Source organism: Rhinoderma darwinii, chromosome 8 (assembly GCF_050947455.1).
Source record: "Rhinoderma darwinii isolate aRhiDar2 chromosome 8, aRhiDar2.hap1, whole genome shotgun sequence".
NCBI lineage: Eukaryota > Metazoa > Chordata > Amphibia > Anura > Rhinodermatidae > Rhinoderma > Rhinoderma darwinii.
The window spans coordinates 26,677,227-26,749,315 of record NC_134694.1 but is presented as its reverse complement, the minus strand read 5'-3'; the positions used below and the strand labels follow the sequence as shown (position 1 = coordinate 26,749,315).

At 42.7% G+C, this 72,089-nt stretch overlaps 3 protein-coding genes across 5 annotated transcripts in view; 2 read left to right on the top strand and 1 right to left on the bottom strand.

Moving 5' to 3' along the window:
- Positions 1-4,962, top strand: part of LHX6 (LIM homeobox 6) — a 133,707-nt gene extending 128,745 nt beyond the window's left edge. The window contains exons 7-9 of one of the 2 annotated variants that reach the window (XM_075834225.1): positions 1-107; positions 1,920-2,023; positions 2,382-4,962. The exon at positions 1-107 is cut by the window's left edge and continues 68 nt beyond it. In XM_075834225.1, coding sequence (XP_075690340.1) covers positions 1-107; positions 1,920-2,023; positions 2,382-2,402 — 232 coding nt within the window. In that variant the 3' untranslated portion in view covers positions 2,403-4,962. Of the gene's footprint in view, positions 108-1,919; positions 2,024-2,381 lie in introns of those variants that run through there. The other variant, XM_075834227.1, reaches the window with a different exon arrangement.
- A 13,803-nt stretch (positions 4,963-18,765) lies between these two features.
- Positions 18,766-55,447, bottom strand: MORN5 (MORN repeat containing 5). Of its 2 annotated transcripts, XR_012850323.1 has the most exons (6): positions 55,166-55,447; positions 49,620-49,767; positions 48,430-48,541; positions 44,886-45,017; positions 26,653-26,824; positions 19,663-19,837 (listed from the first exon to the last, which is right to left on the bottom strand). XR_012850323.1 is itself a non-coding variant. In XM_075835525.1 (5 exons), the coding sequence occupies exons 1-5, from the start codon at positions 55,210-55,212 to the stop codon at positions 19,755-19,757; spliced, it is 522 nt and encodes a 173-aa protein (XP_075691640.1). In that variant the 5' UTR covers positions 55,213-55,443; the 3' UTR covers positions 18,766-19,754. The 2 variants fall into 2 exon arrangements, 1 of the variants encoding a protein (XP_075691640.1); XM_075835525.1 differs by lacking the exon at positions 26,653-26,824 and having other exon boundaries at positions 18,766-19,837; positions 55,166-55,443.
- NDUFA8 (NADH:ubiquinone oxidoreductase subunit A8) lies at positions 55,323-64,147 on the top strand. The gene is made up of 4 exons (XM_075835526.1): positions 55,323-55,588; positions 57,044-57,207; positions 60,228-60,393; positions 63,915-64,147. Exons 1-4 carry the CDS (start codon positions 55,538-55,540, stop codon positions 64,050-64,052), a joined length of 519 nt encoding a protein of 172 aa, XP_075691641.1. The 5' UTR covers positions 55,323-55,537; the 3' UTR covers positions 64,053-64,147.
- The last annotated feature ends 7,942 nt before the right edge of the window (positions 64,148-72,089 follow it).

Here is a 72,089-nt window from a genome sequence, read left to right as displayed (position 1 = left end):
CCCTACACCAACCCGTCTCACCTCTTCACTTTCAGATGACATTCACTTCTCCCCCTTCAGCAGTCCAGAAAGAGCCAGAATGGTGACATTACATGGATATATAGAAAGTAAGTACCACTCCATACTTGTAATTTTATTGTGTTGTACATTAATGAAGAATAGATACATGAATACACTTCAGTACTTACCTATTAGACAGTGAACTTCCTCAGTTTTACCAAAATCTCATAATCAAAATTTTCCACCACCCATCTCAGGAAAAAAGTCAGTATTAGGTAGATGTACGACTGTACAAACAGTTTATGCTACCAAGGAACTGTATGTGAATACTACATTAGTTATTGTGCATCCAGTAGGCTGTAATCATCATAGGTTTGCCACACATATAGATGCCTTCAGAGCCAGCGTCAGCACCTGGCAAACCCGGGCAATTGCCGGGGCCCACTACTCTCAGGGGGCCCACTCGGCCGCCTGGTGCTGACGCTGCCATCATGGTTTTCCTCATGGCTGCCGTCCTGGCTTCCCTGGGGGGGCCAGAGACGGGCTGGGCCTGGAGGGAGGTGCCCCCCCGAGCCGGTCCTCTAGTAAACTTTTAAGGCCGTTCTCCGTATTTTTTTCCTTACCCTCCCCCCGCCGCGGCCGCACTATTCCTTTAAGATCCCTTATCTAGCAGACGTGCGGCGATAGAACACGCCCCTCCTCTCCCCTGATGCTGCCCGCACCACCAGAGCGGAGCAGGAGCACCAGAGAGAAGATACAGTGGAGAGGCAGCCGGGCTGAGACTGAGGTGAGCGCTGTCTTAAAACAACTGAGCGCCGCTCACTGCACTCAGCCTCCTGCCCCTTATTAACTTAAAAAAGTAATCGCCGGCCGACGCTAGGGATTGGGGGGTGGATTTTGGCTGTTTGCAGGGGGGGGATTTTGGCTGTTAGCGGGGGAGGTTTGGGGCTCTTAGCAAAGGGGGGGTTTTGAGTGTTAGCAAGGGGGGGATTTTGACTGTTTGCAGGGGGGATTTTGGCTGAAAGGGGGATTTTGGCTGTTTGCAAGGGGGGATTTTGGCTGCTTGCACGGGGGGTCTAAGCATCTCGCTGATGGAAAAGGGCTCTATGGGGGGGACTATATGCAAGGGGGTGTCATCTATGACTGCTCAGTGCTCAGAGCCCTCAGCAGTCAGACCCCCACACTTGCAGTATACTTCTTCCCCATAGAGCCCTCAGCAGTCAGTCAGATGCTCAGACCCAGGCCCGGCATTAGCACCCGCTGCCCTTTGGGGGGCTCACTCGGCTGCCGGGTGCTTTCTTATGCTGCCATAATGGCTCCTCCAGGAGCGGAATCCCCGGCCAGAGCGTTGCCGAGTGTCCGTTTAGACTTTCTCAGGTACACTGGTATACCATTTTTTTGCTGTATATAAAAGCTTTTCTATGCAGAGGGGTCATCTAAAAAAACATATACCATGCGGTATGTCAGAGCCTTCCGTCAGAGGTATACATTGGGCTATACTGCTGACTCATACATCTGTCAGAAGGCTCAGACGTGATGTGAACAGAGCCTAAGAAATACAGGCATCTGCTCCTCCATGTCTTCTTGGTAAATTGAGGTGGTTGTAAGATCACATTGGAAAAATAAGGCTATTGGGAGTGGAAGAAATAGATAAAAATCACATGCGACTATGTAGTGTACCAGGCAACCACAGGGAAATACAGCTCTGGGTATATGATCTAATAGCAGGGATGGTATGTAGACATGACTGCACAAGATACTGCTAGATACCTATTATTATAGCCTATGATATTGACATCAAGATACGTTGATATATTGCTGAAGGTAAAACAAAGAAGTACATCTGCGTATATACATACTATGCTTAATATTTCATGGCCTCTCATGGTGTATTATGGAATATATGTACTTTACTACAGGTCAGGTACAGTGTGGGCAGGTGCACTGCAGACTCCCCTACGCCGCTCCTCCTGTACATCTTAAAAGTGACATGGAAGCAACACTGTCTAACAGAGGAGACAAGGTATGCGCTGCTGCGTGTGACGACATATATTGGATTCAATTCATTTTTAGCTGTTATACTGAAGAAAGAAGTTATACTTTTAGATTCCCTTCAACTGTCCCCAAAAAAAAATGGTCTGTCTGATCTCCAGTCCCCAAATGTATCACAATGATGTTGTGACAACCAGAGGGGTTTAAAATCTCCCGCAAGTTAGAGAAATGCATGTTTAAATGTGATTATTCACCACACCAACTGTGTGCGCATAGTGTCGTTTTTTTTATTGTGTACTAGTTTTGATAAAACTCCCTCATAGTGTAGTAAAAGTAGATAGGCCTCAAAACTAATTTTTGTTCTATAATTCTACCATTTATTATGACAGGTAATCCTTTTCCAGTATTGAAGATCAACTTCTATCATTGGTGACGACATGCAACCTTTTAAGACAGGGTCATGAAGGATTCAGTTGAGATGGACCCCCAGCACAGAGGATGTTGTGTTCCTTTGGGGCTTTTTCTTCGAGGAAAGTGCCCGATACACATTAGAGACTTTCATTCTCCTTGAAACAAACATGGACTTTGCCTCCTGGGATAAGCAAATAAGGATCAGATAATCTTGCTAAAGGAGTTTGACATTGGTATTAAATTATAATACACTTAAAAATGAATGCTACCCATTCTCAGACAGAATTTGTCATCCATTGCATTTGTGTTGAAGACCAATTGCCACCAACATGAGGAGGCCTCAATAGCTTGTCAAGAATAGGATTCAGAAGAAGACCGTTCACCACAGCAGTGATACTAAACATGGTGGGATAGAAAACATGAAATTGTGGTTGGTCTCATGTGGAGAGACAGTCATGAAAAAACGACCAGGCCAGAGTGTTTTGGTTTTTCGTAGTTTGCCGGTACAGTGAAAGCCATCTCGATCTACTTCATAAGATATCATTTCTGTCCTCTCAAAGTTTCTATTCCTTTATCCATGGCACTCTTTTTTTTTCGTCTCTCTTTACCATCACCACCACCCTATTGTTTGGAAAACTGATCTGTTTTGGGGAAGATTCTCAATAAGTTTGAGTTTAGCTATTTTGACTCATCATTTTGCTCATCAGACTCTTTGGGTTAGGGTTAGTTCTCCCCACCCCAAGTCACCAGGGGTGAAGTTCTGTTAGCAGCAGTTCATGCCACATCATCCATGTAGTTTTGGGCAGTTCTAACACGTGAAAACTAGACAATTGGAACAGAGTGTTTTCAATAATCATAGAGTTGTCTTTCCGTCAGTAACTAATTTGCAAACCAATGTACATCTCAATGCTGTCTATTGTCAATAATGTCAATTGCTCTTCAGCTTATTTTTACCTGTTTGGTTCCACTTTAATATTATTTTTTTTCTACCAATCCTACTCCATTGCTGTCCCAATGTCCTAAGAGAAGGGCCACATGTATGTTCACAGACTCTTAAAGGGCTCATACCGGAGTCTACTGTTTTAACGAGAGCCACGAAACCATTTGTTTACCCGTTCAGTCTAATTCTAGGAAATATTTCTTTACAAATTAAGATGAGGATTTACAGATATTATATATTTTTTGTGTAAAATCATCTCAATTTAGCCCAAAAACTTATTTTACAAGCATTAATTATTATATAGTAAAGCATACTAGTGGCATTGAACTCATTTTGCTAAATAAGAGCGCTTGGGTCACAGCCTGTTTGGAAATACGTTGGTCAGTTTGGTTTGCACACTTGTAATTCTGGCCATCTCTGATAAAAGACTACTTAAAGTTCTGCCAAAGTGCACATCTGCACTTCACCCTATGGTAAAATTCTTAAAGCAAATCTGTCCCTTTAATATGCTGCCCTAGGTAAGGGCCGCATATTAAAGGGACAGGTCCATTCTCCTGAAAGCCAAAATGGCACAAAAAAATCTTGTGTAGTTTCAGTACTAGTAGCGAATCCATGAGGAGAGCGCTCCCCCTGCCTCTAACCCCTCTCTCTTGGCTGTGATTGACAGTCTGCTGAGTATGCAGAAAACACAACAGCCCTGCTGTCTTTTACTGTGATGAGTGCGGGGAGCGCTCTCCTCATGAATACATCGGAATCAAAACTAAGAGTCTAGTGTTTTATTTCGATCGCTCCTATTAGCCAAATTGCACAATATTTTTTCTGCTATTTTGGCTAATAGGGAAAGGGGCCTGTCCCTGTAATATGCTGCCCTAACCTAAGGAAGCATATTCAGCTGACAGATCTGCTTCATTCTTTTTTTAAACGACATACCTCCCCTTATTCCAGGTACCCTCCCGATTCCAGCACTAGAAAATTTTTCATAACTAGTCAGATACAACACAGCAGCAGCAGGCTAGCATTACCAGGGTGGGAAGGGCCACTGTTTTTGGGCTTTCTCATACTAATAATATCAGCCTGCGGCCACCCCAGTGCCCGGTAATCACTACAGTCGGGTACTGGATCGTACCTGGCTCTTCCCGGCACCACTGGTGACGATGGGTACCTGGGTAATAACGGGGGTTAGTGTCAGCCTCTACTTCGGCTAACACTATGCTCCGCCTTAGTAATGGATGCTGTCAATCAATAATTACTAAGGCGTAGTAATAAAGTTTAAAAAAAATACAAATACACAGTAAAAATATTTTATTGAAATAAAAAAAATTACACATCCCTTATTAACCATTTTATTGAAAATAAAAAAAGCCGTCATCGAAGTAGTCCTCGAATCCTACGTAGTCCAACGACCGAACCTGTAAAAAAACACAAACACAAAAACATATTAGTAACACATGTGGTTGGCTTAGATACAGGGCTTAGCAGACAGTAATCTTATACAGTATAAGATTACTGTCTGCTGGAACCTTGTATCTAAGCCACCATGTGGTAGACTTAAATACAGTACCCATCACACAGGATCACATAGGGGCATGTATCTAAGCTTACCATGTGGTCATGGTAAGATGTTTAGCTACAGGGCCCCAGCAGACAGTAATCTTATACAGGGCGTAGGCTTAGATACATGGCCCATCCAACAGGATCACACATGGGCCATGTATCTAAGCCTACGCCCTGTATAAGATTACTGTCTGCTGGAACCTTGTATCTAAGCCACCATGTGGTAGGCTTAAATACAGTACCCATCACACAGGATCACATATGGGCCATGTATCTAAGCTTACCATGTGGTCATGGTAAGATGTTTAGCTACAGGGTCCCAGCAGACAGTAATCTTATACAGGGTGTAGGCTTAGATACATGGCCCATCCGACAGGATCACACATGGGCCATGTATCTAAGCCTACCACATGGTAGGCTTAAAGGGGTTGTCCAGTCCCTAAAAATTGATGGCCTATCCTCAGGATAGGACATCAATAGCTGATGGGTCGGGGTCCGACTGGGGATCCTGACCCATCAGCTATTGATGGCCTATCCTGAGGATAGGCCATCAATTTTTAGGGACCGGACAACCCGGGCCCCAACAGACTAATTACCCTCCTAAGCAGCTCCGGCCATAGCGGAGGTCTCCTGACTCCATACAGCGGCGTGAGGTCATGCGCAGCGCACAGCGTCTTGACATCATGATGCGAAGAGTCATCAGAACCTCCGCTGCGCTCTGGAACAGGAGGGTAAGTAGCTGTCAGTTACTGTAGTAACAGGGGTCCGTGTAGTTTATTACATAGGCCCCAGTTACTATAATAACTTTTTATAGTTGTGGTGCGGGGGGCCGCGTGCCCCCTTGGCTTTGGGGCCCGGTCGCAATTGTGACTGCTGCGACCCCTATACCTACGCCACTGAGTGAATTACAGTTACTCCATACCCTGATATAGCCCTTAAAGTGTAGATCCGCCTTTGATCACCATGTGTATCGATAATTATAATCTACATGAAAAAAAAATCAACAACTTTGTACATACATTGCATTACTTATATTTTACAGGTCTTAAACCTTTAGAACACTGTTTTTTTATTTATTCGTTTTAATTTTTTGTATTATCGTGTTTTAAGCAACTTTGTATTTAGTTTTTATTTAAAAAAAACAACACTTTTTGAGATACAGCTATTATGTATCCTGTATACATAGATGCTGTATCTTGCACTTAAACCCGAATCGGTCAAGTCAGCGGTACTGACGGATTCCGGGGCCAGCGGGTCATGCATGCAGGCTCCACCTATTGTCGATCACATCTAAGTTAATACGCAGGACCCGCTGTCACCAAAGCCATCAGTTCCATAGACCTGATGGATTTGGGTTTTAGTGCATGGTACAGCTGTATCTCAAAAAGTAAACATTTTTTTTTATATAAAAGCCAATTACAAAGTTGTTTAAAACCCCATAAAAAAAAATAAAAAAAAAAATAAATGTTCAAAGGTTTACATAGCTTTTAAGTAACCGTATTTATTCACAATGTGTCCGGTTTCTGCAGGAATAAGTCAACGGTTTGTTGATAGACACACCCCCTAGTTGTATAATGCAATGTACTTGGTATAAAGACTGCAAATCCCAGAATGCAAATCACCAAAGGAATATATGTACAGACATTATACAGCCCAACAAGGAATGCTGGGAGATTTCAGCTTTCAAGTCTGTAAAACTCAACTTCAACTGAATGAAAGTGGTCTATAACACATATACTCATGATCAGTGCAAGATAAGCGTTAAAAGGTAAATCTATTTTTTAAGGCAGACCCTAAAAGTGGAGCTTCACTTTAAAGTTTGAGAGATCTAGAGGTGTAGAGAAAAAGGGTACTTGCTTACATTTTCTAATGTTCACTTAATGACATTGTTCCTATTTGCACTAGTTTTAATAAATATTCTTCAACAGACATGGGTTGTATATCATTAGAAAAATGGGTTTGATTTTTTGCTAGAAAGGGTGCCACTCTGGTCCATAGGCTGTGTCCGGTATTGCAGATCAACCCCATTTAAGTAAAAGTGAATGAGCTGCAATACCATACACAGCCTATGGGTAAGAGGGGCGCCATTTCAGGGAAAAAAGCAGACCATGTATTTTACTGAAATACAGCCCCTATAATATTGTTACCCTTGCAGATAGATATAAAGCACAATCATATTGCATTTGCTATTGACATGACCATATTGATAACAATCCATCTTAGCAAACGGCCTTTTATACACATGTGCTAAAACAATGGTCTCCAACCTGTGCATGCTAGGGGTTGTAGTTCTGCAACAGCCACAGGTTACATAGTTACATAGTTACATAGTTACATAGTACATAGTTACATAGTTAGTACGGCTGAAAAAAGACACATGTCCATCAAATTCAACCAAGGGACGGGAAAAGGGAAGGTAAAAATTTCTACACATAGGAGCTAATATTTTTTTGTTCCAGGAAATTATCTAAGCCTTTTTTAAAGCCATCTACTGTCCCTGCTGTGACCTGCTCCTGCGGTGACTATTCCATAGATTCACAGTTCGCACAGTAAGGCCTTATTTACACGAACGGGTTTCACGTCCGTGATACACGTGTGAAAATCGCACGCGTCACACGGACCTATGTAAGTCAATGGAGCCATTCAGACATTCCGTGTTTTTCACACAGCGTGTGTCTACTGCGTGAAACTCACAGCATGTCCTATACTTTAGCAGTTTTTGCGCATCACGCACCCATTGAAGTCAATGGGTGTGTGAAAATCACGCGCAGCACACGGACGCACTTCCGTGTGCTGCGCGTGATTTGCGCAACAGTTCAAGAAAAGAAGGGAAAAATAAAACCACCTCCTTCATTTAATTTTCTAAACCTCAAAACCGTGTGTCATAAAGATGCCATATGCGCGAAAATCACGCAGCCACGCACCAAACACTGATGACACACGGAACTGAGACGCGCAAAAAAACGCAGCATTTTTTGCGCGCGCAAAATGCACACGTTTGAGTAAATAAGGCTTAAAGAAGGCTTGTCGCCTCTGCAGGTTGAACCTTTGTTTTTCCAGACGGAGGGAGCGCCCCCTTGTTTTTTGAGGGGGTTTTACATGGAACAGGATTTCACCATATTTTTTGTATGTGCCATTAATATATTTATATAAGTTAATCATGTCCCCCCTTAGTTGTCTTTTTTCAAGGCTAAATAGGTTTAGTTCTTTTCATCTTTCCTCATAACTTAGATTATCCATGCCCCTAATTAGCTTCGTTGCTCTTCTTTGTATTTTTTCTAACTCCAGGGCATCCTTTCTATGAACTGGAGCCCAGAACTGGACTGCATATTCTAGATGAGGCCTCACTAATGCTTTGTAAAGTGGTAATATTACATCCCTGTCCCGCGAGTCCATGCCTCTTTTAATACACGACAATATCTTGCTGGCCTTTGAAGCAGCTGATTGACACTGCATGCTGTTATTTAGTTTATGATCTACAAGTACACCCAGATCCTTCTCAACAAGTGACTCCCCCAGTGTAGCTCCCCCTAGGACATATGATGCATGCAGGTTGTTGGTACCCAGGTGCATAACTTTACATTTATCCACATTAAACTTAATTTGCCAAGTGAATGCCCAAACACTCAGTTTGTTTAAATCCGCTTGCAATTCACAAACATCTTCCATAGACTGAACAATACTACAAAGCTTGGTGTCATCTGCAAAAATAGAAATAGTGCTATTAATCCCATCCTCTATTTCATTAACAAATAAGTTGAATAATAGTGGTCCCAACACTGAACCCTGGGGTACACCACTTATAACCGGGGACCATTCAGAGTAGGAATCATTGACCACAACTCTCTGGATACGGTCCCTGAGCCAATTCTCAATCCAATTACAAACTATATTTTCTAAACCTATAGTCCTTAATTTACCCATTAGAGGTTGGAGGTCACGTCACCTAGAAGAAGACAATTGAATTGTCTTTTTGTGTTACTTAACACCACAATGATGTATAGTCTTAATAGGGTACTTCTTACTTAATTGTTTCATATATCATAATTGGTTTTTTTGGGGAAAAATATAGAACTTCACAATGTAAAATAAGAAATGTCCCTGTCTTAAGAAAATGAAGAACAATTACAAATATAATTCATTATGTTCTAATAAGAACACATAAAAATGCTTTTTAAAGACTAAAAAGAACAAAAACAACATTTTTTACATCGAAAGCAAAAAAAAGTTGTAGTATAATTGTCGTAAATCTCATGTTTACAATTTTTGGAAACATTAAGATTCTTTTACTTTTAGGAGATTATTTGTGGCATTTGAAAAGCAAGTGACAGAGGTGTTTGTAGGACACAGATACCTACACTTTTTCTTTAATTTTTAGCGGCTTCAATGGATGTTACACCTGGGCCACCATGGTTCTACTAAGCTGAACATAGGGTTATTAAATGATCTAAGGTTTGCCCAGTAGAACTGCCTGGGCTCCGGGTGATGCAGCCTCAATATGATGTCATGTTACCATCTAAAATTGGCCTGATATATAAATTATTATTATTATTATTATACCCCTTTGCACCATGAACCTCTTGAATTAGAAACATGGTGAAGGTCTGTGTAAGTCTATACAAGTACTTTTAGCTTGAGATATAGCTAAAAGCGAAGTACAGCAACGGACATTAGTCTTGGCTTGTGCAATGGAGGACTAGCGAGCATTGACTTCACATTGGTTCTATAGCCAAGATTAAATGGAGAATTATCCCTTTGCGGGACTGTGTGTTGGAGACTAAAAAGGTGTTCTCCTACTGCCCGAAAGTTACCCTCTTGCTACAGGACATAGCACATCGGACTCTATGTATCCCAGCTCACCAGTAGTTCAAATCTACATACTGAATTATTTTACCACTCACCACGAAATCTTCTGCTCCACCTGTACTCCTGTGGCTAAAGCTATAAAATGAAGATATGGAAGATGTCTGTTATGCTGGTCTTAGTCTACTTCATCCATGGCGGCACACAAGAAGCTACACTTATCAGTAAAAAGAAGAAGAACTGCTCACACTTTCGGTCCATATAAATAATCTTTCTGGAAGGTCCATATATTGAAAGATGGGAAGCACTGGTGGAAATACGTGGACCAGCTACTGTAATTTTAACCTCTGGATGAATAGACATATGTATTCAAGAAGATTTTTGATAAAACTCCTAGTAGATTAAATGGAAAGGCAAGAATAGACAAATCAGAAGAATGAAACCACGAACCATGACTACTCTGACGCTGTAACTGGGAAGCACAGGCAGGGTCGGACTGGCCCACCAGAGGATCCTCCGGTGGGCTGAGGCTCTGACACGATAAGAAATGTCCAGCGGAAGACAATCCCGTTTGGGGGGGGGGGACTTTGGAACCAATCACTTGCTGCTAGGGTATATTTCTTCTGGGATGATTCACAAATTACCTATTGGACCTTATTGATGATCTGTCCTGTGTGTACAATGATAACAACAAGGACTATGATCAAATAAAAAGTGAACATATACATTTTCTATGTAGCTGGTGGGTGGGCCCTCCGAATCATCTCCTCTGGTGGGACCAAGGAACCCCAGTCCCACACTGGGCACAGGCCATATTCAAATTAATCTGGACTATTGGACGATAGCTAACCAAGAATAGCCTCAACTTCATAGACCTAAGAGAATACTAGATACCGGCTGCAATTCTGTAAAGGAAGAGGCCTCAAGCCAAAGAGGCATCTTACAACCACAACCAAATATCTGTTCCTTCCCTGTGGGTTGGATTGGGGTTTGGGTGGATCTGGGGACTGGAATTGGAGTTATATTTACATGGCTGATCAGAGGAATTATAAAATGTATATATCACAGGAGATTTAGTCTACACAACCTGAAAGTCCACTTGAAGTTCCATTCTGAAGCTGTGACTATACAGTGATCTTATGGGATTTGGCATAAGTAGAGCTTTCTACTAAGTCTATTTAACACTGGGTGTTGCAAATTAAATAATTTTCTCTGTGAGCTAACCCTCGCTGCTATAAACAGCTATATTCATCTCTGTGTAATACATACACCTCTGTCACTTGGTTGAGCGTGCCGGAAATATTTGCCAATTACTTAGCAAATATGAAAAAATTACATGTAACCACCATTCAACCTTTCCTAAAGGATATATATTACTAAAGCCACTTTTAGACTGATCACTTCATATAAACACAGTCAATGCTAAGAGGCCTCTTTACAAATATTCTTCACAATGGACTCCCTCTGTTAAGGGACGTCTTATGGAGTTATGCACTGTACAAAGATGTCTTTGAATAGGCTGTGAAATTTCGACTGGGTTTTTGACATTTAGCGCATATTCTTCATGACATACAGGCTCTACAAATAAACTGGTGATCAGCTGAAAAATAGCGACGAGTAATTAGCTAAAAACGGCATAATTATGTCATACTGGTGCAGAAAAAGTGGAATAATTATGTAAATGATAAATTGATTGTAATGAGAATCCAACACTTTACAACCTCATCTACGAGCACTCTTTCACTGCCAAGATTTTCAGGTGTGTAAACATAGTCATTGAATATGAGATGCACAACACAGCGAGGATCTGCTTACTGGGAGTTAGGCAATCACTATGATCCATTGTGGTTTGGCAAAACTGACCTCTATTATTACTGAATCGATATTCTAGAGAGGTGTAAGGCCTCATGCATATGGCAGAGCGGTGTGCATGGAGCCTGCGGCACACGGAAGCCCTCCATACAGCATTGTATTACTGGGTACTTCTAGGGGAGAATACTGTACCTCTAGAATACGGCATATGATGGAACAAGGCCCAATTTATTTATGCAGAATCCAGCCTTAAAAATTCTGCATGTCTCCATATAAAATCCGAAGTATACGGAGATACAGCAGGGCCCCACACATCTCTATGGTTGCCCTATTATGGTTCCGAACAACTCGAAGTTTGTACAAAAATGTAATACAGTAGTGTTCACGAGCCATAGGTCATACAGCCAGTACCACTGATATGTAGCTGTATGGGTTTAGGGTTATAAACTACCACCATCACATAGACCTCTAATCTTTTATTCTAGCTGCAAAAATGAACCATTCAGTGAAGGGTGAACACAAAAATGGTTGAGGATATTATGGAAATGTTCAGTTTACCCAATAAAATATTACATGAGGGATATTGACCATGACACATCAAGCTAAAGGTGGTTTTATACGAATAGATTTTCTCCCTGGCAAGTAGCGCTGATTGACTATAATAGCTTGTCGATCGGCGCTTGTTTGCTCCAATTACATACAGTAGTCCCCCATATAGTTTGCATCTTGTCGGCAAACAACCATTTTTATAGCAACATAAAAGATGCAATCAGCCAATGAACGAACGTCCGTCGAATGATCACTTTACAGCGCCCAATGATCAGGATCGAGTGGTCGTTCACCCAATCATCGGCCTGTGTAAAGGGGCCTTTAAGATGATACTGTCATAGGATATTAAAAAATTTAGAAGGATAATGGATTTTATGGCTGCAACACAACATAAAATGGAAAATTTCCCTTAAAATGTAGCCCTAAAATATGATTACTTTCCCAACAGTTGTTTGGTATAGGCTTAGGTCCACACACCACCTTAAAGAGGTTGTAGGTTTTCTGTGAATAAAATTCAATGATTGTATAAAGTTCTGCAACTTTGTAATGTACTTCGTGTTTCACCATTTTTTTTAAATCTCTGCTGGCTGTCAGTGAATATACATATTCTTGTTTACATCCACAGTGCAGGATCCCATCTTGATCATGGGCGTGCTCATAGCTTGTTTGGCGTATCATACCTCTTTTCTAACACATTGTGTACCAGGGTGAGTTGGGCATGTTCAGGACAGGCTTTCAGTCTCTGGATGTGAACAGGAATATTCCCATTCACTGGCAACAAAAAGAGGCCTTGAAATTGAGAGAAACACAAAGCATAGTATGAAAATGAATGATCTTTATTTACATAAAACCAGAGAATTCTCTAACCAAACAACTTTTTTGACCGAAATACCATAGGCAATCTAAATTGTATGTTATATCTGCTGAGGATTTGAGATTGTAACCAATATTTATACATCAATTCCAACAACATATAAAAAAAAATACAAGTTTATCAATCCAAAAATAAGGAAATATTCTTCCAATCACTTTGTGCCATATATTTTACTTTATTGAATATATATCATTTCCAATTTAATGTGAGTGGTCGGCAGCTGATCAACGGCGCTAAAATATATGGTGTAATTCTAAACAATCTGCGCTAACAGACTCACGCACGGCCCCTATTGCATATGAGTTCTTCATCAGGCCTATTTTGTGTGCAGTAAAATTTCAATGAAATACAATAGTATTTCATTTATTCAATTGAGCCAGATCTGTGCAACCAAATCTCTCCATATGTGATCTGTTGACAGATAATATAATATAATTACATCTGTAAAGAAAATAATTTTTTTTCATACTGTTGTTTATTAACTGAAGAATTCATAAAGGCAAATTATTTTACAGGAGGAATGTGGGATTATTTTTTAGAAATACCAGCCAGCAGGAATATATATATATATTTTTTATTATTTATCTATATTAGTATATGGGCGCAGCCTTCGTTCTAAGGTTAAAGGGGTTCTCTGCTTTGGATAATTCCTTTTCAATTATAAATTTTTTATTTAAAGATTTAGGGCACAAAACGGTTGCAGACAATTTTGTGGCACAGGTGATAATAGATATTGATCAAATCAGAAGAATGGCAACCAAAGTTGTACAGTATGATGTACTATTACCCATCATTATTATTGAAAACACATGTTGGCACAACATGTAAGAAATCATCATTTCAACATCATCTAGATAAGAGATTTCATGTTATCCAGGGACAGGCATTTTAAGGGTATGTTCACACGGCAGCCTCCGTTACGGCTGAAATTACGGAGCTGTTTTCAGGAGAAAACAGCTTCGGAATTTCAGACGTAATGGCATGTGCAGGCGTTTTTCGCAGCGTCCATTACGGACGTAATGGGAGCTGTTTTTCTATGGAGCCAATGGAAATCGGCTCCAATTACATCTCAAGAAGTGACAGGCACTTCTTTGACGCAGGTGTCTTTTTTACGAGCCGTCTTTTGACAGCGGCGCGTAAAAAAAATGCTTTGGAGCAGTATTTTCGGACGTAATTCGAGTCTAAAACGCCAGAATTACGTCCGTAAATAGGGTGTGTGAACCCAGCCTAAGGGTAGGAACACACTGGGTGTACACATTGGGAATTTTCCGCAACGTATTGAATTGCGGAAAATCCGAAACGTGGTAAAGTAGCAGCAGAAAACATGAGATTTAAACAAATCTCATTCACACCCTGCAGAAAAAATCCGCCAGGAAACCGTTCATAAATTGACCTGTGGTGCGGTTTTTTAATCCGCAACATGTCAATTTATGTTGCTCTTTTGTTGTGGGTTTTCCCTATTGAATTTAATGGGGAGGTAAAACCCGCAACAAAGAGCCATGTGTTGCGACATTTGCGGAAGATTCTGCCGTAAAAATCGCAAATGAAAAAAATAAAATAGCTTCTTTTAATTTTAAATTAATAAAAAAGCTTATACTTACCCCCGGCTGTAGTCATGGCGACGTGATACTCTGTTCTGAGCATAGTCCGACTTCTGGGATGACGTTTCAGCCCATGTGATCGCTGCAGCCAATCGTAGGCAGCAGCGGTCACATGGACTACAGCATCTTTCCAGGATGACAGGCTGCGCTCAGAAGAGAGGGATGCGTCACCATGACAACACTCGGGTAAGTATAAACTTTGTTTTTATTCCTGCAGTATTTCTGCCGTGGGTATGCTGCCCGAAAAACTGCACCAAAATTTCCAAGACGGATGCGCTGTGTACTTTTATGCAGTGTACCCGTCCTGTGTATCCCTACCCTAAAAGTAATTCCCTCACAACTGAATACAGTTATATGAGTGTTTCCATAGACGAAACAGTTATAATTATAACTAAGAAAGCACGATTAAAGTGTACGACATTTATAGGACACCCAGTGTGTACATATTATTTCATCATTTATTAAAAGGTTTCTTCCAAATCAATTAATAGAATTACTAGATGTTATGGGCACCTTCAGCAAGTACCAGCCAAGTATTTCCCATAATGGCTGCTATAGCTCATCAGTGGGCAAAACACAAACTGTGGCACGCGTTCTACGCTGTTCCCTAGACTGGTATTAATAAAAAAAACAGTCGATAAAATAATCATTCATTCTTATTCATGGCTAATTTTGTCCATTGCCACAATTTCTTCTACATCACAAGTTCGTCTTGTAGTTCTCCTTTAATTGCGTAATATGATATTTATTCCATAAGATACTTAGTTTTGCATTGTCAAACACTTGTTTTCTCTGCAGTGTATTACTTGTCTTCTGGTTTATGATTGGTGGAAAAAATACAATGGGATTAAAGTAACAATTGCAGGTAGAACGGATACATTGTGTTACGCTTCATGCACATGTCCGTGTGTGCCGTCCGAGTCCCGTCAGTGATCCGAGGAAAGATAGAACATGTTCTATCATTCCTCGGGTCAGACTCGGACCATTTTTCACGGACCCGATTCACCCGCTAAAATGAATGGGTCCGTGAAGACTATCGGGTGCCATTCGGATGCCGTCAAAAACGTCCCGAGCGGCACAACGGTCATGTGCATGTTAGGCCTAATCCAGGTCCTGATGGGGGCAGTGCATGACACAGGGATTATTTCTTGGGTGTTATTTGAATCTCTATGTCATGCACCACTCCCTTAGGCCCTGCACTAGGCATAACACAGTGTATCAGTGTTTTCTGGAGTGTTTCTTCAGATTTGTACCCATGAGGTTCTTCCTTTTTACCGATTTTGCCCTTTTTCCCCTTTTCTATGATCCATTCTTGTTGTTTTTTTTCGTGATGAAAACAAACAAAAAAAAAGCAAGGACTGAGCCACAATATGCCCTACAGGAATGATAGAAGGCCACATGTTATAGCTAGGATTTTGATATCCTCCATGCAAAGCTGAATTCATAGGTAATAAAGAATCCACCTCTTCTCATTTCGGTTACCCAATATGCATACAGTTCTATTTCTTTTTTTTTTTTTTATATATCAACACTATGTACTGCAAGAATGGGTAAAAGATCATTTCTAACAACTAATTCTTCACCCATACAAGTCAATTATAAATTACAACAAAACCAATTCAGGGTTGGACCAAGATCATAGCGATGAAGGTCAATTCTATTCACGTGAAGTCATCACCAAAGCATTCTCCAATGAACTGTTCGGTTATTGTCTGTTGAGGTCGAGCATCTATTGGTTTACATCTTAGACAACATAAAATACTCCAAATGTACTATTTATTTATAGAGAAAATTGTGTAAGCACTTTTTTTTTTTTTTTAAATGTCTGTTTTGTTATATATACTTTAAATGTTGTGCGTTGTAAGATGTCTTATTTGTGTATTAAATAAAGTTATCTTGGATGGAAGTTCCGGCACTTAACTGATTGACAGGTTGTTATTGGAGATATATGGAAAACATGTCCTTTTTTGGTGATCACTAGAAGGATACATATAACAGGTAGCGATACTTTTTTAGTATGGGATCTATTTTTTGAGTTAGGGTAACTACCGGAGGATCGGGGACAGGTATATATGGCACACACAGAGGACACTGTCACTGTGCCTTTCCTTCCCTTTACCTTGCTGTCAGGTAGTGTTGAGATCCGCACAAGCTAATAGAACGGGCTAAGATTTACGAGTCCCTGAATGATTTCATAGATTAAAATTTTGCTATGGTGGCGTAACATCAAGACAAGTCCCCTTCCGGAGGTCTACCGGTAGATTACGATCTACTGTTTGGCCAACACTGGTACATACAGTATCAACACACAAAGAATACTATGGGGGAGATTTATTTAGACTGTGGTATTATACGCCAGTCTTAATAAACAATTAGTTGGAGTAAGATGAAACACATTTATTAAAAGCGAACACTTCCTAATACATGTGTGGCATCATTCCGTTGGCAATGCGCCATCCAGTCCCTTATTCCCATGGGACATAAAATAAAAAAGAAGTATACTCACCTCACCGCTCCTCTTCACTTAACCCCACCAGGGCCCCTAAGGCTTCCTCAGCATGCCACGTCTCATATAATGTCATATATGTGACGCACTCAACATCCTGTGCTGCATCACATACATTGTGAAACTGCCCAGTGTCAGTACGTCGTATGAGCCGCATCATGCTGAAGGGAACCAGAGGGGGGAAGAGGAGCAGTAAGGTGAGTATACTTTTTTTTTTTTTTAATTGTCCCATGGACCTTTACCTTGCTACATCCCATAGAGTGGGCCCTTTTTCGACTTTTCTACATAAAACTGGCATAGAAATGTTGATAAATTTCACCCCCTATTTGGATCTAGCCTCCTTTCAGCTATAGTATTTTGTATAAAGAATTATGTTGTTACACAATTCTGATGACCTCATTTCGATAATATGAAGATTATGACGTGTGACTTTACAGAGCTCAAGAGCCCATATTCTCACATATCAGTAGGTGAGATTAGTGGGTGTAAAGGAGCTTGGACCCGAATGATGTCCTGAACAAGCAGCTCCTGGTTCTTGTTCTCTGGGGAGATACATAGCCACTTCAATTGCTATTGATTTCAGTAGAAGGAAGCCACACAACAGCAGCCATCTCTCCACTAAGAGAAGTGAGGCCTTCTTGCTCATTGGATACTCCGGACCCCCCAAAAATGGCATTTCTTATTGTCCGAAGACTAAAGGTACACAATTTTTTTTATTGTGGAAAGTACACTCGGTAAAAGCGCCTCATACCGGGCGCTTTGTCACCAAACTATATGCTTAGTTCGGGGGCCACCGTTATGTCACGTGACCGCAATGTGACTGTCTGATTCCTACAGCGTCTGTTGTGTGGACCAGAAGTCTCTTTCACTATGCATTCCTATGAGACTCACATTAAGCATCTTATAGGAATGCATAGTAAAAGCGACTTCCGGTCCACACAGCAGAGGTTGTAGGAATCGGCCGGTCACATTGCATTCACCTGACATAACGGCAACCAGGATCGGAAGAGATAGTTCAGCAGCAAAGCGCCCGGTAAGAGGATGGCCTGTGCTACCTTTTACCGGGTGTACTATCCAAACAGGGTTCATGATAAAAAAAATCACTGGAGTGTTCCTTTAAGGGAATACTGACAAATTGCTCCCCAGAACATTATGTATGTCTCCCCAGCTCACTGGGATGGTATCTCAATGGAGGCAAAACTATTAGTCATTCATCGGGAAGTTCCACAAGCAGCTACGGCCTCACGAGTAGTCATCTCACAGTGTTTCAATGAGTGACAAGTCATCATGTCCTGTCTATGCTCCATGGATTTCCCTGATATTATGAGATTACACTGTAAGCTGCCGACTCTTTCTGTCTGATTTGGAGTTCCGAAGAACAGACTCATGAGTCTTAAACTACATCCAAGGCCAGACAACACTAAATGCTAAAAACGATGCTGCAATCTGAAAAGCCTTATTTCCAAATGACCAAATTATTAAAATCAGCCATGGCTAATTGAGAAAGCTCAAGGTCAGACTACACAAGGTCACATGAGGTTCTTCCTTTCTGAGGATGTGTACTGCAACAAAATTATAGAACGGTTTTAAATTACACCAGGTCAGAACCTCTTACACTCTCAGTTTTACAATGCAAATCCCCCTGGGCTACTCTTGAATGTTAACATTGTTTTTACATTTTAGAGAATATAAGCAAGCATGATACCAAATGTACACAAGTCAATAAAGGCAGAAGATTTTTATTTGTAGCATTGAATAAAAGATCATAGACACTGGCCAGATAGCTAAAATTCCCACTTGCCATATCAATCAAATAAAGGAGTTCTCTGGAACAATATACAGTACATAAAGTTTAAGTTTAAAGTGAGCAACGTAATACCGTTATCTAAAAAAAACTTTACTTATAAGGACGCTGTTTAAATAGGTTGTCCCCTCCTCAAAAGCTGATCACCACAGGTCCGGCTGCTAAAACCACAAACTTAGTGGAGGGCAGGATGGGCCAAACAATGGAAGGAGCAACCATGTAATATATGGTCATTATATAAGTCCTTCAGGGCAGAAGCCACCCTTTTCACTGCTTCTCAGCTTTGGCTAATAGAAGAGGGTCCCTAAAGTGGGACCCCCGCCTCTATGAGGACCAACGCTTTTAAAGGGTTTCTGAACTAATGTAAATGTACGTTACAAAGTGTCTGCACATGAAGTGTAATATACATTGTTAAAAATTTTGCTGCGGACTGCAGGTGCAGGATAAAAAGGCATAACAGGGAGCTTGTACAGCAGCTGCAGGATTGTCCTAGCGACTGGTGGCCTGAATACCATGGAGTTCTACTAAAGCAGGCTCGTCCTCACAGTCCATGTGCTGACACACTCTAAGGCCTGTTCCACATGACCATAATACCCTAGGATGACCTAAGCTCGGTTCATTGGAAGTGCGGGGGTCCAGGGGTTAGGGCCATAATATGCAAGATAAAATGCAGCTGTACTACGGCCACGTAAAACGGGGATTACATACATTTAGAGTGGCTTCTATTTCACTTCTGTTCTCCTACTAACCAGTTACTGTAACACTAATAACATGGAATGAAATGTTCAGTTTATTCATAAATCTATTGTGAAGGGGTAAGACGCAGAGAACATTTTTTAATTCATTATCAGGGATGATATTTCCTGCTTGTATGAGCTCTGTGAACGGGTGAGATGTCCTGTAAACCATCACATCTCCTTAGGCCTGTATCCTGTAATCTCATCCCATCCCTTTCGACACGTCTGAATGATCCATTCATGTTCATCATCATCTGGAGAGACAGAAAAGCAACAAATGATAGGTTTTAAATACATTTGCGCAGGAGGTAACACTGTGATGGGGCACTGCACTGACATCATTATGGGGATTCTGTACCGGCACGGCTATGATTGGCATCATGACTGCCACTTATATTGGCACTGTTATAAGGGCACAGCGACTAGGACCATTATTGTGACTTTGCACTCTAATCCACACGTACTGGATTTGCTGGGGGAAACAGCTAGAAATAAAAAAAAAATAGACTCACCTCTCCTGGCACACCCATGGCAACGCTTTCATTCTTCGCCGGCGCTCTGTGTACACCTGGCCTCAAGCGATGATGTATCACGTGTTGATATGACACATTATCAATGGTGGCTGGGTGTACAGGGAGCGGTGGGAGATCAGGATAGTGTTGCCACGGGAGCGCCAGGAGAGGTAAGTATATATTTTTTTAATTTTAACATTATTTTAACTTATTTTAAACTATCTAGACCTGCAGGTTATGCTGCGCCTCGAATTACGCCTGAAAATACGGCTCCAATACGTCGGCAAACATCTGCCCATTGCTTGCAATGGGTCTTACAATGTTCTGTGCAGACGAGCTGCCATTTCAAAATACGGCGCGTAAAATGACGGTTCGTCAAAAGAAGTGCAGGACACTTCTTGGGATGTTTTTTGAAGCCGTTTTCTCATAGACTCTATTGAAAACAGCTCCAAAAACGGCCGTAAAAACGCAGCGAAAAACTCAGTGAAAAAGGCGAGTTGCTCAAAAAACGTCTGAAAATCAGGAGCTGTTTTCCCTTGAAAATAGCTCTGTTATTTGAGACGTTTATGACTTTGCGTGTGAACATACCCTTAGGGTATGTGCAAACGACCTCTTTTCAGACGTAATGGAGGCGTTTTACGCCTCGAATTACGCCTGAAAAGACGGCTCCAATATGTCGGCAAACATCTGCCCATTGCTTGCAATGGGTCTTACGATGTTCTGTGCAGACGAGGTGTCATTTTACGCGTCGCTGTCAAAAGACGATGCGTAAAATTACGCCCGCAGCAAAGAAGTGCAGGACACTTCTTGGGACGTAATTGGAGCCATTTTTCATTGACTCCAATGAAGAACAGCTCCAATTATGTCCGTAAAAGACGCCGTGAAAAACGCGTGCACTTGTAAAAACGTCTGAAATTCAGGAGCTGTTTTCTCCTGAAACTTATTTGGCGTTGTCGTGTTCACATACCTTTAGGGTATGTTCACACAACCTATTTTCGGCCGTTTTTCGGGCTGTAAACGCCCGAAAAATCGGAAGCAGCATTCAATGGGAAAACGGCGTTCTGTTCTGACGGAGCGTTTTTCGCGGCGTTTTTTAATGCGTAAAATAACGGCTGCGAAAAAGAAGTGCAGTACACTTCTTGGGACGTTTTTGGAGCCATTTCATAGACTGTAGTGCAAAAAGCTCCAAAAACTGCTGTAAAAAACGCAGCGAAAAAAACAGCGGAAATCGCGAGTGGCTTAAAAAACGTCTGAAAATCAGGAGCTATTTTCCCTTGAAAACAGCTCCGTATTTTGAGACGTTTTTGCTCACTGCGTGTGAACATACCCTTATGGGAACACTATGCTTGGCACAGTCATGGACAAAGAACAGCGGCATGGGTTGTAATGGGGTACAGTGGCTGTCCCTGGTATGGGATCACTGTGACTGTTATGGGAAAACTTTGGCAGGCACTGTGCGTTGCTCTGTTATGGGAACACTGTGGCTGGCACTGGTATTGTGTAAGGGCTTTTTAGAGCTTTGTGCCATTGTTATGCCTAGAATCATTGTGTGACTTTGACTTGAAGTCATTGTTGCGGGAAGTTCTGCAAATTCTGCATTCCTACAAGTTGCCCACCTCTGCCATTGCTGTTTTCCCTGCAGTATAGTTTGCATAATACAAAGTGTGTGCAACTCACGCAGTCTGTTTTTTTTTTTAACATCCTTTCTAGGTGAAAGACTAATAAATTGGCATGTGTCACCCCATCCTATGTGCCAACTGCTGTCGGAAGTTTCTACGGAAAAAAATTTCTAGCAACAAATGATAAAATGTAGCAAAGAGTGATACATTTTCTATCAGTAAAATAAAGTAAATAGTAAACGAAAAACATAAAATAAAACAATATAGAAAGTGTGATAGAGCCGAACATGCACATAGTCTTAAAAGAGCCGATTGCTTCATAATTACTGTAGTTCTGAGGCTATTTGAGTCTGTGCAGCTGCAACCTCTTCAGCAGTAACCCATGAAACAAGGCAAACTGGGCTTATTATACTGAACAAGCCTTAAAGCCCCTCCCTGATTGTCAGTAATTGGCGGCAATGGACTTAACAGCCACTTGACTATCCTTTTCACACTACCTGGCTGTGCGGCCGACAATTTAAATCACAAATGTATGTGCTTCTTACCACAGCTGCCACCAGCCCTCCGCTCTCCTGCTTCCGAGACCTCAAGCACCAGGACTATGCGTCACTGTTTAAGATGCAATTATACCTAGGTATTGATTATCGTCAGCAAACGCAGGACTAATAATTGCTACTTTACCCATAGCAGCTATTCTGAATATGTTAATACTGTGACAGAGACGGTTTTACAATATTTCAAGATCTTAATTCCTATCAATGGTTGATGTCAGGCAGTGCGGTGTGGTCGTCCAGCTGCGGTTTTGGTAAAAAGGGAACAAATACTTTTAAAAATCCAATTATGGCAATGTGCCTCTATATGTACAACAACATACATGTGTTATGGAAGCAATAAAATATAGCCATTGGTTGTAAATATGATCAACTGCCAGAATGATCCCTGGACAAATCATATACTGGCATAGTTATTGCTCATACACATGGTAGTGATGTGTGAATGAACCCAATATGGCGGCACACAGAGTCCATACTAAGGACTTCTAGGCACACCGTGTCCCTTCATGTAAAATCAGAGGCACACAGAGGTACAGTATGGGCCCATAGTAGGCTATCGTATCACTCCGAGCCACATGGACCCGTATCACGGCAATGTGCATGAGCCGAGAGTCACATCCCACTGGGAGTACGTACGTAGAGAAGTATAACATCAGGATGCAAAGCTCCAGCCACGAAGACAACACAAATGTCCATTCTCAAGTATCAGCGTTTAACTGACATCAATAGCTGGAACCTACATTTTGATCAGTCCGGTCCCCCATTATCATGTGTTATGTGTGATCAAGAGGGGAATAGCTATAGGGGGTGCAGAAGTAGCAGCCGCACCTGAGCCTTGGTGCATCAGGTGGCCCAAAGTCCCCTCTGCGACGTGAGAAGACACCAGTATTATAAAAGTCACTTGGTTAGTGAGGGGCCCTATAACACATTTTGCATTGGGGCCCAAGAAGCTTGACGTTGAAGCTTGGTGATCTAGTATTAGAACATGACAGGTCTGACAAAATCATTTATTATGTGTAAATATGGGATGTCCCTTATTAGAAGTGATGAATGCTATGGACAGAACTGTGCCAAAAATTGGAGGAGATCCAGTCGGAACAAAGCAAAAAAGTCTTTCCCAAAAGAAAGTGTTCCCTACTTCCCTCTGATACAATTGTATTCCGATTTAGGCACAAAACATGCGGGTTTGAGACTTCACACAGCAAATATTAACTGTTCTTCATTTTTTATGTTGTTTACAAAAAAGATGTCTAGATTATTTGTTGTCTTGCCATGTATATTTAATAAACTCCATTTATTGTATAAATGAATATGTATTTCTGGTAATATATAATACTACAAGTTACCAGCATTAGGGCTTATTTAGACGAACGTGTAATACGTCCGTGCAACGCGCGTGATTTTCACGCGTGTCGCACGGACCTATGCTAGTCTATGGGGCAGTGCAGACTTCAGTAATTTTTGCGCAGCGTGAGTCCGCTGCGTAAAACTCACGACAGGTCCTATATTTCTGCGTTTTTCGCGCATCACGCACCCATTAAAGTCAATGGGTGCGTGAAAATCACGCGCAGCACACGGAAGCACTTCCGTGCGAACAGCGTTATTTGCGCAACAGCAGTAAAAAGTATGAATGAAAACAGAAAAGCACCGTTTGCTTTTCTGTTTACAAACATACAAACGGAGTGTCATAATGATGGCGGCTGCGCGAAACTCACGCAGCCACGCATCATACGGGGATGACACACGGAGCTGTTAAGTGACTTTTGCGCACGCAAAACGCCACGTTTTTTGCGTGCGCAAAAACGCACGCGCTCGTGTAGATCCGCCCTTAGATTGCATGGATTTATTTTTTTTACCACCTAAGGCCCGATGCCCACGATGCGTATTAGGGTATGTGCACACGTAGTGTTTTCAGCCGTTTTTCGGGCCGTAAACGACCCGAAAAACGGCTGAAAAATTTGGAAGCAGAACACCTACAAACATCTGCCCATTGAGTTCAATGGGAAATACGGCGTCCTGTTCGGACGTGGCATTTTTTTAAGCTTCGTTTTCCACAAACGGCACGAAAAAGAAGTGAATGTCACTTCTTGGGACGTTTTTTGGAGCCGTTTTTCATTGACTCTAAAAAACGGCCGTAAAAAACACAGCGAAAAACGCGAGTCTGATTAAAAAACGTCTGAAAATCAGGAGCGGTTTTCCCTTCAAAACAGCTCCGTATTTTCAGAAGTTTTTGGTTAAGCGTGTGAACATACCATTACGTGCGGTTTTGTGGCAAAACCGCAGCATACTATAGTACCAGCATAGTCAATGACATTCCAGGAAATCTCAGGTACACGCTGCAGTATTTTTCCGCATGTAAATTGACCTGTGGTGCGGATTTTAAAATCTGCAGAATGAAAACGCGTCGCAAAACGAATCAAAACTTAAAAATCGCAACGAAAAAAGCACAAATAGGTGCGGTTTTTACCTGAGAATTTCCTGCGTTTTGATGTGTATTTTCCGCAGCAAAATACGCAATGTGTGCATGTAGCCTAAGGCTATGTTCACAAGCTTAACAAAAAACGGCTGTAAAATACGAAGCTGTTTTCAAGTGAAAACTGCCTCTGATTTTCAGCCGTTTATAAAGCATCAAGCGTTTTTTGATGCGTTTTTTATGGCCGCTTTTTGGAGCTGTTTTTCTATTGACCCAATGAAAAACGGCTCCCACAAACGGCTCAAGAAGTGACATTTACGGCTCGAAAAACGGCTGAAAATAAGCCGTGTGAACATACCCAAAGGGTTTGTTCTTGCTTTCCTCTGGTTCAATACCACATGATAACATTTTGCCAGCTGAAAGCATTTTTTCCTTTGGGCTACATGCACACGTTGTGGAATTTGGTGCAGAAAATCCGCACCGCAGATAAACAAGGGTAATTCCGCAGGTAAAATCTGCACATAAAAGTGTGTCTTTTAATGTGTTTTTAGGTGTGGCATTTACATGTGTGTGCAGTTGGTCTTCGCTTCCAATGGACTGTCAGGCTCAACATCAACACTTCTGCCCAGATGGTTTGGTCCCTGCTCTCCCACATATCATCTACCCTCGAAGTCGGATTTATGGTGGAGAAGAGGCTGCTCCAAGACCACATATTTTGAAGGTAATATCTTATTAAGGATGACTGTATAGCGTCGTTCCCATCCACAAGACGAGAGGGAGTCACATGGCATTAATATTAGTACTGAGTATTGTGTTTATCCTGTATAAACTCCATACATAATGCAGGAGGATAGCCCTGATCGCATTGACATCATTTGGCTCTGTCCATAAAAATCTATAAAAATTGATCTACATCTAGGGACCTAGGGTTTGGACACAGGTAGTAGGAAAGAAGAATATTGTTTGTTTTCATACTGAATTGTCTTCGATGTGATCTTTGACACCAACCACCATTTACTGTTCTGTAAAAACAATCTACATGTGATCTCTGCTGTGATAGACATCCTAAAGCGACACTCCCAGACCCCTGCACAACTCCTGCTAAACCTGTCTAGTTAAGACACCGCTACAGAGGACTTCCTCAATGTTTCCTACCATCTGCTTTAGATGCTTTAGTGGGCTGGCCTGTAGCCTTGGAGTTTTCCTGCGCCTTCCTGCCCACCCTACACAAGTCATTCTGGATGGGTTCCCTGTCATTCCAAGCTCTTTCCTCATTTTCCTTTGCCTACGGACTTTTTTTCTTTTACTCTTCCGTTACTTTATGGCCTTGTGCCTTCAAGCACCTCCCCAGGGACCTTCTGTTTCATTGCTACTCTACTTATCCCAATCTTATTAATGTACTTAGCCTTTAGTATTGTAGTATTGTATGCAAACTTGTCATGTAACGCGTTTTCATCTGAGGACAATTTGCTTGATTCCAATAAGGCTCTGGAAACAAAAGGTCCTTTTACACCGGCCCATTTTGGCAGGCACAACGAGCGCCGATCAGCGAGACAGCTCGTTGATCGGCGCTCGTTTGCTCCTTTCACAAGGAGCTATGCATGGGGACGAGCACTCGTTACTACGATCGCTCGTCCCCATACATTTCAATCATGGCGGCAGCACAGGGATGTGTGCTGCCAACAATATTTTTGGGATATAAAACGATACAGGGCAATTATTCTGTGAACGCTCGTTTGCCCGATAATTGGCCTGTGTAAAAGGGCCCTAAGACCAGACATAGCAAACTATCTTTGTCTTTACCAGAATAAGGAACCATGAGACATGGAGATAAGAGTGTACGAACTACGGAGAGCTGGGTGGGATATGAGAAGACATAAAGTATGTGACTGGTTGTAGAAGTGGAGCAGGTTCTGGTTTTACAGAGCTTCTTGTCATGTGTGCAGAGTAGGACTTTGACTATGTACTTACAATATTTCAAGAGTATGTTGAATATCTTCCGGCAACTTCATGGGATGTTCCCTTTCTAATTGATACTCATCTGTAGCCCCAAGAACATGCTCCATGTGTTGTGTTTTATGTTTTATGAGTGTCATATCTTCTGCCGCATATCACAGTACAATCTCCAGAATACCATCACTGTCTAAAGAGGAGTAAAAGAAAGGCTCAAATAAAGCATGAAATGTGTCTAAGAGTCATAGTTCTGACTGAAGAACTCTCCAATTACATGCAGTGTGCTCACAAGGGAAGTACTCCATAGAAGTGGAGTTTCCCAACACTGCAGAATGATAGTAAAAGAACTTCACAATTTTGGACAACCACTGGTCAAAAATTGCCTAGGTTGAAAATGAAACATCATCCATCTATTTTCTATATAAGTTGTATATTATACCTGTATGTATACATGAAAATATCTGTGATGAACCCCCACAAATAATTACTGTAAAACTCCTTTAATCCAGTATCCAATAATCCACAAACTCAAATAACTGACACTTGTTTCCAAAACAGAATCGCAAGACGACAGCGTCAGAAGTCGGAGCACAGACAACCACTTGAAAGGTGGGGGCAGAGCATCTTATATTGGAAGGTAGTAAGTAATGTCTAATAGTGGAAGGTGGGGGCACAGTATTTTATAGTGGAAGGTGGTAAGCACTGCGTCTAATAGTGGAAGATGGGTGCACAGTATTTTATAGTGGAAGGTGGTAAGCACCGCGTCTAATAGTGGAAGATGGGTGCACAGTATTTTATAGTGGAAGGTGGTAAGCACTGCGTCTAATAGTGGAAGATGGGTGCACAGCATTTTATAGTGGAAGGTGGTAAGCACTGCGTCTAATAGTGGAAGATGGGTGCACAGTATTTTATAGTGGAAGGTGGTAAGCACCGCGTCTAATAGTGGAAGATGGGTGCACAGTATTTTATAGTGGAAGGTGGTAAGCACCACGTCTAATAGTGGAAGATGGGTGCACAGTATTTTATAGTGGAAGGTGGTAAGCACCGCGTCTAATAGTGGATGGTGGGGGCACAGCATTTTGTAATGGAAGGTGGTAAACACTGCGTCTATTAGTGGAAGATGGGGGCACAGCATTTTATAGTGGAAGGTGGTAAGCACCGCGTCTAATAGTGGAAGGTGGGGGCACAGCATTTTATAGTGGAAGGCGGTAAGCACTGCGTCTAATAGTGGAAGGTAGGGGCACAGCATTTTATAGTGGAAGGTGGTAAGCACCGCGTCTAATAGTGGATGGTGGGGGCACAGCATTTTGTAATGGAAGGTGGTAAGCACTGTGTCTAATAGTGGAAGATGGGGGCACAGCATTTTATAGTGGAAGGCGGTAAGCACTGCGTCTAATAGTGGAAGGTGGGGGCACAGCATTTTATAGTTGAAGGTGGTAAACACTGTCTAATAGTGGGCGGTGGGGGCACAGTATTTCGTAATGGAAGGTGGTAAGCACTGCGTCTAATAGTGGAAGGTGGGGGCACAGCATTTTATAGTGGAAGGTGATAAGCACTGCGTCTAATAGTGGATGGTGGGGGCACAGCATTTTGTAATGGAAGGCGGTAAGCACTGCGTCTTATAGTGGAAGGTGGGGGCACAGCATTTTATAGTTGAAGGTGGTAAACACTGTCTAATAGTGGGCGGTGGGGGCACAGTATTTCGTAATGGAAGGTGGTAAGCACTGCGTCTAATAGTGGAAGATGGGGCACAGCATTTTATAGTGGAAGGTGATAAGCACTGCGTCTAATAGTGGAAGGTAGGGGCACAGTATTTCGTAATGGAAGGTGGTAAGCACTGCGTCTAATAGTGGAAGGTGGGGGCACAGCATTTTATAGTGGAAGGTGGTAAGCACCGCGTCTAATAGTGGAAGATGGGTGCACAGTATTTTATAGTGGAAGGTGGTAAGCACTGCGTCTAATAGTGGAAGGTGGGGGCACAGCATTTTATAGTGGAAGGTGGTAAGCACTGTCTAATAGTGGAAGGTGGGGGCACAGCATTTTATAGTGGAAGGTGGTAAGCACTGCGTCTAATAGTGGAAGGTGGGGGCACAGCATTTTATAGTGGAAGGTGGTAAGCACTGTCTAATAGTGGAAGGTGGGGGCACAGCATTTTATAGTGGAAGGTGGTAAGCACTGCGTCTAATAGTGGAAGGTAGTAAGTACTGTCTAATAGTGGAAGGTGGGGGCACAGCATTTTATAGTGGAAGGTGGTAAGTACTGTCTAATAGTGGAAGATGGGGGCACAGCATTTTATAGTGGAAGGTAGTAAGTACTGTCTAATAGTGGAAGGTGGGGGCACAGCATTTTATAGTGGAAGGTAGTAAGTACTGTCTAATAGTGGAAGATGGGGGCACAGCATTTTATAGTGGAAGGTGATAAGCACTGCGTCTAATAGAGGAAGGTGGGGGCACAGCATTTTATAGTGGAAGGTGGTAAGCACCGCGTCTAATAGTGGATGGTGGGGGCACAGCATTTTGTAATGGAAGGTGGTAAGCACTGCGTCTATTAGTGGAAGATGGGGGCACAGCATTTTATAGTGGAAGGTGGTAAGCACCGCGTCTAATAGTGGATGGTGGGGGCACAGCATTTTGTAATGGAAGGTGGTAAGCACTGTGTCTAATAGTGGAAGATGAGGGCACAGCATTTTATAGTGGAAGGCGGTAAGCACTGCGTCTAATAGTGGAAGGTGGGGGCACAGCATTTTATAGTTGAAGGTGGTAAACACTGTCTAATAGTGGGCGGTGGGGGCACAGTATTTCGTAATGGAAGGTGGTAAGCACTGCGTCTAATAGTGGAAGATGGGGGCACAGCATTTTATAGTGGAAGGTGATAAGCACTGCGTCTAATAGTGGAAGGAGGGGGCACAGTATTTCGTAATGGAAGGTGGTAAGCACTGCGTCTAATAGTGGAAGGTGGGGGCACAGCATTTTATAGTGGAAGGTGATAAGCACTGCGTCTAATAGTGGATGGTGGGGGCACAGCATTTTGTAATGGAAGGCGGTAAGCACTGCGTCTTATAGTGGAAGGTGGGGGCACAGCATTTTATAGTTGAAGGTGGTAAACACTGTCTAATAGTGGGCGGTGGGGGCACAGTATTTCGTAATGGAAGGTGGTAAGCACTGCGTCTAATAGTGGAAGATGGGGGCACAGCATTTTATAGTGGAAGGTGATAAGCACTGCGTCTAATAGTGGAAGGTAGGGGCACAGTATTTCGTAATGGAAGGTGGTAAGCACTGCGTCTAATAGTGGAAGGTGGGGGCACAGCATTTTATAGTGGAAGGTGGTAAGCACTGTCTAATAGTGGAAGGTGGGGGCACAGCATTTTATAGTGGAAGGTGATAAGCACCGCGTCTAATAGTGGAAGGTGGGGGCACAGCATTTTGTAATGGAAGGTGGTAAGCACTGCGTCTAATAGTGGACGGTGGGGGCACAGCATTTTATAGTGGAAGGTGGTAAGCACTGCGTCTAATAGTGGACGGTGGGGGCACAGCATTTTATAGTTGAAGGTGGTAAACACTGCGTCTAATAGTGGATGGTGGGGGCACAGCATTTTATAGTGGAAGGTGGTAAGCACTGCGTCTAATAGTGGATGGTGGGGGCACAGCATTTTATAGCGGAAGGTGGTAAGTACTGCATCTAATAGTGGATGGTGAAGGACACTGCACGTAATAGTGGAAAGTGGGGGTTACTTTATATCTATCCTATATGTTAAGGGTTTGTTCACACATAGTGCAATTGCTGCGTATTTTCTGTCCGTAATTGCGGACAGAAAATACGCAGAATATAGTAGAAGCAAAGTGGGTGAGATTGAACAAATCTTATCCACACGCTGCATAAACTTCCGAGCAGAAATTCACGTGCGGTGCGTATTTTTCGTATCGCAGCGTGTCAATTCCTGCTGAGGAAAGTGGACAGAATCGCTGCTTTTTTCAGAGATGTCACCATCTCCCAACATTGAGAAAAACGCAGCAAAAGACGCGCCTTTTTCTGCAGTAAAAAACACAGGAAATGATGCGTTTTTGCCACTGCGGAAAATCTTCTCGTTTCATTGGCATTCTGCAGCAATTCCGTTACGTGTGGACAAGCCCTTACAAATACATATAAAAATGTCCCCAAGACAATAGTTATTTTTTTATTCAATTTTTTTGTATATTTTGCACATACAAGGGTATCAGTAACATTTTATGAATGTCACTGCATAGTAACAATGCAGAATATAACATTGTTTCTGATTATAAATTGTTAAACCATTTTCTGCATCAAGGAACACTTGCACCCCAGTATATAATGATGCTGGCATATGATTTTGTCACAGACAGGATATCTTCTAAACAAAAGTTATAACAAGTTCAAAGCCTATGCGAGAACATGGGACGGGTGGGTGTTCCCACCATATTGTTAATCATTACAGGTTCCTGTGTTTTTGGAAGGCATACTGCTTATCTCAGTTGATATAATATTTTCTGCATACCAAACTTTTGGGATGTTTGCCAACTAAAACGATTTAGACAAAGTTATAGGACGGGGTGTCAGACGGGGCAGAAGGACGACTTGTACAGCATGCAATCTCCACATTGAAAGTAGTCACATTATTTAAAGGGCCATTGAACCTAAAACACAAATTGGTTTAATATGTGAAGAATTCCGTTCACAAACATGGACATTGTTGTTCTCCATTTGCCACTTTAAGGGGAACCCTGGCTCCTAAGCAGTATAAGTCCAATTCCTAAGCAGTCCAGGGGCAGGGAACACTTTTTCTGATCCCCTGATTGACAATTCAGAGGATTGCTAGGAGCAGCATGGAGATCAGTGCAGGAACAGGAAGTTACGTGTGATTGGCCTCTTTCTGCTCATATGTAACTTCCTGCCTCTCCGAGGAGTAGTGAGCTCTGGCACTCTATTGGGGGCACTGTAGCTGATATGCTGATGAAGGAATTGTGGGACACTCTGGCTTACACAATTGTATTGTGGAACTTCTAAATCTTCTATTAGTTCCTCCACTGATGCCGGGTAGGAACACTTAGAGTATGTGCACACGATAACTGGATTAACGTCTGAAATTACGGAGCTGTTTTCAGGAGAAAACAGCTCCGTATTTTCAGACGTAATTGCATGTACTCGCGTTTTGCGAGGCATCAATTATGGCCGTAATTTGGAGCTGTTCTTCATTGGAATCAATGAAAAATGGCTCAAATTACGTCTCAAGAAGTGTCCTGCACTTCTTTTGACAAGCCGTCTTTTTTACGCGTTGTCATTTGACAGTGACGCGTAAATGACAGGTCGTCTGCACAGTACGTCGGCAAACCCATTCAAAGTAATGGGCAGATGTTTGCCGACGTATTGGAGCCGTATTTTCAGACGTAAATCGAGGCTTAAAACGCCTCGTTTACGTCTGAAAATAGGTCGTGTGAACCCAGCCTTATAGTTTTGTTATTACAACCACATCTAAAAAACATTTGCTTTTCTAAGATGGAATATTATAAATTATATTTAAAGGGGAAATAGGCATTTATCGTGGTATTAAGACTTCAGTGTAAAGGCAGTGGTGCTCGAAAGTACTTGATTTTACAAATGCTCAGACGTTTGGAGCATTGGATATTAATCATGTTGTCTATTCATGGGCAGTACCAAAAGTCAGGATGTAGGCGATTAACTCCTTAACAGCGAAGGACGGATATATCCGTCCTCAGCAGTTGCTAGTTCGCGCAGGATGGCGGATGTATCCGTCCTGTGATGGCGCAGGTACTGTCACTGTACCCACTCGATCAGCGGCAGGAGCACGGCTGTTATACACAGCCTGGCTCCTGCTGCAACTGCCGGAAACGAAGCGCGATCCGATTCCGGCAGTTTAACTCATTAAATGCCGCTGTCAATAGTGACAGCGGCATCTAATGTGTTTGACAGAGGGAGGGAGCTCCCTCTGTCACCCCATCAGCGCCCCCGCAAAGAAATTTTGCGCCGTCGGGTTTCCATGGCAGCCGGGGGCCTAACAAAGACCCCCCAGGTCTGTCTTCAGCAAATGCCTGTTAGGCGATGCCGGAGGCATGACCTATTAGATTGCCTGTCAGTTTTACACTGACAGGCAATAATGCTTTGGTATACTAAGTATACCAAAGCATTATATATGCGATCAGCAGATTGCATAGTGAAGTCCCCTGGTGGGACTTAAAAAAAAAATGTCAATCAGTTAAATAAAGTTTGTGAAAAAAAAAATAAAAATTACAGTCAAAGTCAAATAAAACTACTTTTTTTGCCCAAAAATTGTCAAAACAAATCACACATACACATATATGGTATCCCCGCGATCGTAACAACTTGTCCAATAAAATGAACACATTAATTAAACCGCCGGATGAACGGCGTCCAAAGAAAACGCAAAAAGCCTCCCATAAAAAATAAAATAAAAGTTAATCTATAAGTCCTATGTACCCCAAAATAGTACTACTGAAAACTACACATTGTCCCGCAAAAATTAAGCCAACATACGGCCACATCGATGGAAAATTAAAAAAATGACGTCTCTTGGAATGCGGCGATGCAAAAACAAGTAATTTTTTTCTAAAAGGGTTTTTATTGTGCTAACGTAGGAAAACATAAAACCTTTACATATTTTGTATCCCCGTAATTGTGCCGACCCATAGAATAAAGTTAACATGTTATTTACGCTGCATAGTAAACGGCGTAAATTTATAACGTGAAAATTAATGCTGGAATAGCTGCTTATTTTGAATTCTCTCCTAAAATAAAGTTAATAAAAGTTAATCAATATGTTATAAGCATCTAAAAATTGTACAATTACAAAATACAACTCGTCCCGCAAAAAACAAGCCCTTATACGGCTATGTCGACGGAATAAAAAAAAAGTTACGACTCTTGGAATGCGACTGTGAAAAAACAAAAAATAATCCTTGGTCATTAACGTGCAAAATGGCCCGGTCATTAAGGGGTTAATAAATGTAATTAATAACATAATTTTGCAGGTTTTTTTCAGTATAGGACCATCCACTGCAATACACCCAACCCCGAAACACTATAACCTTATCATTCACAACTGCATAATTCCTCGGCTTCTTTTTCTTTAGCCCTTTGATGACCAGGTTATTTTTATTATCTCATTTTCATTTTTCCTTTCCTCGCCTTCCAAGAGCCCTATCTTTTTTGTTTTTCCATTAAAATAGCCGTATGAGGGATTTCATTTTGCGGGACAAGTTTTCGTTTTTAAGGGCAACATTAAATGTACCATGTAATGGGCTGGGAAAGTTTGAAAAATTATTTTGTGGGGTGGAATGGATAAAAAAACAGCAATTTCCCCATTGTTTTTTGGACTTTGTTTTTACGGCGTTTACACTATGGTAAAAATTCTATTTTAACTTTATTCTGCGGGTCAATATGATTACGGCGATACCAAATTTATATAGATATGTTTATGCTTTACTACTTTTACAAAATAATTTTTTTTTGTTTAAAACAAAAATTGTTTTGTGTCGCCATATTCTGAGAGCTATAACTTATTTTTTTTGTCAATTAAGTGGTATAAGGGCTTGTTTTTTGCAGGGCGAGCTGTCGTTTTTATTGCTACCACTTTGGTACATAACACCTTTTGATCACTTTTTATTTCACCTTTTGTTGGAGACGAAGTAACCACAAAACAGCAATTCTGGCGTTCATTTTTTTTTACGGCGTTTACTAGGCGAGTTAAATAATGTTATATTGTAATAATTTGGACTTTCTGGATGTGGCGATACCAATTATGTTTAACATTACTTTTGGGGGAAAATTGGAAAAGTATTTTTTTACTTTTAATATGTTTTTGCATATAAAAAAACGTTATTTAAACTATTTTTATTAATCCGCCTATGGCACTTAAACCAGCGATCACAATATATTATAGGGAGGGCTTAATAGGAGCACATAGAAGGTAGACCTAGGGGCCTTATTAAGGCCCCCAGGCTGCCATGGCAACCATCTACAACACGCGATCGAGTCACACGGTGATGTGCTGTCGGAGAGGGCTGTCGTATTTTTCTAACAGCTTAGCTGCCGCAGTCACTATTGACCATGGCATCATAGTGATTAAACAGCTGGGATCGGCGTTTTCTCTGATTACGGCTATTAGAGCAGGGTGTCAGCTGTAATATAGAGCTGACACCCGCAGCATATGAAGTGGGCTAAGGCCGTGAACACACTCCCTACAATCCCTCTCTTTCTATTACGTATATCAACCATACTTGATCGGCAACAGGTTATAAGGATGTGTTTTAAAAATATTTGAACATTTTAATAAAAACATTAGAAACAGATAAATAGAAAAGACCCTTTTTAATTTTTCGCTTGCAGTTTTCAGATGTAAACAGTAATCAACTCCAAATTATCATTAATTGCCTTAAATCAGTTTAGAGAGCTCACCGGTGAGCACAGCTATCTTCTTTCTCTTACCAAAACTTGTATTATTTCTAGCCTGAGTCCTCCTTGCAGTCATAGTTATTTTTTACGTAGTAAATGAACGGCATGGCTTTATAACAAGGGAGCTCTGAGGGGTGAAGACATCATTGAGGGAGCGGTAGGGTCTAGAAGGATACAAGCGTTTTCATGCCATAACTTTCTGTGGGGCTCGAGGTATTCTTTTTACTGCGGAAGTATGCCTGTCACGTTGTTGGGATATTTGTGGTAGTCGCTGTTATTGGTGGTCTGGGTCTATAGGGGTTTATTAGTGAACTTATTATTCTGGGAGCCTGTGACCATCACTGTTATTTGAATCCTGTGCCTGTCAACTGAGGGTCCTGCAGCTGTCACTGTTATGGGGATCTGTCGCTGTCTGTGGGAGTATTATGGTGGCACTGTTAATGGGGCACCCTGATGGTACTATAAAAGTTGATCAGTCACCTCAATCACAGGGACTAGTCCGTTGTTCTAGCAGCCAAAGCGGCACAAAAAACATTGAGCAGTTTGGCTCATAGGAGCAAATAAAGAATAGACTGAGTCCAAGTTTGGTGTATTCATGGGGGGAGTGATCCCCTGCCCTCCTCACAGTGATTGATGAAAGACTGTGTATACAGATATAGAGCAGACAGCCGTCAATCACCGCCGAGAGGGGCAGAGCGGGAACACTACTCATGCATACACCAGATGTTAGGAAAACGCCTGTTCCCTTAAGATCACCATGACTACTGTTCTAGCTTCTGGGCGGTTCTGTTTTACTTTGAGCCTATCTCTTTTCTCTGTCTTTCTGCCAATTAGGTGTGGGGTTGTATTTATATCTGGCTTCCTCCACCTGATCTTTGCTTGTGATTTTCCTAGTCTTCTGGTGTTCTGATCAAGCTCTAACACTCCCTGTACTTCTGACTTCTGGGAAACTGACCTCGGCTTGTCCCTCGTTAACCCCTTGTTTACCTATTTTGACTATCTGCTCCCCGACTGGTTCTGACCTGTGCTGTACCTAATTTTTACTTGCTCTGTTTTGGACATTCTGTTTACCCTCTGGCTGGCTGGTTATCCTGTTCATGTTTGCCTCATTGCACCTCTTATCCAACACTGAACTCTGCTAAGACAACCTTGGTTCTATGCAGCAAAGACCATCCCACCTTGTGGTTGGCTCTGGCGAAAAACTTAGAGTAGCCTTAGATTCTGTCGATCAGAGTTGCGACAGATTTGAGGTTGCGGTTTTATTTGCACGCTCGCTCCCGGCAGTCTCCAGCAGCCTTTGGGGAATCGCTTAACTTGCAATTCCATAACACCAGACTCATGAATATAACTATGAGTCCGGTGTATTTTTTCACTCCTATTAGAAAAACAGCACAATATTTCAAACCTGTTATGTGCTGCCAATACTTAGTGCAGCATATTGAGGTGATAGATCAGATTTAATTGGGGCAACCTGATAGCACTGGTAATGCTGGTATTATTACAGGGGGGGGGGGGGCTCTGATGACACTATTAACGAAGAAAAAGAAAGAAGAAAAAATGCTATTACAGAGACCTACCGCGGTTAATTTCTTATACGTTTATTTTTAGGGCTCTTCAGAAACATTACTTCATATGTGTATTTTTAGCCAGAATACTATAGATCAGTTTGTGATATATAAATGGCAATCATTAATTTGATTGAAATAGAATCATATATGCACTCCAATATAAACCACTATAAGCACTACATAGCAATAAAGATAATTGTATGTAATGTCATTAAGTGGCTTAGTGGCCACTTTCACGGAGTCCAGAAAGAAAGTGATCTCTTCTACACAACACAAGAAAGCTGTTGGGTTAATGTTTGCTTCCTATCACTGAGAATTTGTCTTGGCTTTGACAAGTTATATATAACACGCTCTTGAATAAGTCCTTAGAGATCGGTAAGTGCTGCCTGCGGTGCAGTGACTGTTCTCAGAAACGTTTTCCAGCTACGATGAGAATATTGTCAGGAGAGGGTCTAAATAAGGTTTCCTGCAGAAAGTAGGTTCAGTTTAATCACTATGACAAGTCGGCCTGCAATTACATCTGAACTACCCTCTCATGCAGCATATACAGTGCCTATAAAAAGGATTCACCCCTTGGACTTTTTCATGTTTTATTGTGTAATAACAGTGAGTCACAGTGGATTTTATTAGGTGATTGACACTGATCAACAGAAAAAGACTCAAATCCCTACAAAGTGATCAACGATCAATACAATTATTAAACACAAAATAAGAGAATGCATAACTATTCACTCCCTTCAAGTCATTACTTAGGGAGGTTTTACACTGGGCGATTATCGGTGTTAAAGTGAAATTATTCAGAGTCTTCATGTCCAGCTCTGTACCTTTTTATCTTTCATACATGTTTCTATATGTCCAATTAAATTTACTTTCTTTTAATACTGGCTAGTATGCTCCTTTGTGTCTTTAGTGTATATCATTATATATGGGAGTTGCCCACTTCTTTATTAGGGTAGTATGCTATACTTTAAGCATCCAGGGGTTTTCATCTCACACTAGCTCGACTCTCTGCATCTATCGGTCACTATGGGTAAGTTGCCGTATCAGTGGGTGGACTTCTGGTTCATTTAGGTTGCAGTCCTTGTACCTTTTTCACCCTATATGACTGATGGTCTGTATACTTTTTTCTAGACTTTTGCGTGTCTGTAGGTCATGCATCACCTGTTCTTCATGACATTTTACCTGTAAAAGTTTACCCATGTTATTGCTGTCTTACAGTGTTGATGTACATGACTTGCGTCATGATTACACTAGTCCATCTACTTTAGCCTGTGTATTGTACACTGCCCTTTATTTGGAACATAGAGAGATTCTTGTTAGTTGTGTTAAAGTGAAATTATTCAGAGTCTTCATGTCCAGCTCTGTACCTTTTTATCTTTCATACATGTTTCTATATGTCCAATTAAATTTACTTTCTTTTAATACTGGCTAGTATGCTCCTTTGTGTCTTTAGTGTATATCAGACAAGCGTTCATAGAACGCTCGTTGCCGATAATTGCCCTGTGTAACCAGGGCCGCGATCAGAAGATGAACGAGCAAACGCTAGATCATTTGCTGGTCGTATTGTTTTAAAAAAGTAAAATATTATTGTTGTCGGCAGCACATCTCCCTGTGTAAACAGGGAGACACCCTGCCGACATGATAATAACGTATGGGGACAAGCGATCAAAGTAACGACCGCTCATCCCCATCCATAGCTCCGTGTGACAGGAGTAAACGATCGCCGATCAACGATGTCTGGTTGATCGGCACTCGCTGCACCGGCCGGTGTAAAACGGCCTTTATTAGGGGCACATTTGACTGTCTGGGTAGGTCTCCATCTGCTTGGCACAGTGAATATTGTAATTCTTCTTTCTTCTCTGTAAAATAGTTTCTGATCTGTCAATCTTCACCAGCATTTTTCTGCGTCACATCTCCTGACGTGCCCTCCGCCCTCCACCCTCCACAATGTCTTTGGGTACGTTTTCTTATTTCTGGTGATTTATCTAGCTTTGCTATTTTCAGCTTACATCGGCATTGCTGTATCTAGGCCTTGCCATATGCATTATCACTAGTTGGGATTCATCCTGCGTGCCTATAGTTTTACATCGGGTAATTTGGCCACTGTTGTCTAGCAACACATGTTTGGTACTCAATGGTGACTTAGGGAATAGGACGTCTTTTCGGAGATGGGTTGTTCTGCTAATCTCTGGGTATATTTACATCTATACTTTACCGATTCTGCTCTCTGTATATGACCTGTTTTATTGAATTTATTTATATATGCTTTTGTGATACCATGTATTGTTTCTATTTATTATTAATAAAGATTTCTATTTTTGACGAAACGTGGTAGCTATTTTTTTTTTTTTACAGTCTATTTGGGTGCTATGTTCCCTGTGCTTTTGTGCTTATAGGTTGTTCTACAGTTTGGTGGGGACTCCCTTGTTCTTTTGTTTGAGGTTTCTTGTAGGTTTACAAGCTTCACCAGTCAACAGCTGTTTTCAAGTGCAGCCACAAAATCTGTATGGTTTTGTATATAGTCTATAGCTGCATGTATGCCTGCAGCTGTAGGGAAGCATCTGCTAGTATAGGAATCACTGGATGTGGTTTTTCTGCTTTTAGTCATATGGATGCAACTCCTGCTGTCCCGGGAGGTCGGCAGCATGTCCCAGTTTCAACGTATCTGTGTTCTCAGGACGCACATACACTACCTGCTCCTCTCATCACACGGTGACACCTGCCGTGAGGGGCTTGGTGCAGGCAGGCACGAAGCAGTGACGTAATCAATCCTGCCTGCGCTGAGCAACACATAGCACATATCGGAGGAGACCAGCAGAGGACTCTCCTCCATTCTTTGTTGAAACAGAGCTAAGTGAGTATTTATTTTATTATTTTTAGGAGGCACTATGAGGGAATTATACTGTGTGTGCAAAGCACTATGGGGGCATGATAAAGCGGGTGTAGGTAGTAATATACTGTGTGGGGAGGCCATATAATGGTATTATGGGAAATTTTACTGTGTGATGGGACTCTAAGGGGGCATGATGCTGTGTGGGGCACTATGGGGGCATGGTACTGTGTGGGGGCACTAGAGAGGTATTATTTCTATGTGGGGACTATTACAGTGTTCAATACAAAGAGGGCACTATAAAACGTGTGTGGGACCCAGAGGTCACGGTTTGTTACCCAAAGGAGCTAGAGGCGTGGCATAACATTAAAAAAAAATATACCGCGGCAAAGCAGCGCCCCATCCATGCTGCTTGAGGCCGTCCCCCTCTGCCTTTCTCCTTCAGTACCTCTGTCAGCCACTAGTGCACACACACTGACACTCCCTATCCTAAAAGGGTCAGCACGCGCCGATTCACTCAACTTTTGCAATTTAAGGTACCCTTAATGCCTCCTTGCCTGCCCAATTAGGTAACATACTTTAACTTGCTAGTAGTACTCTTCTGTATTTATTTTATTTTTTAATCTTTATTTTCATGACCGAAAAGGTCCATTTTGTAAAACATTTGGGGTACAGAATTACATAAGAGTACAGAAAGTATAAATGCAGCGTACATATAAAGAACTGCTATGAAAGCCAATATTCCCACGCAGGAGAGTAGTCTACATGACTCCAGGCCCCCTATGAAGAGGACTGATTCAAAGGCCGCATAAGAGTACAGAGAACGAAGAGAAAGTTACCAAAAAAAAAAAGTAGTAGAGGAGCGTGAGGAGCAGATTAAAGTGAGTGGGGTGTCCCACCATGACATCCCTCAAAGCAAAGAGCGCTACTCAGGCTGCCGCGTAGTACTCAGCTCTCATATAATGTCTTTATAGGAGTCAGAACTCTGAAAAGCAATCCAAGGAGTCCATGTTTGGCTAAACTTGGTGTGCGAGTCGTGAATGATGGAGGTCAGATCCTCCATGTGCATAAGGTCGTTGACCCTTGAAACCCAGAGGGACAAGGTAGGGGGAGAAGAATCCTTCCATCGTAGTGGGATGCAATGATGTGCTGCCATCACTAAAAAGTGAAGCAGGGAGTGTTTGTATACATTCACCGGAATGTTGCAGAGATAGAGAAGGAAGAAGGCCCCATCCATGGTTATGCCGGTGTCCGTGACCTCAATTATCACCCGTTTAACGCCTTCCCAAAATGAGGTAAGAAGAGTACATGACCAAAAGGTGTGGAGGAGGGTACCATTCTCCCACCCACATCTCCAGCTCTCCTGTATTTTTACTTGGACTTTCTGTTACCAACCCTGCCTAAACTTGACCTTGCATGCCTGTCGCCTGCCCTGTTCACTGTGATGACGGTCTGCCGCCTACCCTGACCTCTGATTTGCCTAAGCGTGAGTGACCGTCTGCCACCTGCCCTGACCTCTGGCTAACCGTGAATGACTGTCTGCCGCCTGCCCTGACCTATGCTTTAGTTCGGACTTTGCATCTGTCTGCTGTAATTGTATATGGTCTGTTGACATCGGCCATTGCCAATGGAGACTACTCTGAGGGTAGCAACCTGGGGATTCTAGCAGCCAAGTCCACATCTCCATACATAGGTATAAGGGTGAACACATAGCTATGCCTTAGAACCTGCTCCCCAGTTTAGCCCCACACCAAATCTGTTTGTCCTGTGAGAGCAACTTTACATGTTTTCTCCTTTCTCAAACCTATTTTTTTGTACTGGTATATGTACAGTATGGTGTACTATGGTACTGGTCATTGTCTTGAAGGAACATAAATCTTTCTCCAAGCCTTAGTTCTCTTGTAGACAGCAGCAAGCCTGCTGCAGAGAAGAATCCACACTGCAAAATTATTACTTTAAAGTGTTCTGATATGCTTTAGGCTAAGTTCACATGGGGCGGATATGCTACATAAAAGCACGCAGTGTATCCGACCTGTGTGCCGCAGGGAATTCCGGGCGAAAAACCGCACCAAATTGTGGTGTCGTTTTTCGCCTGGAATATCCGCTGCAGAAAACTCCAGAACTTAGCAGGCCAGCCTTATGGGATGAGACCGCTGCAGCCAATCACGGGCACTGCTGGAATAAAAAAAGTTTATACTTACCACCCACACATTGTCATGGTGACGCATCCCTCTCTTCTGAGCGTAGCCCGGCCTCCTGGGATGAAGCTGTAGTCCATGTGACCATTGCAGCCTTTGATTGGCTGCAGCAGTCACATAGGATGAAGCGTCATCCGAGGAGGCCGGCCCTCTGATATCATCCAGGCCGGCCTCCTGGGATGATGTTTCATCCCATGTGACCCCCGCTACGGCTTGTGATTGGCTGCAGCGGTCCCATGGGATGAAACGTCATCCTAGGAGGCCGCGCTGGAGGGAGGAAGTATAAGGTTTCTTTTTCCTGAGTTGCGTTTTTTTGTGGCGGAATCGCTGTGAACCGCCACCGCTGATATTTGTTGCGGGATTTACCTCCCCATTAGATTCAATGGGGAAAACCCACAACAAATAAGCAGCACATAACCTTTCCGTAATAGCTGAGATATGTAATATTTTTCCAAAAATGTTTTCTGTGGTAAAGAGGTGATTTGTTGTTTGGAGTCTCCTTTTCTGTTCGTGGTTTCATATTTGCTAGGAAACCCATCCGCAGATTGAATTTCTAGATACGAGCATTTTAGTACTACCATCACTTGAAGCACTTTAAATGAATATTCCCATAAATCAATGTCTTGGCATATCGCTAGGATACCATTCTGATCAGTGTGAGTCCGACATCTGTGACGCCAGTCAATTTCAACACCGCCCCATTTGCTGCGCAGGGAAAAACTTAGAAGGAGGTACAGCACTAAGGTCACGCTCCGGCCCATTCATCCTAAGAATCAGGGGGATCCCAGCAGGCAGACCCCGACTGATCAGTGAATGATGGCATATCCTATATTATCAATGATGCAGAAGTGATTGGCTGTGAGGATCACGTGAATTTTGGGGGTGAATAATTAAGTATACAAATTTTGTGTCCAATAATTGTAATGCATGAAGCCAGTTTGTTGATGTTTGTTTTCATCAATGTTTGATCGAGGGGGTCTGAACCTGTTCCTAAGGATAGGCCATTAATGTTTTAGTTCTTGACAGCCCCTTTCTGTTTACCAGTGTCAATGATGTTACAAACATGAAAAAGTCTCCGAGAAGTAGTTGCTTTTCAAAAAACTATTCAAGAATTGCTGATGATGCAAATCCATAATATAAGTTTTAAATAGGCATATTTAATAATGGTCATAAAAAAGTCAGGCCATAGTTTCTATAGATACCTGTGAGAAAGTGTTTTTACAATGAATTGAATCATCAGAAGTCTTGAAGCACTGGAACATCTGAAAGCTCAGATCAAATAAACATTAGAAGTATTTCATTTTGCTTTATTGGACAAGATAACACAAATGTCGATCTTGACTCAATCAATGGGCCATCCATCACATTGAAAAACACACAAGGCGCACTTAGCGCATCATCCAATTTATAGGTATGAAACAGTGTAATCTGTTCTGCTGACCTGGTTAGGTTGTGACCAGAGCTGCAGCCTGGGTCTCAATCTGGGCGACTAGCGTCCAGAGGTAAATGCACAAATTCAAGGGTAACAGGAGAAAAGGATCGGATTTGACCCCTTGGCGGTGCCCGGTTTCCGTTTGGTATGGATTAGTGTCACACACAGATGATATACTCCGCAGGTTTATTAGTAAAACATATAAAAGGCAATGCGTTTTCGAAGCCGTAACGGCTTCTTCCTCAGGCCAATGTGAGGGGTTGATATACACACCCACACACAAGACTTTCTTAAACATCTGCATTTGTAGGGGTTTTTCTATGAAGAACATTTATGACATATCCACGGGATAAGTCAGAAATGTCAGATAGATGTGGGTCCCACCTCTGGGATCCGCACCTATCTTTAGAACGGGGCCCCATAAGCCCCATTCTAGCTTTTTGTGCTCTCCCGGCCACTTGATTACACGTCGAGTTACTGAAACAGCGTAACTCGCAGAGCTACGCTGTTTCCGTAACTCCCATAGAAGTAAATAGTAGTTACGGAAACAGCGCAGCTCGCATGCTACACTGCTTCTGTAACTGCCTTTAAGTACTATAGGAGTTACGGAAACAGAGTAGCTCTGCGAGTTACGCTGTTTCAGTAACTCGATGTGTAATCAAGTGGCCGACTAATACAATGTGTAAAAAAAAAAAAGAGTTAGATACATTTTCAGGAGTGTAGAAAAAAAGTTTAAAAAAAACAACCTTTTCCCATTTTTCCCCAAGCACAATGTAAAAAATAAATACAAAATAGTCAGATCTATTACAATATACCATTATTTAACTCACACGGTGAACAGCGTAAAAAAAAAAGTAAACCATCAGAATAGTTTCTTGGTCACCTTAGCGCTTAAAAAAATTAAATAAAAAGTGATCAAAATTCGTATGTACCAAAAAATGGTGCCAATAAAACTACAGCTCGTGCCACAAAAAAATAAGCCCTCACACTGCCCATCGATGAAAAACTATAATAAAAAGTTATGGCTCTCGGAATGTGGTGAAACAAAACAAAATTATTTCTTAACAAATACTTTTTTCTTTGTAAAAGTAGTAAAATATGAAATAATTTTTTCCCTATTTTCTGTTGTCTAAAACCTGGGTGTGTCTTATGGTCCGAAAAATACGGTACATATTGAACACAGACTAAATGAATATAAAAATGGCCATCAGAGAAATATATACCTAAAGATACACGAAACAACAATAGGATGGAAAACATATACCGCAGTGCCCCCATAACAGAGGAGAAAACAGAATAACTTCTGTTGTTCCTGTTTGGCAGAGCAGACAGAAAACAGGAGTAGGCTGGGGTAGCTATCTGTACCATATGAATTTGCCTTCCTGCATACTGCCCAAGGCCCGCCAGTTGGGCATCACTGCATTAGGTGTTCAATTTCAGCAATGAACGGAGGAAAAATGTAATTGTAAAGTTTTTCATTTTAAATTGATAAAAAATTAAAGATATCATCTAAGCATCAGGGAATTTGGACCATTTCCCTCCCTGCAGGCTGGACATAGTGGAATGGACAGATCCTCTACAATCCCAGGGGTTACCTTTTTATTTTACATGTTGCTGTATAGTAATGATTGGGCCCTAAAATCTCTCCCACTGGCTATAATAATGAAGCAGGCGGTAGTCCCGGGCAGGGAGAGGCCTGGCTCTAACTAATATATGGGATATTTTAGCTGATGATAAGGAAAGTGCACAAACAGGTATAAAAAAATGTCAATTCTGACCGGCATTTCTCAGGAAACGACGCTGGTAGTCATTCACCACTCTGCTGATCGGGTCATAGAATCCATCCCCACAATCATAACAGCCTTCTGGGATTTGTCGAGGGGGATCTAAATTTGTAAGTTGCGAGCGTCCTAAAGAACAAAACGAAAAGAAATGTCATTGTCGACTTTATTGCACACTCACAATTCTTGGTGATTGGTGGGGTACTAACCAAAACATGTAACACTCCATGGTACGGCTCTGTTCACATTAGCGTCATGGAGTCTGTTAAAACAAGAACTACAACAGCTATGCCGGATCCATTTTCAAACAGTTCCTGCGAAAACCCGATGGACACACCGAGTTATAATGGATTCTGAAGGGTTTCCGCTGTACTTTTGACGGCATGAATAGCAGTGCAGACTGTTCTAGTCTTGCTGTCAAAAATACCAGAACCTCCGAGGAAAACCTGAAAATTCTTACTTCGATTTAAACTGTACCTATGTCAAACCCGTACTCTTAGGCCCTATTCACACGACCGCTGAATACGTCCGTGTGACAGCTGTTAAAACAACGGCCGTCACATGGGCCTATGCAATTCAATGGGGCAATTCAGACATTCAGTGTTATTCACGCAGCGTTTCTGTTGCGTGAAACTCACTGCACGTCTTATTCTTGTGCGTTTTTTGCGGATCACGCACCCATTGAAGTCAAAGGGTGCGTGAAAATCACGGACAGCACACGGACGCACATCCGTGTGCTGTCCGTGATTCACGCGCCAGTTCCTTGAAATGCAGAGAAAAAGATAAATATATAAAGAAATGTGCACCAACACTGACATCAACAACTGATGCCACACGGAACAAACAATGACGACAAACGGAACTGCCACGCATCAAAAACGTGTCCGTTTTTTGCGGACGCAAACTGGAAACGCTCGTGTGAATTTAGCCTTAGACTGACTTTACATAGTACAATATTTCGAAGTCCTGATGTCCAATGCAATTTTCTGGGTATAAAAATGCATTGCATATATTGTAGTTTAGCCTTTAATGAGTGTTTACGTCAGGGGTCTCAAGCACGCGGCCCGCGGGCCGCATGCGGCCCCTGGGGCTGTCATCTGCGGCCCGCGGGACACAGAGCCGCTAGTATCGGCTCTGCTCCGAGACTCTGGAATTCACTGACATCGCTGTTCACATATGAACAGCGATGTCTGGGGCTTCCCCAGAGCCGGAGTCCCGAGCAGAGCGCTGGTGTCGGCTCTGCTCCGGGACTCTGTGGAATTCCCTGACATCGCTGTCCACATATGAACAGCGATGTCTGGGGCTTCCCCAGAGCCGGAGTCCCGAGCAGAGCGCTGGTGTCGGCTCTGCTCCGGGACTCTGGAATTCCCTGACATCGCTGCCCATATATGAACAGTGTGTCAGGGTCTTGCCCAGAGCGGAGCAGAGCGCTGGTGTCGGCTCTGCTCCTGGACTCTGTGGAATTCCCTGACATCGCTGTCCACATATGAACAGCGATGTCTGGGGCTTCCACCGAGCCTGAGTCCCGAGCAGAGCGCTGGTGTCGGCTCTGCTCCTGGACTCTGAGGAATTCCCTGACATCGCTGTCCACATATGAACAGCAATGTCTGGGGCTTCCCCAGAGCCGGAGTCCCGAGCAGAGCGCTGGTGTCAGCTCTGCTGCGGGACTCTGTGGAATTCCCTGACATCGCTGTCCACATATGAACAGCGATGTCTGGGGCTTCCCCAGAGCCGGAGTCCCGAGCAGAGCGCTGGTGTCAGCTCTGCTCCGGGACTCTGTGGAATTCCCTGACATCGCTGTCCACATATGAACAGCGATGTCTGGGGCTTCCCCAGAGCCGGAGTCCCGAGCAGAGCGCTGGTGTCGGCTCTGCTCCGGGACTCTGTGGAATTCCCTGACATCGCTGCCCATATATGGACAGTGTGTCAGGGTCTTGCCCAGAGCGGAGCAGAGCGCTGGTGTCGGCTCTGCTCCGGGACTCTGTGGAATTCCCTGACATATCTGCCCATATATGGACAGTGTGTCAGGGTCTTCCCCAGAGCGGAGTCCCAGGCAGAGCGCTAGTATCGGCTCTGCTCCGGGACTCTGTAGAATTCCCTGACATCGCTGCCCATATATGGACAGTGTGTCAGGGTCTTCCCCAGAGCGGAGTCCCGGGCAGAGCGCTATTATCGGCCCTGCTCCGGGACTCTGGGGAAGCCTCTGACACCGCTGTCCATACATCAACAATGATGTCAGGGGCTTCCCCAGAGCAGGAGTCCCAGTGATGTCAGGAGCACAGCTGGAGTCCCAGGAAGAGCCTACTTGCGCTCTGCCTGGGACTCCAGCTCTGGGCAAGCCCCTGACATCACTGGGGCAGCCTCTACAGAGGGCACTGGGGCAGCCTCTACAGAGGGCACTGGGGCAGCCTCTACAGAGGGCACTGGGGCAGCCTCTACAGAGGGCACTGTGGCAGCCTCTACAGAGGGCACTGTGGCAGCCTCTACAGAGGGCACTGTGGCGTTATCTACAAGTGGGTGTGTGACAGTATCTGAAGAGGACACTGGCATTATCTAGGGGTGTGTTGCATTATCTACAGAGGGCACTGTGGCCTTATCTACAGAGGGCACTGTGGCCTTATCTACAGAGGGCACTGTGACATTATCTACAGAGGGCACTGTGGCCTTATCTACAGAGGGCACTGTGGCCTTATCTACAGAGGGCACTGTGGCCTTATCTACAGAGTGCACTGTGGCCTTATCTACAGAGGGCACTGTGGCCTTATCTACAGAGGGCACTGTGGCCTTATCTACAGAGGGCACTGTGGCCTTATCTACAGAGGGCACTGTGGACTTATCTAGGGGTGTGTTGCATTATCCACAGAGGGTACTGCGGCAGCATCCACAGAGGGCACTGCGGCACTATCTAAAAAGGGGCTGCCCAATCTTGACATGTGTGCTAACTGAGCCGCCGGACTGCATTTAGCGACACTTAAACTGGAAAGCTGGATTGTTGAAATAAGCACATGGAGAAATATCTCAAATTTTAAACCTAGCGCTATTATTATAGTAATGTAGTATTATTCTAGTAATATAGTGTTATAGTAGTTCAAATAACTAATTGATTAACAATAATTTAGTATTGTATCAAATTTGAAAGTAATGCGGCCCGTCAACTTCCCATTTTTTCTATATGCGGCCCACTTACCCAGCCGAGTTTGAGACCCCTGGTTTACGTGGTGATTTTTTGGTGAATAGCAGTTTATAATTATGTTTTTAAATTCAGCACCGTTTCCCTGGCTGCTTAATGTTGTCATCGCAGCATGATGACGTGTCGTTCAGCACCACATGACCGAGGCAGTCAATAGCTGGCTGCGGCAGGTCTTCACTATGTACAGCACTTCACTACTGTGACCCGTTAGGTGGCAGTGGATGACATCATCATGCTGTGATGACAACAGAAGCGTTTATTTGCATTATAATTTTTTGTTTTTGAAGCATCAACTAAAATTCACATTAACGATTTAGAAGCAGTAACATTTTATAGAAAATGTAGTTGTACCTGCAGGCTTCAGACCATTACATATTTCAGTATAAAATCTTCTGTCATAACCATCACAGTAGTGCCATTTCTCCTTTTCATATTGAAGTCCATCTGCAAAGGTGTATTTTCCCTATGAAATACAAAAGAAATATAAAAAAAAGTAATAGAAAACAGAAGAAAGCTTTGTTTATGACAACGGAGACCGGGGTAAGTATAACTTTTTTTTTTTTTTTTGGGTTTCAGCCACTGTTTTCCACAGCAGAGATTCTGCATGAAAAACTGCACCACAATTCGGTGCGGTCTGTGGGACAGAATTCCCTGCGGATTTCAGGATGGATGGGCTGTGTACTTTTACGCTGCTTATCCACCCTATGTGAAGGAGCAGGACAAATAAATATCCAGTCACTGTGTATGATTCAAATAGTATAGATCAGTAGAAAATTTTAGGATAAACTAAAAGGCCACACAAATATTAAACGTAACCAAATATAATTAATCATATAATACTCAAGAGCCTAGTGCATACTGTAAGGGTATGTTCACGTGGCTTATTTTCAGCCGTTTTTCAGGACGTAAACGCCCCGATAAACGGCTTCAAAAATGGAGGTTGTACGCCTCCAAACATCTGCCCATTGATTTCAATGGGAAAAACTGAGTTTCATTCCGACAAAAGAACTGCATGTCACTTCTTGGGCCGTTTTTGGAGCCGTTTTTCATTGTGTCAATAGAAAATCAGCTCCAAAAAATGGCCGCAAAAAACGTTTGATGCTTACAAAACGGATGAAAATCAGAGGCTGTTTTCCCTTGAAAATAGCTCCGTATTTTACAGCCGTTATTCTTTTTGTGTGTGAACATAGCCTAATGACCACATTACATGGGTATCAGTATATAGGTGTGCATCATAATAGTAACGATTAACATACCATATTACGGATCCATATTGCACAGTGCTTTAATATGGCAACCAGAGGAATCTATGGCTCCATACCGGACCTCTGTATGCTTTTAATTTTATATAGGGGCACACAGAGGTTCTTTATCGTGGATTCATATGGCATCAGTGCTAAAATAAAATGTTGTAACACATGTCATATTGCAGTGTTATTACTTCTAGGGTAAAAATCTAGCCACATATGGAGGCACAGGCCTACGGCTCCACAATACAATCTAAACCAGAGGGTATACATTTTGTCCATTTTTTTTTTTACCTCAAGTGCAATGCCAGAATCCCACTGAGCTTGATATTTACTCCCATTTGGAAAGTAGAGTGTTCCCTGTCCATGAAACATGCCATCCTTCATCCCTCCGTCATAGCGGGTTTCTGTGGGCAGGATGTATTCTCCTTTACCCTCCAGTCTACAAGAGAGAAGAAATATGATGTCAATGGTATTTCGATCAGTTCTACAAGGTGGGCCATTTATATGGATACACCTAAATAAAATAGGAATGGTTGGTGATATTAACTTCCTGTTTGTGGCACATTAGTATATGGGAGGGGGGAAACTTTTCAAGCTGGGTGTTGACCATGGTGGCCATTTTGAAGTCGGCCATTTTGTATCCAACTTTAGTTTTTTCAATGGGAAGAGGGTCATGTGACACATCAAACTTATCGAGAATTTCACAAGAAAAACAATAGTGTGCTTGGTTTTAACGTTACTTTATTCTTTCATTCTTACAAGTTATTTACAAGTTTCTGACCACTTATAAAATGTGTTCAAAGTGCTGCCCATTGTGTTGGATTGTCAATGCAACACTCTTCTCCCACTCTTCACACACTGATTGCAACACCGCAGAAGAAATGCCTCCCGATCTGACCCCCTTAGACTTTTATCTTTGGGGTCATCTGAAGGCAATTGTCTATGCTGTGAAGATACGAGATGTGCAGTAACTGAAACTACGGATACTGGAAGCCTGTGCTAGCATTTCTTCTGCGGTGTTGCAATCAGTGTGTGAAGAGTGGGAGAAGAGGGTTGCATTGACAATCCAACACAATGGGCAGCACTTTGAACACATTTTATAAGTGGTCAGAAACTTGTAAATAACTCATGAAAGAATAAAGTAACGTTAAAACCAAGCACTCCATTGTTTTTCTTGTGAAATTCTCGATAAGTTTGATGTGTCACATGACCCTCTTCCCATTGAAAAAACTAAAGTTGGATACAAAATGGCCGACTTCAAAATGGCCGCCATGATCAACACCCAGCTTGAAAAGTTTCCCCCCTCCCATATACTAATGTGCCACAAACAGGAAGTTAATATCACCAACCATTCCCATTTTATTTAGGTGTATCCATATAAATGGCCCACCCTGTACATTCCCCTTCTTACCATAACAAACACTATGGGGAAGATTTATCAATATGTTGGCCGTTAAAAACTGGCATAAAATAGATGAAAGTAGAAAATAGTAGCACTGTGGAATAAAGCCCCGATTGACTATGTATGTGTGGTCATTATGGGGTTAAACTATGTTGCAGATATCGCTACAAGTAATTTTTTAACCCCATATCCACAGGATACGCCATAAATGTCCGATAGATGCGAGTCCCACCTCTGGGACCTGCACCTATCTGCAGAACGTGGCCCCCTGACCCCCGTCCTACCTTCTAGCGCTGGGCTCTGGCCACTGTCTAACGGGGTGGCAGGGTTTTCTGGTACCAGTTGAGCGCGTTTTTCTACGTTGTTTCCGTAACTCAGGAGCTACGCGGTGCTATGTTGTTTCCATAACATTCACTTCTATAGGAGTTCCGGAAACAGTGTAGCAAAATGGGGGCAGAGGGAGTGGAGTGGTACATGACGGCAGCATCCGACTACATACAGTGTCATCAACCATGGAGGAGCCAAGTGGCCAATGCAACGAGAAATTTATTGAGATATGTTTTTGTAAATACTTATATTACCCATTAAATAAAAATGCAGGAGCACCTTTTCTTACAGCTCAGCATTGTGCCGTTCCTCTGTTATGTATAAATACATTTCCATTATAATTTTTCTTGTCACACTCTGACAATGTCAGCCCTGATTTGACAGTGTAAGGATATGTTAAAGGACATGCCTAACTGACAAGGTGAATGGTAATACCCAATTGTCAATTCAAACATTCATTTCCAGGAGGCATAACAGAGGAACAGCACAAAGCACAGTTCCAAGAAAAGATTTATTTAAAGGGAGTCTGTAATGAGATTTTAGACTACCAAACGGCTGACATCGCTATTTAGCTACAAGGTAGTGGAGTTGGAACATACCAGTGTTTAAGATCTTAGGGCTTGCATCAGGGTAAAAAATAACTTTTATTCCGCTGTGCGCCATATACGCAAATTAGCTTTACTGCACTCCAGCTACTCCCCTCCTCCTAGAGAAGGGACAACTCAATGGTGGGTTATACCGAGGCTTGCCATCTCTACAGAATCATCCAGGAAACCCCAGGAAGAAGGGGAGATCTCCCGGATTCCAAGGCGAATCTCCTGGGCGCTGCAAACTCAACCCTTCTCCATTACTGCACTCCTCTGCACTCCCGGTGGCTAGCGCCAGAATGTTGTCTGTGGCGGTGCCCGGAAGTGCAGTGGAGTGCTGGAACGGGGAGAGGTGACTATATCTACGTCTGGTGTGAGGTCTGTATAGGAGATAGTAGTCTGGTGTGGGGTCCATATACAAGAAAGTAGTCTGGTGTTGGGCATACCACCCAACTTTCATGTATCACCTCTTTCAATTAACTTTTAAGCCACTCCTCTAACCCCACCCAATCCCCGCCCATACACACCCAGTTCTGCCTACACAGTATCATGCTCCCATAGAGCCTTCCTACAGTATAATGCCCCCATAGAACTCCCACACAGTATAATGCCCCCATACAGTATAAAGCCAACACAGGTGCCCCCATACAGTATATTGCCCCATAGCTGTCCCTATACAGTATAATGCCCCCACAGCTTCCTCCATACAGTATAATGCCCCCACAGCTTCCTCCATACAATGCCCCTGTAGAAAGTGTCACAGCGCCCACTGTATATAGTGCCCACATAGATGGTGCCAGTGCCCACATACCACCTGTGCTCACATAGTGCCACAGTGCTCACTGTAGATAGTGCCACAGTGCCCACCTATTAAGTGCCAGTGCCCATATAGTGCCACAGTGCCCATGTAGATGGTGCCCATATAGTGCCACAGTGCCCATGTAGATAGTGCAACACCCCCCTTGAAGATAGCGCCACCCTGCCCTCTGTAAATAGCTCCATCGGGGCTCTCTCTAGGAGCGGAATCCCCAGAGTATCGGCCATGCTGTGGCCGGGGATTCCGCCGTAGGAGTAGCCCCTGAAGTTACTGTCCATATATGGATAGTGACCTCGGGACCTCCTCCAGGAGCGGATAGTAGTCTGGTCTGATGTCTGTATAGGGGATAGTAGTCTGGTCTGGGGTCTGTATAGGGGACAGTAGTCTGGTCCGGGGTCTGTATAGGGGATAGTAGTTTGGTCTGGGGTCTGTATAGGGGATAGTAGTCTGGTCTGGGGTCTGTATAGGGGATAGTAATCTGGTCCGGGGTCTGTATAGGGGATAGTAGTCTGGTCTGGGGTCTGTATAGGGGATAGTAGTCTGGTCTGGGGTCTGTATAGGGGATAGTAGTCTGGTCTGGGGTCTGTATAGGGGATAGTAGTCTGGTCTGGGGTCTGTATAGGGGATAGTAGTCTGGTCTAGGGTCTGTATAGGGGACAGTAGTCTGGTCTGGGGTCTGTATAGGGGATAGTAGTCTGGTCTGGGGTCTGGTCTGGGGTCTGTATAGGGGATAGTAGCCTGGTCTGGGGTCTGTATAGGGGACAGTAGTCTGGTCTGGGGTCTGTATAGGGGACAGTAGTCTGGTCTGGGGTCTGTATAGGGGACAGTAGTCTGGTCTGGGGTCTGTATAGGGGACAGTAGTCTGGTCTGGGGTCTGTATAGGGGACAGTAGTCTGGTCTGGGGTCTGTATAGGGGACAGTAGTCTGGTCTGGGGTCTGTATAGGGGATAGTAGTCTGGTCTGGGGTCTGTATAGGGGACAGTAGTCTGGTCTGGGGTCTGTATAGGGGATAGTAGTCTGGTCTTGGGTCTGTATAGGGGACAGTAGTCTGGTCTGGGGTCTGTATAGGGGACAGTAGTCTGGTCTGGGGTCTGTATAAGGGATAGTAGTCTGGTCTGGGGTCTGTATAGGGGATAGTAGTCTGGTCTGGGGTCTGTATAGGGGATAGTAGTCTGGTCTGGGGTCTGTATAGGGGATAGTAGTCTGGTCTGGGGTCTGTATAGGGGATAGTAGTCTGGTCTGGGGTCTGTATAGGGGATAGTAGTCTGGTCTGGGGTCTGTATAGGGGACAGTAGTCTGGTCTGGGGTCTGTATAGGGGATAGTAGTCTGGTCTGGGGTCTGTATAGGGGACAGTAGTCTGGTCTGGTGTCTGTATAGGGGACAGTAGTCTGGTCTTGGGTCTGTATAGGGGATAGTAGTCTGGTCTGGGGTCTGTATAGGGGATAGTAGTCTGGTCTGGGGTCTGTATAGGGGACAGTAGTCTGGTCTGGGGTCTGTATAGGGGACAGTAGTCTGGTCTGGGGTCTGTATAGGGGATAGTAGTCTGGTCTGGGGTCTGTATAGGGAATAGTAGTCTGGTCTGGGGTCTGTATAGGGGATAGTAGTCTGGTCTGGGGTCTGTATAGGGGATAGTAGTCTGGTCTGGGGTCTGTATAGGGGACAGTAGTCTGGTCTGGGGTCTGTATAGGGGATAGTAGTCTGGTCTGGGGTCTGTATAGGGGACAGTAGTCTGGTCTGGGGTCTGTATAGGGGACAGTAGTCTGGTCTTGGGTCTGTATAGGGGATAGTAGTCTGGTCTGGGGTCTGTATAGGGGATAGTAGTCTGGTCTGGGGTCTGTATAGGGGACAGTAGTCTGGTCTGGGGTCTGTATAGGAGACAGTAGTCTGGTCTGGGGTCTGTATAGGGGATAGTAGTCTGGTCTGGGGTCTGTATAGGGGATAGTAGTCTGGTCTGGGGTCTGTATAGGGGATAGTAGTCTGGTCTGGGGTCTGTATAGGGGATAGTAGTCTGGTCTGGGGTCTGTATAGGGGATAGTAGTCTGGTCTGGGGTCTGTATAGGGGATAGTAGTCTGGTCTGGGGTCTGTATAGGGGATAGTAGTCTGGTCTGGGGTCTGTATAGGGGATAGTAGTCTGGTCTGGGGTCTGTATAGGGGATAGTAGTCTGGTCTGTGGTCTGTATAGGGGATAGTAGTCTGGTCTGGGGTCTGTATAGGGGATAGTAGTCTGGTCTGGGGTCTGTATAGGGGACAGTAGTCTGGTCTGGGGTCTGTATAGGGGATAGTAGTCTGGTCTGGGGTCTGTATAGGGGATAGTAGTCTGGTCTGGGGTCTGTATAGGGGATAGTAGTCTGGTCTGGGGTCTGTATAGGGGATAGTAGTCTGGTCTGGGGTCTGTATAGGGGATAGTAGTCTGGTCTGGGGTCTGTATAGGGGATATTAGTCTGGTCTGGTGTCTGTAATAGAAAAAGTGTAGCAGTTGCTTCAGATATCACCTATAACAGCCCTTGAAAAGTACAGGCAAAACTACAGGGAGGGCTACAAAACCATCCAGCTCTATCCCAGGAGTTTATTAACCCCTTCAGGACCACACCATTTTTTTTCAGGCTGTAGTGTTTGTCAATTGGATGACTGACCAGAAACATCTGCCCCAATGATCACTACTTTACCTCCCATCTCTGCTCCCTTCAACGTTAACCCCTTACCTTCCATTGCGGTGTTCCCCATTATATTGGCTGCCCGTGTACTCCATCACGTTACGTCGGACGTTCCTATGACAACAGTAAATGAAGCTTCACCATGACGACCAGGGATCACGTGATAACCGCGGTCCAATTAGAAATGGCTTTACACGAAAAGCTTTCATTTATAACCTGCTTGTCACTGACGGAGCTCTAACACCCGGGACTCTTTCATTTTAAATGAGAAATGACTGAATTACAGCATAACCGCTGTGTATCGGGGGTCACCTTTTCGTTCTAAGAACTATAAGACTCGATGACGTCATTTCGCATGCGACGTGAAGAAACCCTATGGCGCATGCGCAGTAGGCTGACCTTCCAGGGACAGAAGCAGCCATGCCCGGGACCCTGGATTTACCCACGGCTGATGAGCTGTCAGTGCAGGAGGTAGATATTTCTCTATAGAACTTGTGTGGGAGCATGCTCTACCGGGGGGTACGGAGAAGAAAACCGTAATCGTGTGTGCACGCTCATATAACATGCGGTTTTGACAGTGCAGGCCCGTGCAGTGTTACTAGCTTGTAATATTTATGTCTATTATGTCATTAAATATCTCCCCTGTTCAAAGCTTATCCTACAGGCTGCACATCATATTGTCAAAATGTAGAAAATAACACCGTATGTCCCATGATGCTTCCAGAAAGTATTATCTAAGCCCGTCCACTGTCAAAAAGAGAAAACTGACAATATGGTGACAAAAAATGCAGTAATCCATTCATAAATATGGTGCAAACTATGAGAAAACCATGGGATTGCATTAATAAATCCCCATAAATGTTGCACGTTTCCCGCTGTGATCTTATGAGAGAAAAAAGGGTTGTAGAATTAGAAAAAATGGTCTGTTGTTTTTCAGAAACAGCGCCACTATTGTCCATGGGCAGCGTGTGGTATTGCAGCTCATCCCCATTCAAATTGATCGATGCAATTACACAACTCGTAAATGAGCTGACCATGTTAAATGAATAAACATGTCCGTATACTTTTTGGATTCCTCACTGTTCCCGCCACTTCCGCTGTACAAACATGCGGCGGGGGACCCAGGTTTTCCCTTTCGCATCAAGGAGTGTTGCCTTGTTCTTATAAAATTGCCCGAAAAGCTAAAATGGAGCTCCGTAGCCATCACGCTTAGATATTTTCTGCTGGCATCTTATTTTTTTGGGGGGTATTTTTAATAGAACTCAAAGTTTTCCACTAAAAAGAAAGAAAAATCACACTTACTCCTTCAGAGGATTGTAAAGCCCCCACCGTATCCACCCCAGTAGCCGCCTGTCCCGCTGCCCCCCTCCCCCATTGCTCACTGTCTTTCATCATAAATGTGTAGGATCTGCCAAGGAAAGATGGTGGTATAGCAGAAGTGGCACATGCCTTCCCCATGTTTGTGTATTGGGACGTGGTGAGGTCTATTGTCCTTCCTGGTGGTATATTTAGGGCATCATCCAGCGTTGTGCGCTCACCTCGCAATGTCCTGGCAGTATAACGTCACTTCAGACTGAGGGCCTGAGAACGATGCTGGTAAACACTTCTCCTCAATGTTATTGAATAGCACAGTATAATAATTTTTTATTATTTTGACTATGAAACCTATAAATGAAACCTGTCATAGGGGGGGGGGGGTGAACTAATGGGGTAATGAGGCAGTGCCCACTCAGTATTGCCCTGTGGCTAAGGGTTTGCTGGGAACATAAGCTGATTAGTAGTGGGCTATGACTTCTACCCGGTACTACAAGAACATCTCCAGGATGACCCAGGTATATGGGAGACCAGCTTATATATGTGGGGAATTTTTATTTTTTTTTTACCCAGAAAAAAATAAACTTGTTTTTTCCATTTCCAACCATGTAGGTGAGTGTCAGCTCTGCTGTGCTGAAGGCTGCGGCCCACCACTATGGCTCCCAGTGTGACAAGGCCAATAAAGAATTCATGTTGTGTCGCTGGGAAGAGAAAGACCCAAGAAAATGTCTGAATGAAGGCAGAAAAGTGAATGAATGCGCCCTGGACTTTTTCAGGTAATGTTCTGGCAGGAATGACATGTTAGGCCCCGTACACATCGCGTCTGCGCTATACACCGAGCAAAAGTATTGAAAGGTATAGCTCGGCGTATACATAGACTGTAATGGGTTAAATGTAGACAAATTGCATCCGCTTGGTCTATGTTTGTCATGGTTTACGTTGGGATGCTGTTTTTTTAAAGTACTGAGAAGCATAGTCTGCTGCGCTATTCTGTATTACAAAATAAGGTATACGTGACGTAACTTTTTTTAGCATTGATCTCAATGGACGACGTATGCAAACGTAATGCTATACGTTTGTATGCGTTTACATACAGTTAATCTATCACTTTTCTCTTTAAAAAAAAGCGTATACGTTTTTTTAGATAAAAAAACGGACAGACGTATACCGACGTATGAGTATACACTAAACATACACGCTATAAGAAACACAGACGTAAACAGAAAATGGTCCATGTTTTGTTTTTTTTTTTTGTTTTTTTAAAAACATACACGCTAGCACAGACGCGATGTGAATGGGGCCTTAGGCTTCTGCTGTCTCTTTGCCGTGTGACTGGATCATCAGTTTTCTATATGTGATCTTCATCTATATTCACCAGGGTTGTGAACTTTACTATTTGAAATAAATGAGACCACTAAAGGGAAAAGGAGGAGGAGGAGGAGGAGGGCGCTGGATGGTCCGTTTATTTGCTGTATCTAATCGTTTGCTTGAAGGGTTATTACCATCTCATACATTTATGGCATATCCATAGGAAATGCCATAAATGTTTGATAGGTGCTGGTCCCAGAGCCGAGACCCTCATCTTTTTCGAGATCAAGGGTCCCCTAACGCCTATACCGCATGTTGAGATGGACACTGGGCGCCGACATCTGGGCGGGGAATCGGTGTAGAGGTGGTGGAGGTTCCGGAAAGAGCCGAGCTACGCGGTTACTCAAATGGAAACGGTGAGCTGTGCTGTTTCTGGAACTTGTGAGTATTGGAAACGTTGTAGATTGCTGCGCTAAGCTCTTTCCGTAGATCCCATTCACATCTATGGGAGTTACGGTAACAGCGTAGTTTAGCGAGCTCAGCTGTTTCAGTAATCCTGTTTTTCTTGCCTTTAAATGGCGGATGTCTGGGAAAAGACGGATCGACATGTTGGTTATCAACTGAGCTGCGCATATTAATGCTGGAGTCGGGAGGAATAGTTGTCGACAACCTTAAAGTGTAGCTAAACGTTTGACCAACTTCTGACATGTCATAGTGACATGTCAGAAGTTTGGATTGGTGGGGGTCCGACACTGAGACCCCCACCAATCTCTAGAACGAATCAGCTGAAGCTCTCCGATACATCGGCTTTCCAGAAAAAGCCAAACAGACAAGAAGTGGCTGAGCGCTCACACTAGCGCTTCAGCTGCTTCGTTCTAGCGATTGGTGGGGATCTCAGTGCTCGGACCTCCACCAATCCAAACTTCTGACATGTCACTATGACATGTCAGAAGTTTGTCAAACATTTAGCTACAATTTAAAGAGACACTATCACCACATTACAAGTGCCCTGTCTCCTACATAAGGAGATGGGCGCTATAATGTAGGTGACAGTAATGATTTTTATTTAGAAAAACGATCTTTTTTTACCACTTTATTAGCGATTTTTAGCTTTATGCTAGTTTCTTAATGCCCAAGTGGGCATGTTTTTACTTTAGACCAAGTGGGCTTTGTACAGAGGAGTGTATGACGCTAACCAATCAGTGACCAATCCGCGTCATGCACTTCTCTCCATTAATTTACACTGCACTAGCGATATAGCTATATCACTATGTGCAGCCACATACACACACTATAACATTACTGCAGTGTCCTGATAATGAATATACATTACCTCCAGCCTGGATGTGATGTGTATTCAGAATCCTGACACGTCTGAATCTTTTCTGTAAGATTTCCAGCAAGGCAAACGTAATCTCGTTTTAAATGACAGTTTACATCGTAATCTCGCGAGATTACGTTTGCCTTGCTGGACATCTCACAGAAAAGATTCAGACGTGTCAGGATTCTGAATACACCACGTCCAGGCTGGAGGTAATGTATATTCATTGTCAGGACACTGCAGTAATGTTATAGTGTGTGTATGTGGCTGCACATAGTGATATAGCTATATCGCTAGTGCAGTGTAAATGAATGGAGAGAAGTGTATGACGCTGATTGGTCACTGATTGGTCAGCGTCATGCACTCCTCTGTACAACGCCCACTTGGTCTAAAGTAAAAACACGCCCACTTGGGCATTAAGAAAGCTCATTAGCATAAACCAAAATCGCTAATAAAGTGGTAAAAATAGATTGTTTTTCGAAATAAAAAGCATTACTGTCACCTACATTATAGCGCAGATCTCCTTATATAGGAGATAGAACACTTATAATGTGGTGACAGAGTCTCTTTAACTTCAATTTAGGATAAAGACATTGTCTGTTCCTCTTAAAGACCAAAACCCAGCTTTGTAGATCGATTGACTATAAAAAAAAAAAGTTTTTTTCTTCTTTTATTATTATTATTATATTGTAATAAACTTTCAGAAAAAATATAAATAAAAAACAAACCACAATTCGAGGTGTACTAATACAAGCTCCCCGAAGAAGGGTACACTATATAGTTATTAGGCGCTGGTATGATGACCAGCCAATATGCTCAGTGGCCGTTTTCATTCGTGGTGGCCATAATGTTATCCGGCCACGTCTTCTTCTGAGAGCAGCGATGTCACTATTGTACTATCATTGATCGGGTGAGCCCTGGTTCCAGTTTTTTTTTTTCCCATGAATTTCATGGCCATCCCTCCATTCATATTCACTGGTTCTATGGTTTGGGCTCATGGATATTTCATCTGAATGGAATAAAGTTTATATTTTATTACTCTCCTTTGGGCTTACGTGAAGCGATCTTTGAATACCAGGGGAGATATCCATACACTTACCTAGTAGTGAATTTTAGAATAAAAATGTTTTTTTGGCCGGATCGTCTAATAACCTCTTTCTTTTTCAGGAAAATTAAGAGTCATTGTGCGGAGCCTTTTACTGAATATTGGACTTGTCTCGACTATAGTGGCTTGTTGGAACTCCGCCGCTGTCGTAAACAGCAGCAGGCGTTTGATAATTGTGTCCTCGACAAGTTTGGTTGGGAGCGACCAGACCTGGGAGAATTGTCTAAGGTAAGATTCAGTCTGAGATCTAAAGTGCATTGTGATAGCAGCTGTTTGTGCTCCGGAGCCTCTCTTCCTACTGCAACTGTAGATAGGACATTCAACATGTATGTCCGAATTAAAGCAAGTCTGCAAAGAAGAGTGGGATAAACTTGCTTAATAGGGATCTGAGTCTGATATTAAAGTGTAGGAAGTGCTTGCTGGTGCCACCTGTTATTTAAGGGTAACTCCACTTCTAAACGCCCCATGGAAACGCATTGTATTACTTATCCGGCACTGATCCGGAGTTACAGCTTCTATTATATTCCAAAATGGCATTTGTAAGTCTGCAAGACATAGGGCTTATATCTCACAGCGTTCCCTGCTGGCTCAATGTCTGCACAGAGCTCAATGTGCTTGGTTTTCTGGGAAGTGTAGTCTTTTTAACCAGGCACTGTATAGTAAATATAGGAAAAAAACCCTCTCTGCATTATTAGGCCGGTTTCACACTCCACCTATGTGGACTAGATAATCGTTAAAAGTCCATATAGTAAAATATGTATAATTGCGGCGCTGGAAGCCTGCAGTTAAGGACCAACGGCGTAAATGTACAGCATAGTGAGGACGCAGTCCCAAAAGCCTACAATCACAGCCATCCTACTGGGGCGTTTAACTCCTTAGATGCTGCGGCCAATAGTGACCGTTGCACCGTAGTGTATTTCTACAAATTGCGGGAGCTCCCTTTGTCCGCTCATCGCCGACGGTTAAATATGGCAGCTCGGGGCCTTAGAAATGACTGCCATATATAAATGCCTGTAAAGCCTAGCCCTAGGCATGGCCTAATAGGTGCCTGTCAGTTTTTCGCTGACACGCAATAATGCGTTGGAAAAACAGAGGTATTCCGATGCATTATTTGTGAAAGTAAAATAAAAAGTAAAAGTTGTTTTTAAAAAAAAATAATAATAAGATTGGGTTTTTCATAAAAATAGCATTTATTAAATACAAGTGATGAAATGTAAGATTATACACATTTGGCATCCCCCTAAATTTAATGACCTGTTGAATAAATTGAAGACCTTATGGTTTACTGCATGGTTATATAAAAATAAAAGCAAAAAAAAAATTGCAGAATTGTTCTTCTTTTCTTTGTGCGCATACTCCGTCCATTTTTTTTTATAAATGTTAGATGCTAAGATGGAAACCGTTCAATCATAATGTTATCACCACTGACCGGTGAGGTGAATAACATTGATTATCTTGTTACGATGTCAAAGGGTGGGATATATTAGGCAGCAAGTGAACAGTCCGTTCTTGGTTTGTGTTGAAAGCTAGAGAAATGGATAAGTGTAAGAATCTGAGCGACTTTGGGACGGGCCAAATTGTGATGTCTAGACGACCGGGCAGAGCATCTCCAAAACTAGGGGTCTTGTGGGAGGGGTTTCCGTATACAGTGAATAGTACCAACAAAGTGGTCCAAGGAATGACAACCGGTGATCCAGCAACCGGGTCATGGGTGCCCAAAGCTCATTGATGTGCGTGCGGAGTGTAGACTAGCCCATCTGGTCCGATCCTACAGAAGAGCTTCTGGAGCGCAAATTGCTAAAAGTTACTGCTGGCTGTGATAGAAAGGTGTCAGAACAGTACAGAGATGGCACCAGGATGGACTATGGGAAGAAGACAAGTCGGCGGAGGCGCCGTGATGCTCGGGGCAATTTTCTGCTGGGAAACCTTGGGTCCTGGCATTCCTGGGGATGTTACTTTGACATATACCACCTACCTAAACATTGGTGCAGACCATTTAGAGCCCTTCATGTCAACCGTATTCTCTAATGGCAGTGGCCTCTTTCAGCAGGGTAATACCTGTCACACTGCAAAAATTGTTCCGGAATTGTTTGAGGTACATGACAAAGGGTTCAATGTGTTTACTTCAACACCTCCAAGTTCTTCCAGATATCAATCCTATCGAGTATTTGTGAGATGTGCTGAAAAAACAAGTATTATACTGGGAGGCCCTACCCGAAACTTCCATGACTTCAAGGATCTGCTGCTAAAGTTTGAGTGCCAGATACCACCGGACACCTTCAGAGGACTTTTGGAGTCCATGCCTTGACAGGTCAAGGCTGTTTTGAAGGCACAAGGGGGACCTACACAATATTAGGCAGGTGGTTTTAATATTATGGCTAAATGGCGTGTGTACCCCAAAATGGTGCTATTGAATAATACAACCAAAAAAATAAATGCCCTCATATGTGAGACTGTCGGAAACCCAGAGATGCAAAATTAAAAAATGTCCTGCGTACTCAAGACCAAAATTGGCTACATCCTTAAGGGGGTTAAATACAGTAAGAGCGGTGCTCACTATTACATGTTGTAAGAATCCGGCAACCATAGGGGCAAGTTTGGAAAAAAAACAAGTTTTGTGCTGGAATATGTAGTCCGTATGGACAAACACAGTAGCCCATGGAGCCGTGATCCCTAATATCAGGGTTCATTTCACAGTGCCATGGCCTCCGGCAGGGCTTCATAGCAGACTGTAAGTATAGTGATATACTGCAATACATTAGTATTGCAGTATATCATGCAAGCGATCCAACAATTGCTGGTTCAAGTCCCCTAGGGAGACTAGTAACAAAAGCAAAATGCAGTTACATAAAGGTTGTTTTTTTTTTTTGTTTTTTTTAAAATATATATAGAAAAATTCCATCCAAAAAAAAATATATAACCAGTATCGCTGCATCCGTAAAAGTCCAAACTATTACAATATATAATTGTTTAACCCACACGATAAACGCTGTAAAACAAAAATATTGAAATGCCTGAATCGCTGTTTTTTGGTCACTTCATCTCCCTCAAAAATTGGAATAAAAAAATGTCATGTACCCCAAAATGGTACCAAAAGAAACTACAGCTCGCCCCGCAAAAAATAATCCCTCATATTGCTCAATCGATGGAAAAAGTTATAGCTCTCAGAAGATGACGAAACACACATTTTATTTTTAACTATCCGTTTACATAAAAACAAACCCCCCCCCCCCCCCAAAAAAAATGGAATGGCAGTGTTTTTCCCAATCCACCCCACAAATAATTTTTTTCCAGTTTCTCAGTACATTATATGGTACAATAAATGGTGCCATAAAAACCCTACAACTCGTTCCGCAAAAAACAAGCCCTCATTCAGCTATATCGATGGAAAAATAAAGTTCTGGCTTTTGGAAGGTGGGGCGGAAAAACCAAAAGTGAATATCCGAAAAATGGCTGCGGTCGGAAGTGGTTAATTACATGGCGATTGTGGCATTGCACCCGCCGGAGCCCACAGCCTAATGTTGCAGCTGCTTCGTTGGTAATCTGTGCGTTTTGCAATCTAATTACTTTGTATGTAAACCAAACAGACATTGCAGTTTATTTCCACTACTTCTGGTCGTTTTCTCGAAGCTTTTACTGCAGTAAACAAATATATTCACTTATGGGACGTCCGTAATGCGTTTTCTTACTCGTTTCCAGAATTTACACTTGATATAACATTTGCTCTCTTCTGTTTTCTGCCGCATCAGGTGACAAAAGTGACAACTGACAGACCTGTCCCAGAAAATGTCTATCACTCAAGGCCAAGACCAGAACCAAACCCTCCTGTCGAGGGAGAATTAAAACCATCCAAATATGGCAGCAAACTCTTCTTCTGGAACTGGTAGATGTTCTCCGTCCTGTGCACGTCCTAATATCCCGTTCTGGTCTTATGTCCACGTATTATTATCTATTTGGGAACAGAATAAAATAATGAAACCGCTTTTACTGTGTTGTTTGTACTTGTATTCCTAGATATGGTCCGTTATAGGCCAAAATGTTGGATTACGTCTTCAATGAAGGTCTCCTTTGTATTCGCAGACTGTTCAAGTCTAAGTGTATCGTTTTATATTTGTCTCCTCATCCAAGTTTTTTTTTTTTTTTTTTCTTATCCAGTTTTAACTAAAACATTTTTTTAGTTCTTTGTTTTATTGAAGGACTATTTCCAAATCTATCCGTGTATCCAGCTTGATATAGATTGCACATTACAATGCCAAAGCTTTAATCATGCTTGTAAAAAAAACTGGATGTTTACATTAGTTTCAATATTAAACATTTTTATTTTAACCCCTCACCCTTGGAGAGGACATCAGATCCACAGGACCGGAAATCTGAGAAGACCTAAAAGCGGACATACACCTTTCCACATCTTCAGTTCAGGTTTCCTGTCCTCTGGGTAGGACGTCCTGGGGGAACTCGCTAAGCTCCTAAAAGACTACCTGCGGAGGATGGGGCTATGGGTCACATTTTGAAAAAGGAAGTACCTGGGGCGCTGGTTTCTTGCGGAGTAAGGTTCTCTTGAGAGCAACTGCAGGTCTGTTCATCTGCCTCCCCTGAACGCTTCTCTTCCTCTTTGTAGTGATCCTGGCGGTAACCAAAAAGTTCAGCTGAGTGAAATGTTTGTTACTGCATTATTATTCCCAGGGGAACTTCCTTGACGGACGGGGGTGGCCCTTTTGAACCGTTTGACTATAAAGATGTTGACTTAAAGGGGTTGTTCACTAGCGGACAACTGATGACCTATCCACCGGGTATGGTCATCAGTATATCATCCATATATATATATATCATCCAGGTATCGGACCCCCACTGATCATATACAGATGACCTATCTGGTGGATAGGTCATCAGTTGTCCAGTAGTGGAAAACCTCTTTAAGCTAACCCTCCTTTTTGGCCAGAGTGATCACAAAGACTTCTCTTTTCTCCAGAAGTTGCCTCCAACTTTCACAAAAGCTAAGAAATCCCCCATTATTTTGTAAGAGTCCCAAAATAATCTAGAGAGTAGCCATTCCGCTGTCTGGATGACAAGCGACATGTAGAAACTACCAGGGATTGGAGATCAGCAGAACACATTTGGCTACGGTTTTAAGGCCACAACAAAGTCTTGACCGTGAGCAAGGCTTCCATATTACGATGGATCGGACAGATTATATACCTTTCTTACACTTGCTAATCTCTCTTCCCTCCTGGCAATGGGGAGGGTTTGATGCCAACTCCACGAGATCAGTATCCACTGCTTGGGCAGAGAATGTGAATGCTACAATTGATCGGATTTACAAAATAACAACCTGGAGCTTCCCGTATACCTTTTACAAGCACTGATCTTGCCTTTGATCGGAAGGTGCTCCAGTCTGTGGACCATCCTTGTGGGGGTTCTATTTTAAATCTCCAGGGCTACCATCAAGGGTGAGGGGGTTAAATAATAATTACTCTCAGGGTATGTTCACACGGCTTATTTGCGGCCGTTTTTTGGGCCGTAAACGGCGGAAAAATCGGCGGCAGAACGCATCCAAACATCTGCCATTGATTTCAATAGGAAAAATGGCGTTCTGTTCCGGCGGGCCGTTTTTCAAAGCGGCCGCGTAAAAAAACACCCGCGAAAAAGTGCATGTCACTTCTGCCAATTTTGGAGCCGTTTTTCATAGACTCCATAGAAAAACGCGACTTTGATTAAAAAACGTCCGTATTTTGAGATGTTTTTTATTTTGTGTGTGCACATACCCTTACCAGTATTATTTTATTTTTCTAGAACACCTGAAGGCACCGTCTCTCACCCCCCCCCCCCCCCCTACCCCCTGAAAAAAATATAGCAAATCATAGTATTATAGCATAGAAATTGGTATATACATATAAAAAAAAGTATTCTGGTGTTTGGTTTAAAAATAATCCTCCCTGACTCTGGCTAAAATACCGAAGTTTTTTTTGACTCTTCAGGTTTTCTGCCCTGTGGATTGGAGGTCCTCTCCGGGGGTGCTAATAATAATCTTTATTTATGTAGCGCCAATATATTCTGCAACACTTTTCAATTCAGAGGGAACATGTACAGACAATATCAGACATTTCATAGTGACCAAACTAATATATAATTCAAACAAGAAGAGTGAGGACACTGCCCACAAGAGCTTACAATCTATAAAAAAAAACAAAAAAAAAAGATTTACCGGCACAAGTAATAATTTTTTTTTTTTTTGTACTAAAGGAATATTTTCCACTGTTTTATGGTAGAGAACTAGTAAACCGCTGCTCTTATTAACCATGCTTGTCCCTTAACCATTTAGTTGCCGCTAAATTAGCTTCGGTAATCAAGATTGATTGTGAATGAAATTGTAGATTGTTAAAACATAATAAAAAACAGGACGTTTCAGGCCGAGAATTAATGAGAATAACACTAACACATATCCTAAGGACAGAGAATCATTGTCAAGCAGTCTGGGAGCTGCAATTAGAGAAGGATTGGTCTGAGTTGGTGTTCCCTGTTCCTTTAGACCAACCTCATGCATCAATAAACCCGCTGACAGCGGGAACAGTTAAACATCTGGGTTATAGGGAGTAAGTGCTTTCAGATGCTCTTTGTACAGGCTCCCCAGCTCTACTTGCGGGGGAAACTTGTTGTCATCATCTTAAACATGATGTCATTTTCATTTGTATGATAAATTTAGTAGGTATTTAATCTTTAAGTAGATATTTTTAAAGACTATGGAATGGTAGGGAGGGCCACAGGAAGCAGGTCGCGCGTATCCGGTTACCTCACAACATTACTCGCACTCTTCGTGTTGTAAGGGTTAATTGCGAAATTTGACATGCAAATGCTGTATCGGTCGTTATTCTGTTTTATGTCACAGTCATTTCCAGCCATTTCCCATAGGATCTACCATAAAAAAAGGACATACACTTCTCTGTCCGCTGCGAGAGGAGGGGTCTAAATCCTGTGTATACACGAAGTTATGATGTCATCACTGAATTGATGCTGGTAGGTATTTCCCTGGGGCACTAGCACTATTTGTCTATATATTATTGAACATGTGCGTTGTACACTCTCCTTCAACTCTTATGTTTTTATTTATCAGGGCCTAAATAACAATTCTGTGGTCCTCACCAACTTGTGTAAAAAAAACAAAAATAGATTTCAACGTAGCAATTTTTTCCGAAAAAGTAAACCAACATTCAGAATCCAGTGCACCCTATAATTCAGTGACGTGTAAAATCAACTTTAGCAACAATAACTTGTAAGCGTTTTCTGGATCAGCCTGTTACATCGCTTTGGAGAAATTTTGTCCCACTTTTCTCTACAATATTGCTATAGTTCATTGATGATTCACCGCTCCCTTGAGGTCCTTCATAGCATCTCAATGGGGGTTACAAAAGTTGAAAAAAAGGCACAGGTCCACCAAGTTCAACCTTTCTCAATAAATTACCCGTCGTTCATAGCTTGATTAACCCCTTAGTGACCACCAATACGCCTTTTCACGGCGGTCACTAACGGGCCTTAGGCTAGGCCATCGCCTTTTCCTGGCGGCCCAGTCTAAGCCCTGCACTGGCGTCCTGTGTAGGCTGGAGCCGGGGCTCGGCTGTCTCATGACAGCCGGACGACTGCGATCGAAGTTTAGTTAGATGCTGCGGTCAATAGCGACCACGGCATTTAACTTGTTTACAGAGGGAGGGAGCTCCCTCTCCCACCCATCGGCGAGCCGCAAATGCAATCGCGGGCCTCCGATGGGGTGCTATGGCAGCTGGGGCCTGGTAAAAGCCCCCAGGTCTGCCCTGGGCATATGCCTATTAGGATTTGCCGGAGATTTACACTGACAGGCAATAATGCTTTGGTATACTAAGTATACCAAAGCATTATAGCAGCAATCTAAAGATCGCATAGTAAAGTCCCCTAGTGGGACTAAAAAAATAAGTAAGTAATGTGAAATAAAAATTACAGTAAAAAAAATAAATCAATTTTTTGCCATAAAGTGGTTTTATTTCTTAAAAGTAAAAAAGAAATAAAAGTACACATATATGGTATAGGCGCCACCGTAATGACTCAAACAATAAAGTTAATATGTAATAGGTACTGTGTGTAAAGTGATGAAAAGATGATTATTATCCATTTTAGAATAAGGCTGTAACGTAACAATATGTGAAAAAAAGTGAAAGGCATTAAAAACTTTCTAAATGCACAGTGTATATACAATGTATTCAGTGCGTCTTTAGACCCTTTCAATTTTTTCACATTTTATTATGGCCTTGTGCTAAAATAACATACAATTCAAATTTGTATCATCAATCTGCACTCAATACCCCATAATTACAAAGTGAAAACAGATTGTTATTGATCTTTGCTAACTTATTGAAAAGAAAAAACAAAAATATTGCATTGACATAAGAATTCAGACCCTTTACTCAGGACTTTGTTGAGGCAGCTTTGGCAGTGATAACCGCCTCCAGCAGGTGTGGGGTTCAAATTTTTAACAGGTTCCCTGTTTTTTGGGCGAAGACATGCAGGGGGGGGGGATGGGTTCAGTTTTGCGGTGTATTGTGCCATTGAGAATGATTTGAATAATGAAATAAAACAATTATGATATTCCAAAGACCCCCTACATTAAAGTGGACTCTAAATAAAGAAATTCCCTGTCCAGAATGTTTTAGTGTGGATTGCCACACTATTTATATAATTGCATAAGCGTGCAGACCTAACCACACATTATATTAAACTCATCCATTAATAATAGGCCTTTATGCGCACATTCAATATCCTAAGCTTGCTCAGCATTTAGTTAGGCTGTGCACATGAGAAGGGTGGCTGACAGTGCGGCGTGCACAGTAAGCCGCGACAACTCTCCCAGCTAATGCACAGATACGGTGCCAGGAGCAAGCTCAGTACATATATACAGAACCAAGCTCAGTACATATATACAGCACCAGAACAAAGCTCAGTACATATATACAGCACCAGAACAAAGCTCAGTACATATATACAGCACCAGAACAAAGCTCAGTACATATATACAGCACCAGAACAAAGCTCACATGGGGCCCTATCTACAGGGAACGGCACATGGGGCTCTATCTACAGGGACCGCCACAGGGATCTCTATCTACAAGGAACGCCACAAGGGTCTTTATCTACAGGGAACGCCACAGGGGGCCCTATGTGCCGTTACCCTGTAGATAGGGCCCCCTGTGACGGTCCCTGTAGATAAGGGTCCCCTGAGGCATTCCCTGTAGATAAGGGCCCCTATATAGTCCCCTGTAGTTAGTTCCCTATACAGTCTTCTGTAGTTCTCGTTCCCTGTATAGTCCACTATGTAGAGACCTGCCGCAACATCCTCCAGCGACATCCGTCCTCCATCGGAACAATGCAGCGGCGCGATGGCGTCATCGCCATCACGCCGCCTGCATCATCACTAAAGCGCTGAATGGCGAGGCGTCATGTGCCTCACCAGGGCAGTGCTAGTCAACTCAATTGTATCCGCATCCTAAGGACGCGGGTACAATTGAGTGCAGGGGACCGGACCGTTTCCGGCTTCCTGCTTCACCCGATTCTGCGAACCGGCTTTCATTTTAACAACTAGTTCGGATCCCACCCCTGGCCTCCAGTCTTCTTGGTTATGATTCCACAATGTTTGCACGCCTGGGTTTGGGATTTTCTGCCATTCTTTGCAGATCCTCTCAAACTTTGTCAGGTTGGATGTCCACCGCGGGTGGACAACCAATTTCAGGTCCCTCCAGAGATGTTCGATTGGGTTCAAGTCAAGATTCTGGCTGGGCCAGTCAAGGACATTTACAGAGTTGTCCCTAAGCCACTCCTGTGTAGCATTGGCTGTGTGCTTAGGGTCATTGTCTTGTTGGAAGGTGAACCTTCGGCCCAGTCTGAGGTCCAGAGCACTCTGGATCAGTTTTTCATTAAGAATATCTCTGTACTTTACTCCATTCATATTTCCCTCAACCCTGACCAGTCTCAGATGCTGAAAAACAACCCCACAGGATGATGCTGCCACCACCATGCTTCACTGTAAGACTGGTATTGGGCAGGTGATGAGCAGTACCTGGTTTCCTCCAGAATTGAGGCCAAAAAGTTCAGTCTTGGTTTCAGCAGACCACAGAATCTTGTTTCTCACAGTCTAAGAGTCCTTTAGTTACTTTTTTGCAAACTCCAGATGGGCACTTATGTGTCTTTTACTAAGGAGAGGCTTCTTTCTGGCCACTTTGCCATAAAACCCAGAGGATCTTTGATGCTCAGCCAGAGTGACCATTGGGTTCTTGGTCACCTCTCTTACCAAGGCCCTTCTCCCCTGATTACTTAGTTTAGTGGGGCAGGAGCTCTAGGAAGAGTCCTGGTTGCTCCAAACTTCTTCCATTAAAGAATTATGGAGGCCACTGTGCACTTGGGAACTCTCAGCGCAGCTAAAAAAAAAAAAGTTGTACTCTTGTCCAGATCTGTGCCTCAACACAATCCTGCCTCTGAGCTCTGCAGGCAGTTCTTTCCTCCTCATGGCTTGGTTTTTGCCCTGATACGCATTGTCAGCTGTGAGGCCTTATATAGAGTGTGTCTTTCCAAATCATGTCCAATCACATGAATTTAACACAGGTGGACTCCAAGGTGTAGAAACATTTCAAAGATGATCTTAAGAAATGGGAGACCCCCAGAGCTAAATTTCAAGTGTCATAGTAAAGGGTCTGAATACTTATGTCCATGCGAAATTTGAGTTTTTCATTTTTAATATATTTGCAAACATTTCTAACATTTTGTTTTCGATTATTCATTATGGGGTATTGAGTGCAGAATGATGGAGAAATTTTATTTTTTATTTTATTTTAGCACAAGGCATCAACATTACAAAATGTGTAAAAAGTGAAAGGGTCTGAAAATTTTCCAAATGCACTGGATATAATAGTATGCATGCAACTGCTGACATCTGATGTCTTGTTTTCAACATTTCACTTTCCTGGCTAGCCTTGAACTATCACAGGATAGTTCTAAATTCTAAAATCTACATTTTTCCCTTCCCTTTTCCCGCCCCTTGGTTGAACTTGATGGACATGTGTCTTTTTTCAGCCGTACTAACTATGTAACAGGAAAGGATTTTTATGCCTTATATAGGTCCATAGACCCTCTGTTCTGATGTGCACATGTAAACAGAGACACTTGGTCTGTGGTGGTCCCAGAGATATTGGCTCGTGATAGAATTGCTAAACTACGTTTCAAATTGTTAGCAACCAGTGTTCTCAGCGGACTGACGGCTACTTGGTAAAAGTTTACAACCCCTTCAAATCCAAATCCTTTTCAAGATGGCAAAATGTGTCGGGCACGAGCACCCAAAGTAATATCATACCACCGGCCTGGTTAACCATTATTTATGAACCATTTACGAAACTTCACCTTCCCGCTACAACATTCCTGGAATAATAGGGCTTTGACGTCTTTTTTTTGTTTTGTTAGTGTTTAGACATCTTTTCTAATACTTTGCTATTTGGTTCTTTTGCCCCTTAGTATTTGTTTGAGGTTTATGCTCATTTCTGTTTGTGACGTTTTCTATCTGTATGCAAATGTACAGGGTGGGCCATTTATATGGATACACCTAAATAAAATGGGAATGGTTGGTGATATTAACTTCATGTTTGTGGCACATTAGTATATGGGAGGGGGGAAACTTTTCAAGCTGGGTGTTGACCACGGTGGCCATTTTGAAGTCGGCCATTTTGTATCCAACTTTAGTTTTTTCAATGGGAAGAGGGTCATGTGACACATCAAACTTATCAAGAATTTCACAAGAAAAACAATGGTGTGCTTGGTTTTAACGTTACTTTATTCTTTCATGAGTTATTTACAAGCTTCTCTTTGTTTACAGCCATTGACATGTCGCAGAGGTTAATACGTGAGGAGCGGATAGAAAT

Coding starts and splice junctions, on each gene's coding strand:
- NDUFA8 (XM_075835526.1), top strand. CDS start 55,538: ATGCCCGGGACCCTGGATTTACCCACGGCTGATGAGCTGTCAGTGCAG. Junction 55,589..57,043: donor ATGAGCTGTCAGTGCAGGAG/GTAGATATTTCT, acceptor CCAACCATGTAG/GTGAGTGTCAGCTCTGCTGT. Junction 60,394..63,914: donor ACCTGGGAGAATTGTCTAAG/GTAAGATTCAGT, acceptor CTGCCGCATCAG/GTGACAAAAGTGACAACTGA.
- MORN5 (XM_075835525.1), bottom strand. CDS start 55,212: ATGGAGTACACGGGCAGCCAATATAATGGGGAACACCGCAATGGAAG. Junction 49,768..55,165: donor GGGGAACACCGCAATGGAAG/GTAAGGGGTTAA, acceptor TCTCTCTTGTAG/ACTGGAGGGTAAAGGAGAAT. Junction 19,838..44,885: donor TCGTTTCCTGAGAAATGCCG/GTCAGAATTGAC, acceptor CTGTCTCTCCAG/ATGATGATGAACATGAATGG.